At 45.6% G+C, this 70,858-nt stretch overlaps 3 protein-coding genes across 3 annotated transcripts; 2 read left to right on the top strand and 1 right to left on the bottom strand.

Moving 5' to 3' along the window:
* The first annotated feature begins 2,965 nt into the window (after positions 1 to 2,965).
* On the top strand, positions 2,966 to 15,014 carry LOC135891143 (ficolin-2-like). The gene is made up of 10 exons (XM_065418635.1): positions 2,966 to 3,047; positions 4,526 to 4,639; positions 5,040 to 5,093; positions 5,357 to 5,392; positions 6,404 to 6,448; positions 7,314 to 7,349; positions 8,173 to 8,300; positions 9,715 to 9,844; positions 10,457 to 10,591; positions 14,767 to 15,014. Exons 1-10 carry the CDS (start codon positions 2,966 to 2,968, stop codon positions 15,012 to 15,014), a joined length of 1,008 nt encoding a protein of 335 aa, XP_065274707.1.
* A 7,412-nt stretch (positions 15,015 to 22,426) lies between these two features.
* Positions 22,427 to 36,532, top strand: LOC135891139 (ficolin-2-like). Its single transcript, XM_065418628.1, has 10 exons — positions 22,427 to 22,508; positions 24,432 to 24,545; positions 26,584 to 26,637; positions 26,901 to 26,936; positions 28,095 to 28,130; positions 29,080 to 29,115; positions 29,977 to 30,104; positions 31,093 to 31,222; positions 31,559 to 31,693; positions 36,285 to 36,532. Exons 1-10 carry the CDS (start codon positions 22,427 to 22,429, stop codon positions 36,530 to 36,532), a joined length of 999 nt encoding a protein of 332 aa, XP_065274700.1.
* Positions 36,533 to 40,639: 4,107 nt separating this feature from the next.
* On the bottom strand, positions 40,640 to 52,809 carry LOC135891162 (ficolin-1-like). The gene is made up of 11 exons (XM_065418657.1): positions 52,681 to 52,809; positions 52,315 to 52,371; positions 49,646 to 49,699; positions 48,451 to 48,486; positions 47,697 to 47,777; positions 46,202 to 46,237; positions 44,816 to 44,848; positions 44,209 to 44,336; positions 43,470 to 43,599; positions 42,546 to 42,680; positions 40,640 to 40,972 (listed from the first exon to the last, which is right to left on the bottom strand). Exons 1-11 carry the CDS (start codon positions 52,763 to 52,765, stop codon positions 40,725 to 40,727), a joined length of 1,023 nt encoding a protein of 340 aa, XP_065274729.1. The 5' UTR covers positions 52,766 to 52,809; the 3' UTR covers positions 40,640 to 40,724.
* Between the last annotated feature and the right edge of the window lie 18,049 nt (positions 52,810 to 70,858).

The following is a 70,858-nucleotide window of genomic DNA, read 5'->3' as shown; positions in this document are numbered from 1 at the left end:
TTCCTACACTCTTTTATGGATGCAAAACCTGGGTGACCTATCGACAGCAACTCAAGCGTCTGGAGAGGTACCACCAACGATGCCTCCCGAAGATCCTTCACATCAAGTGAGAAGATCACTGCTTTAACACCAGCATCCTCACTGAAGCCAATGAGAATAACAATCCACCATCAAAACGTTGTTTTTATCAGCATAGGTAAATAAACCCATGCCAATTTCATACCATGCTCTTAACTGTTCATTGTGTAAAAACATAGGCTCTTTTTTCTGTTTAGTTGGTATTTTTGACACGTTTAACACATTTTAACATTTTTCTCTGATTGTTCATTTGTGGCCAATACAGTCTCTCTCTGGCTCTGTATTTACATTTTGCCATACACAAGTACCCTTCCTCTGTACTAGTGAGCATGTCAGCTGTAACATCTTAGGCACTACTCTCCTATTTCCTCTAAACAACATGGTGTCAAGTATCAGGAGGTAGCCCTGTTAGTCTGTATCCACAAAAACAACAAGGAGTCTGGTGGCACCTTAAAGACTAACAGATTTATTTGGGCATAAGCTTTCATGGGTAAAAAAACCTCACGAAAAAGTGAGATAAAAAGTGTGGTTTTTTTACCCACAAAAGCTTATGCCCAAATAAATCTATTAGTCTTTAAGGTGCCACCGGACTCCTTGTTGTTTCCCTAAACAACATGCCATCAATAACAGATAGTTCTGCTTTAAACTGTAAATAGGGACATGGTATGTAATGTCCTGGCCACCATGCAGTACTAGCCTTAATACCCTCTGTAAAGACTCACCATTAGCTGTAGCCCGAGAAAATTCTTTCCACTTCCTGTCTGAGGCTGGACAATTCTTTTTTTATCCGTCTGATGTGCACTATGTCAGACTCCACCCCTGTTTCTATTACAGTTTTATCAAATGTTCTGGATAATGTGTCCCTTACTTCCTCTCCCACGTGCACTCTTTGTATCAGCCCAAGGGCTGGGCATGTTTTTAAATCCAATATACGTGCTTTATTCCCTTGCACTATCTCAGAGTCCAACAATTCTGTTTGATCTTTTACTGTCACTGCTAGTACACATGTACCTGTTGCAGGAATGAGTTCCCCCATTATAAGCTTTCAGTTTGACCTGTTCGCTCACCATGTCCCCTGAGTTTTTTCCAGCCTTTTAACACTAATACCTGAAACAACATTCGTCTGAGCATCAGTGCACAATTTGTAGGTTATAAGAGTCCCATTAGTGTCTAAGGAAATTGTCCATTCATCTCTTCCTTCCTCTTCAGATACAGCTCCTAGATAGAACTTCTGAGCTGTTGCCTGTGCTCTCTTCCTGGATTACTGCATAAGCATAAGGCTTTGCTTCCTCTTCCACAGTTGCTGAATGTGGTTGCAGACTTTGGCACAATGATTGTATTTCTTACAAATATTACAGCACTTACCAAAACCTGGGCATTGTTGAGGTCATTTTTTGTCCACATCATGAGCAATCCTTGAAGTTTTTACAAACTCTTGTGCTTTGCATTTTTCATGCGTCTCTATGTTGTTTGTTTTGCACTGACTGACTGCCTGCCAGTTTTTTGTCTCTCTTGTCACTCTATCCAGTGAGGCAGTGTTCTGCTTTCCTATGCTGACTGACACAGACTTACTGCTTTATCCAAAGTGAGATCCATATCTTACAATAGTCTGTTTTGCAGCTTTGAGTCTCTGATTCCAATTACAAAGCACAATACCACATTGTGATGACACTTCCCTAGTGTAAAGAGAGGAAATGTCCTTTGCACACAGGCAGAACAGCAGCTGCCTTCTTGCTGTACAGACTGGAATCATGCAAACACACATGCACATAAAGAAATGAACCTCAGCAGTGATCTGCCATCAATAGCATCTGCCATGCAGCAGTCACTGAAAAATCACATGTACATATAGAAAAATACAGCAGTGGTATATCAGCAGATATGGCCTGGGCATGCATCATTATTCTTTATCATTTCTATGACACAGGCACACAGAGCACTGCAAAAATCAGGATAATAATTCTTTTCTTCCAACCCTTCACTTGTCTTGGCTATTTAGATTGTAAGGTCTTTGGGAAAGAGATGGCTGGAAGTTGAAGCTAGACATATTCAGACTGGAAATAAAGTTGTAAATATTTAACAGTGAGCGGATTAACCTCTGGAGCCATTTCCCAAGGGTTGTCGTGGATTCTCCATCACTGACCATTTTAAAATCTAGACTGGATGTTTTTCTAAAAGCTCTGCCCTGGGAATTATTTTGGGGAAGTTCTGTGGCCTGTGTTATACAGGAGGTTAGACTAGATGATCACAATGGTCACTTCTGGTCTTGGAACCTATCCCACTATTACTGTCTCCTACTATGGGTTTGCCAATCACTCAGCACAGTGGGGTCCAATCTGACACGAGGCCTCCTGTGGCTACTGTCATACAAATAATAATAAGAGCAGTTGGCTAGTAAATTCACCCAATCCTGCTCTCCTTGTTCACCCAAAGGTTCCCACTGAAGCCAACAGGGGGCTTTGAAGGGATGGAGAAAGTCAGCTTGGCCTCATCATTTGGCACCCTATTTTAATACTTCAGAAGACACATTCACATGACTTAACTTTGTGAGCAAAGATTCAGACTGGCTCCGTTCAATAATCATCATTGCACGATACTGCGTTTGCTGTGCAGGGGAAGCAACGGCTGCTAGTCCAGTACTGAACATGTCCTATCAGACCATTTAATCAGCTATGGTTGTGACCGATGCAGCATAAACATCTCCGTGGAAACTGCTGGAATGTGGAGAGTGGGAAGGAGGCGCTGAGATGCCGGAGGCAGAGAGCTTTATTTGCTCTGGGCTCTCTCGTTATTGCATATAAAAGGCTTACAGGGACTGACATACTAAAGTAGAGGAGAAGGTGGTGAGAGACAAGTGGAGCTGCTGTTGCAGAGACCAGCACTAGCCATGGGAAGAGCTGCCCAGAAAACCCTCCTCTCTTTACTGTGTCTAGCAGCAGCGGTTTGTCAGGCTCAGGACACCTGCCCAGGTGAGTGAAAGACAATCCTGTTCCCAACAGCGTTTCATACCGTGGTTCTTGCCAACCTGTTCAGGAATGTTTGTTGTCCTACATTTCTAGAAAGTGCTTTGCCTGCTCATGGTTTTTAAATAATAAAAAGAACAGCTTCTTTGTACAAAATTCCTTTGTAGAAATTACTCTATATTGCAGAAGTGCCCATCACAGACTAGAGGTGTTCAAAAAAAGGACACAGTTTTTGCAGATAATGTTGTGAAATTGTTGTCTCTTTTCTTCAAAATTTGACTTGACCTCCTCTCCCTCATGCTCATTTACTGTCTTCTAACCTCTCTATGCTGCTGCTGGAATCTCTCCGTCTAAAGCTCCCATCTCCTTTGCATATTGGGGCCAAAGCATTTCCAATCTGGCGACTGACCGACCCACACAGGCAGATGATCTAAATTCTGGAAAATAAAATCTCCATCTTCAAAGCTCAGAGTGAGCCTATGATTTCAGATCCCTCTGCTTTTTAAAATTCACGTTCACCAAATTAAGATGATTATTTGTAAAATTGCAACTGTTGTGTATCTATCACCGCAAATCCACTATACAACTCTTTCCACGTCAGCACATTCATTTCTGCGCTTTGGGTTGAGAATCCAGCAGCATTTGAAGGTTTATTTTAGTATTATTTCAGAGCAGTATTTCTTTTCACATTTCCGTTACTTACATTCATGATCATTTTAAAATAATTTGCTATGTACAATTTCTACCCAAAAAGTTCCAAATTGGGAGGAAGAGTTCCTATATCACAGGAAATATAAACCATATCCCCATTTTGTTTACCTCAAAAATTTCCACATCAATAGAGCTCAATGGAATTGACAGGTGTGTCCCTATTTTTCTGCACTGATGTCCCTATTAATCATTTTAAATCTCACAATGTGTATAATATAGAGAGGGGAACATATTTAATTCTTTAAAATGTATTACCAGTGCTTCTAAGAGCAACTGTTTTTTAAATTATTTTACTTTTGGACAATTTCTTCACTGAATGGCAGCTATTTGTTTTTCCTCTGCATTTCATTTCACAATGAGAACCGACTAGTCAGTGTCACTTTTGTTTCTCTGTAGTTAATTTTGTTAAGTGATTCTCATGAACTGACACAAGCTGCAATGGTGGGGTTGCAAACACTGCAGAGGGATGTGTACATCAAAATGAACTCTGAAGTGATGTATTTTAAATACAAAAATTTAATTCACTTCTTTTTAACTTTTGTTTTCACTATAACTTACAACAAATTCTAATAGTAATAACCCCCAACTTTTCATATTAGGGCATTGTCTACATAAAACCGAAAAAAAGGTTGGATATCATTGCTAATAGAGAAAAGAAAATGCAGGAACTATCTAGGCTCTCATTTGCTGGGTTTATCCCTCCAGATTTCTGCAAAATGTTTCCAATCCTGAGAACCTAACAATCATTGTTTATGGATCATTTCTTTCCCCAGTGGTGAGGGTAGTGGGTCTCAACAGTACCGAGAAACTCATTATTCTCCAAGGCTGCCCTGGAATTCCGGGTGCTGTAGGGCCCAGAGGAGACCAAGGAACTGCAGGAAATACAGGTACTGAATGAGAATCTGCCATGGATGGGAATTACTTTTGTAATATGCTCAGACTTTGGAGATTCCCCTCGATCCTGATATGAGGAAACTCTGCCCAACTCAGATGGCAAATCCCCTATGTCCAGTGGTGAGGGATTAGAGTTTCAAGCTCTGAAATATGGTCCATTCCCTTTGGGGTATCAGATTGGCAACCAAGTCCTCTGGTGTTTTCCCCATCTCTCTCACTGGCTCGCTGTGTGACCTTAGCGATCAGGGACTCAGGGAACCAGATGCAGATACATTATTTGAATTTCGACACTGATGGGTTATTGTAAATCCAGGTTGGGGTGGTGGGTGTGGATTATGTACTCAGTATTTACAATACCTTGAAAAATATACAGTCAGTTTTCTGTGTTTTCAGGACAACGGGGACCTCCGGGGATCCCTGGAAAGGTGGGGAAAAGTGGCCGAAAAGGTAAAGTAACAAAGGGCAGAGAACTGTGTTTTCCTATTAGGTGACCTAAGAACAGGAAATTTGTTTTTAATCAAATATCAATTACAGCTAGTTATACAACACCAATTCCTATAATATCTGGGCTCCAAAACTACCATAACTTCCCTTCACTCTATATTTGACAAGAAAGGGTTTACTATTGCAACAGAACTTCAGTTCTGATCCACTGTCAAGATCTCGATATCTCTGATCAGTCTTTCCTATCTTATTTTTTGTTCAATCAGGACAAAGAGGTGCTGGGGGCCCCCCTGGACTGAAAGGTGAGAGACCTCAGATGATTCTTCTCACTGCAGAGCAGGGCACTTTATGGTGCTATTCACGGTGATAGAGGAATTGGGAGCTACAATCCCTCCACCCCATTTCATTGTACAATTTTTCCTTCCAGCTTCTTGCGAAACAGAAGATGAAATGAAATTGGTTGCGGTTGAACAAGAAGTGTCCCCTTTTTGTTCTTGTTTAATAGCCAAATGACAAAACGAAGTGTTTGAACATTTCAAAAATGTTGAAACAAAACTTTAGGAGTATGTGGAAAAATCTTCTACTTGGCTGAATGTATTTAACAAATGTGACCCAAATTCATTACCTGTTTGAGAGCCGAAACTGCATTTTTCGGTGAATAAACTATTAACTGGAAAATTTTCACCCAGCTCTAATTATAATGTCTGATATGTCACAAGGTCCTATGCAGTCACAATAGGTCCCAACTGCAGTATAGACATAGCGTAAGGGTGAAATTCAGCCAATGCAGAAGACAAGATAAGATAAATGCAGTACTGCCAACCCCAAATCTCTGAAAATCTTTAGTCAGGTTCATCAAAAATCAGGAGATTGGTTTTAGAATCATGAGATTATGTAAAAATAATAGATGTGGTGTTCTTTTTATTGCCTTCTGCTTTTTGAACCTTTAGGGTGCACCGGGGTCACATTTTGAAGCTTTCTCCAAAGCCTCAAGGGGTAGAAACTTACTTTTTCTTTAAGACTGAAGGCTGAAATCATGTCATATCCATTTGACCCCAGGAGCTTGGGCTTTAAGGAAAACAATAGTTATCATGAGACTCATGATAAAATCATGAGTGTTGGCAACATTGTCAATGCATCACTTAAGTCCCACAAAACGCCAACTTTAACAGATTGTGCAGAGTGTAGGTGGTGCATAGGCCTTGAACTAGTCCCCTACATAATTAAACCCAAGCAATTGCTGTAGTGAGATCTTGAATTATGTAGGTGATCTCTAGGCAAAACAAGGATTTTATTCTGAGTTCTTATTTTAGGAGGTAAAGGAGACCTGGGAGACCCTGGACCCCCTGGAACACCTGGTGAGACCCTTTGCACTCTCCTTTCTACTGAGCACATCCTTTCAGTTTTATTTCTGCAGCACTAACAATTAAGTGGCTTAAGAAGCTTGCTTCTTGAATAGTTACCGTGTCCACAATATCAAGCTCACTGATCCTCCTGTAAGATTTGGGCTCTACAAAGAGAGAAATAGCCCTGCCTACAAAAACAGGTGGCCGTCTATGTGTTGTGATGTCCGGAACAATGCTAGCCAGATGACCTTTGGTATTAGAGAGAACAGCTGAAATGTAAGTGAAATCTGTAGATCTGGATTTGTATCCTAGAAAAGGTTACTTTCTCCTACCTCTCTTTATATTTCCAACATGCTGGGAGTGTGGAGTATGAATCACAGAACAATGGATCTTGTTTAAATGTCCGGTTAAAGGAATGACCCTTTTTCTACCAGTACTTTATTTAACTGATATTCTCCCATTGTCACTTGGAATTTTTTTCTTTTTAAATTGAGTCAAATTTCACAGCTAGTGTAAGCATATGCAACTCCCCTGACTTTGTGGGCATTGCTCCTGTGTACTGACCAGCAATTAATTTAGTCTATTAAGGACCAATTCTTAGCCCTGCAAGTAGGCGCCTCATGAGAGGGTTACAAAATAGTGTTGGCTACATAATGAGAGCAGTCTTGATGGTTGAGGCTGGAAGGCTCAGATCAGAGATGTGTGTGAATCCATTAGCACTTGGATTTTCACAGTTAAAAACCTGTCTAGAGCATTTTCAAGATAACTAGTACTTTGCTGTCCCAGCTGTCACTGTTGGCCAATTACATAATTTAAAAGACAGTAGAACATTTTCTGATTCCATTTCACTTTCTATTGTGTTTCTTTTCATGACTAGGAGAGGAAGTGCTTGAGAAAATGCAGTGTACGAAAGGTGAGAGTTTCTTATGACCACTAAATGTCATCTCATTCTATCCAGAGAACCAAACATGAAAACCCATTAGAAGTAGACAAATTACAAAAAAAATACATCTGTAATTTACCCGATTTGCTGTTCTCAAACTATCGGCAAAGATACTTTAATCTTTTAAAATGAAGGTGTTTAGGTGGTCAGTGAATCTTCTGTGGAAATACATTTCAGCCGATGGGTTCACTTGCAAACTGTTTGATGTGAGTATTCCTGTGAGTATCTGATATTCTTTTGGGGTGAGTGCTCACCCAAGTCACATAATGACTGGAAGCCCTTCTGACTCACAGACAGATTTCAAAATGGCTGCATGGGCACTTCCAGTACAAATCTTTGTGCACGTTTCAGTTTCCATGAGTTTCCAAGATGCTTTGAGCCAATCCTCTGTTCAGGTTGAACTGGTCTCACACAGAACACAGGGGGTTGGGCAGGTGGTTGTGTCTTTTCCTCTTGCAAACAAACTTCATACAACCACACTGGCACATTGGAGTATAAATTATTTGGTTTGCTAACTACAGAGAGCATGAAAAGCCTAGATAGGTACATACGCTGCTGCTCAGGTAGGTTTCCAAAGATAGAACACAGAGGGACCACAAACTATATAAAGGGATACTACCCAATTCCCATATGCTGTAATGTGGAGGAGAGAAGATGACTCAAAGATTCTCTTCCAGTTACCTGATTCTGCAGTTGATCTGGCCCTCGGTGCAACATAAAGTAGCCCATGAATCCCTGCTCCAAGGAGAGTTAATACAATCAGTTTACATATTTCAATTCCTCTTTTGACCAGGAGCAAAGAACTGCAAGGAGCTGTTAGCCAGAGGCAACATCCTGAGTGACTGGTACACCATCTACCCCCGTGACTGTAACGCCATGACCGTGCTGTGTGACATGGACACAGATGGTGGAGGATGGATTGTAAGAACAGAGCATAATGAAACTCATTGGATATTTTTTCTTGAACAACAAGAATGGGAGGTGGCACTTACCCAGTGGGTTGTAGCTAGTAGAAAAGCATGAAGACGGAAACTCTGAAGCTGTCATGGTTAGCTGAACAAAAACACAGACACTTCCTGAGCCCATAGTCACCGGGTCTGTGGGTGCTCCGGCGCTGGAGCACCCACAGTGAATAATTGGTGGGTGCTCAGCACCCACCAGCAGCTCCCCGCCCAGCTTGCCTCTGCTCTGCCTCCGCCTCCTCCCCTGAGCACGCCACGTGCCCGCTTGTTCCCCCAACTTGCAGCACTTGCGCCGCGAAACAGCTGTTTTGCGTGGCTGGGAGGGAGGGGGGAGTAGGGAGAACGCGGCGCACTCGGGGAAGAGGCGGCGTAAGGGCGGGGATTTGGGGAAGGGGTCCAATAGGGGCAGGGAGGGAGCGGAGTTGGGGCGGGAACTTTGGGGAAGGGGTTGGAATGGGTGCGGGCAGGGGCAGGGAAAGGGTGGGGACAGGGCAGGCTGGGGGGCGGGAGGGCATGAGCACCCACCAGCGCCGGGGAAAGTTGACACCTATGAGCCCTTCTAATCCTACTAATCCTTGGTTGTGGAGATAACTTGGTTGTGAACACAATGGGTTTAATGAGGGGAACCCGGAGCTTTAGAATCTACAAGACCCGGTCAGAGGGGACATTTGTCACTGGTCTGACAGTTAACCAGGTTTCCCTTCTCCTGGCTATTCTCTGCCCGGCCCTCACAGCCTCCTCAATAGCTGCCCAGACTCTGGAACCAGAATTCCACCTTGGTCAAAGTCCTGGTGCATCAGCTACTCTGTCGCTCAGGCAGCCCCTGAGTATGAGAGGAGAGAGCGTTCTAGGGAGCTGAGGAGATGAAGGGTTTGAACCCTGTATGTACATCACATTTAAACCTTCCAATTTATCATTGTGCTTATTTATATCCCAGTCGTGCCTAGAGAATCTGATGAAGATCAGGGTCCCATTGCGCTGGGTGCTGAACACACCCACTGAGAGACAGCCCCTGTCCTTTACAGCTCCCACTCTCCATAGACAAGGCAGACAAAGGGCCGCACAGAAAGCAGAGGGGATGTGACTTGCCCAAGTGGCAGAACTGGGTATAGAACCCAGGCCTCCTGATTGCCAGTCCAGTGCGGTAGATTTTGAACCATGTGATCCTTTAACCTAGTGCTGTTGCTGCCAAGATTTAATAGGATCCTGTGGGACGAGCCTCCATCTGCGATAGTCACCTGAGGCTGAAATAGATCTGACCACGTTAAATCTCATCCACTGATTTATAGACTCAGAGTTTCTGGTCTCCTGCTCTACGTAGGATGGAAATCAATGTGGGATTTCCCAGCTAAGAACCTCCTGTTTCCCTGCAGGTGTTCCAGAGACGGGTGGATGGCTCCATGGATTTCTTACGTGACTGGAATTCATACAAGAGAGGTTTCGGCAGCCGGCTCTCAGAATTCTGGCTGGGGAATGACAATATCCACCTGCTAACATCCCTTGGTAAAGACATCACTGATGCATTCTTTTCCTTACAGCAACCTTCTCCACCAAGCGTTGTTCCCACACTTTAGCTATGGATACAGGGTATAGAGTTGTACCATCAGTAGAGGTAACACTTCAGCTCCAGACACCCCTTCCTCTTCCTGTTCCTTACAGCCCAGTCCTGCCACACAAAGCTATTGAAACCAATAATGTTGTGGTAGCTGGGCTGGCTCCAGTCATGATTCATGGAGCAGCATTTGGTCCTCTGGTGGTTCGCCCACAGTACAGCAATAAGGGATGCTACAGCCTGGATGAGGTCATAGATTCTGAACTACCGTAGCAAAGCATAACACAGAGCAGGTTTTTAATAGGGAGGTTAGATTGGTGGATGGAAATTGAATTGATAAAGGGCGATATGAAGATATTGGCTTGATGAGAGAATCAGTGGGTGAGATTCTATGATGTGTGTGATGCAGGCAATTCAAACTAGATGATCATAATGATCCCAAGATAATGGAGCCTGATTCGTGTTTGGGGCCTCTAGAGACTCCTGCAATAAAAACAAACATTAATAGTAATAAACGCTAATGGAAGGTGCTGAACATTTTGCTTTCAAATTGTTTTCTAAAGGAGCCAACGAGCTTCGCGTCGATCTCAGAGATTTTGACACCAACTATCAATTTGCTACCTTCAGATCATTCAAAATTGCAGGGGAGACCGAGAAATACAAGCTGATCCTTGGAGCCTTTGTTACTGGCACTGCAGGTAGGTTCTGAGCTCGTCCTTTCCCCTTCGTGGCAGATGGAAAAAATGGAACGCAAAAGTGATGCAGAGTATTCTATGGCAGAAGGAAAAGGCGAGGTAATCTGTGGGAGTGATGTCTGTCAGGAAACATCAGTTATTCTCCTGCTGAACTATTAAAGGAGAAACACAAGGTTTAGTGACAACAAAACATATAGTATAATATGGATATCCTGCCTAGTGAAGGACTGAAAGCAGAATAATGAATATATATGGAGAAATATCACATAGAGCTGGAAGGGACTTTCAAGGTCAGCAAGTCCAGTCCCCTGCCTTCACTAGCAAGACCAAGTACTCTCCCTGACAGATTTTTTTTCTTCCCCAGATCCTTAAATGGCCCCTTCAAGGATTGAACTCATAACCCTGAGGAGGAGGATAGGAGGGCAATGTTCAAACCACTGAGCTATCCCTAGGCACAGCCAGTGTTGGTTGCTTTCCTAAATTAGATCTTAATGCCCCATACAACTATCTGAATTAAACTAAGTAGGCACACCAGGATTGGTACAAGTCATTGGGTGGTTAGATATTCCCCATTTTATGCTAACTATGCATCCGGACCCCCGCATAACAGAGACAGAAATATGTTGTGCCATGCAGAGTCTTCTACACATCACTGCAGGATTGCTTAGGCACACCCACAAGCCAACTAGGGAGAAGGGCTTTTAACTAGGTTTAAAAGGGGCAGGGGACAAAAGCCAACAGCTAAGCATAAAAAAGGGCCACCTTAACCGAGGGCCAGATTTTTTTGGGGAGGGGACATGAAGGATCAGAGGAGGAAGAAGAGAGTAACCAGTAGAGGCATATACTCAAAATCTCAGATACCTCTACATAAATGCAAGGCAGATGGGGAATAAACAGGAAGAACTGGAAGGATTAGTACAATAGTAAATTTAGTACTTAAGTGGCATCACAGAAACTTGTGAAGGTGGATATCCTACCTTGTGCTGGTTGCTTTTCTACACTAGACTTTAATGCCCCATAGAAATATCTGAATTAAACTAAGTAGGCACATCAAGTCACTGGGGGGGTAGATATGCCCCATTTCATGCAAACTATGCATCTGGACTTCCGGATACCAGAGACAGGAATATTCTGTGGCATGCAGAGCCTGCTACACATCACTGCAGGATTGCTTAGGCACACCCACAAGGCAAGTAGGGAGAAGGGCTTTTAACTAGATTTAAAAGTGCAGGTGACAAAAGCCAATAGCTAAGCATAAAAAAGGGCCACCTTAACAGAGGGCTAGATTTGTGGGGGGCATGTAGGGTCAGAGGAGGAAGAAGTGGGAAATCAGATAAGGAATCTGCTCAATATCTCAGATACCTGTATGTAAATTGCAGGTGGATGGGGAATAAACAGGAAGAACTGGAAGGATTAGTATAATAGTAGAATTACTACTTAAGTGGCATCACAGAAACTGGGTGGGATAAGTCTCATTACTGGAATATTGGTATAGTGGGGTATAGTTTGTTTAGGAGGGACAGGCAGGATAAAAAGGGAGGAGGAGCTGAATTATACAGCAAGAATATATACACGTGTTCTCTGCTCCAGGAGGAGGCAAGAAGCAGACCAATTGATAGTCTCTGGGTAAAGAGAAAAAGGGTAAAAAAAGAAGTGACCTCTTGGTACGGGTGTATTATGGTAATGGGGGAGTTTAACTTCCGAGATGTTTGTTAGAAAAGTAATACAGAAAAACACAAAATTTCTGATAAGTCCTTGGAATGTATTGGGGACACCATTTTGTGGAGGAAGTAACCAGGGGGACCAGCCATTTTAGACTTAATTCTGACCAACAAGGAGGAATTGGGACCAAATCTGAAGGCGGAAGAAAATTTGGGTGAAAGTGATCATGACATCACAGATTTCTTTATTCTAAGAAAGGAAGGAGTAAAAGCAATAGAAGGACAATGGTCTTCAAAATAGCAGACTTTAACAAATTCGGAGAACTGATAGGTTAGGTCCTACGGGAAGACAATCTGGGGAAAATGGAGTTCAGGAAAAAGAGGTTCTTTAAATATATTAGCAGCAAGAGAAATTAAAAAAAGTGTAATTCCTCTACTTAGCAGGAATAGAGAGCTAATAACTGATGACATCAAGAAGGCTCAGGTGTTTCGTGGCTAGTGTGCTTCAGTCTTCACTAAAAAGGTTACTGGTGATGACACACTCAACACACTATTAACAATAAGGGGGAAGGAATGAAAGCTCAAATAGGAGGGAAAAGGTTAAAGACTATTTAGATAAGTTAAATGTATTCAAGTCAGCAGGGCCTGATGAAACTTATACTAAGGGAATTAAAGAGCTAGCTGAAATAATCTCAGAATCATTAATAATTATCCGGAGAACTCTTGGATGGGAGAGGTCCCAGAAGACTGGAGAAGGGCAAACATAGCACCTATCTTTAAAAAGGGGAACAAATAGGGCCTGGGGAACTGTAGACCAGTCAGCCTTAATTTGATAGCTGTAAAGATACTCAAACAAATTATTAAAAATGAATTTCTAAGCACCTGCTGGAAATTAGGATTAATTAGCAATAACCACCATGGATTTCTTATGAACACATGTCAAACCAACCTAATTCCCTTCCTGACAAGGTTATAGGCTTAGTGGATAAGGGGGAAGCAGTAGATGTGACATATTTTGATTTTAGTAACACTTTTGACAAAATCCCACATGGCATTCTCAATAAGCAAACTAGGGAAATGCAGTCTGGATGAAATTACCATAAAATGGGTGCATAACTGGTTGAAAGGTGCTCAAAGAGTAGTTATCAATGGTATGCTGTCAAACTGGGAGCGTGTATCTAATGGGGTTCTGCAGGGGTCAGTCCTGGGTCCGGTAGTAGTCAATATTTTCATTAATTAGTTGGATAATTGAGTGGAGCATATGCTTATAAAATCTGCAGATGGCACCAAGCTGGGAGGGGTTGTGAGCACTTTGGAGGACAGGATTAGAATGCACAATGACCTTGGCAAATTGGAGAATTGGTCTGAATTCAACAAGATGAAATTCAGTAAAGACAAGTGCAAAGTGATTCACTTAGGAAGGACAAATCAAATGCACATCTCCAGAATGGAGAATAACTGGCTTGGTGGTAGTACTGCTGAAAAAGAACTGGGTTAGAGCGGATTGCAAATTGAATATGAGTCAACAATGTGATGCAGTTGCACAAAAAGCTAATATCATTCTGGGTGTGTTTACAAGACTGTGGCATGTAAGAAACAGTAGGTAATTGTCCTGCTCTACTCAGCACTGGTGAGGCCTCAGTCAGAGAACAGTGTCCAATTCCGGGCACCACACTTTAGGAAAGATGTGGACAAACTGAAGAGAGTTCTGAGGAGAGCAAGAAAAATGATAAAAGGTTTAGAAAACTTGACCTATGAGGAAAAGTTAAAAAAATGGTGAGGTGTAGTCTTGAGAAAAGAAGACTGAGGGGGGAAATCTGGTAATAGTCTTCAAATATGTTAAGGGCTGTTATAAAGAGGACTGTGATCAATTGTTCTCTATGTCCTCTGAAAGTAGGACAAGAAGTTATGGACTTAATCTGCAGTAAGGAGATCTAAATTAGAATTAGAATTAAATTTCTAAGTATAAGGGTAGTTAAGCTCTGGAATAGGCTTCTAACAGAGGTTCTGAAATCTGCATCACTGGAAGTTTTTAAGAACAGGTTGGGGAAACACCTGGCAGGAACAGTCTAGATTTACTTGGTACTTCCTCGGCCCAGGGGGTAGGACTTAATGACTTCTCAAGGTCTCTTCCAGCCTGACATTTCTATGATTCTGTGATTCTATGATCCTGAATCCTCAGCAGGCTCCCGGCTAAGCTGTTAGTGTTAGGAGCACAGTGGGCTCACATTATACCACCACAATGGTGCAAACTGACTTCAGGACACCGAATGACTGAGCACATTGATTGCAATGAGTTACTCTGGATCTATAGTGGTATAACTAAGATCAACATATGGCCTGGTGAAAAATGTTCCTCACTGGAAGTAGAACTGCAGTCTCTCTTCTGCACCCGAGGGAGAGTTCTGCTGCATGGTGAAGGGAGAACTGAACTATAAAATGTAAAAAATAAGAGATTATCTCACCCACCTTGTCTCTGTAAAAACATGTAATAAATAAACCCAATTGTTTCTACAGGGGATTCCTTAACTGAACACAACGGTATGATGTTTACAACCCAAGACCGTGACAACGACTTGTCTATAACTAACTGTGCTATAGCCTTTAAAGGGGCCTGGTGGTACAGGGATTGTCATATGTCCAACCTGAATGGATTATACCTGAGTGGAGCCCATGAAAGCTATGGTGCTGGGGTGAGTTGGGCTTCAGGCAAAGGGCACATGTACTCCTACAGGTGGTCTGAGATGAAAATTCGGCCTGTGTAACCAATCCGAGAGGCAGTTATAATAATTATACTTAGCTCTTACATAGCATTATAGGCCTGGCATAATGAACATTTATCTGGAGCTGACAATAAAGATCTTTTCTTTATGCACCAGTCACTAGGGGGCAGACATCGTCATACACACTTACCCAGCGCAGTGCAATGCACTAGGACTAGAGCTAGTAAAAAAAGATTAAAATAGTTTTGGGGGCGGGGAGGAAATGGAATTTCTAAGTTGTTTTCATTGCAGTGGGTTCTAAATTAACCCATTTTTGCTTTTGTGTTTTTAAATATTTTTGCAGATTTTTTTTCATTCCTCTCCCTGATATCAGACACTGTTATTTTATTTTATTTTATCATTTAAAAAAAACCTGGCTTTCTGTAAAGAAAAAAATGTGGTCGTTAGCCTGAGAACATTTTCGAAAAGAATTGCTGAAAACATTAAAAAACATGATTTTTTCCCCTGCCAAATAAAACATTACAACCACATCAATGATATTTCATGAAAATTTTCATGTTTTTTAAAAAGTGTTTGTCCACAGAAAAACTCATAGTTTGGAAAATGTCAGCCAGCGCTGTCTAGGTTATGTCTCCTCTCCTGCCTGGCTCTGCTGTCGCTTGATTCCATTCCCAGAAGTACCACGACAGCTCCTACCGCTGCCGTGCAATTCTTCCCGTGGTGTTAGTGACTCATTACCCTCAGATGCTGCCTCTGCCGCTGGAGAACCTTCCCCTCTGTCAATAAAGCAAAGGCTGCTCAATGATTTCCACGTCTCAGATTTGTTTGTACACACAATAGCATTAAAGCCGAAATGTGTCTGGCCCTGTGTTGTGAACACTGTGGGCAGAGTGCACCCTGGGCAGCTGGGGACATTATTTATCTGGCTCCCCTGGGGAGTACAAGAGAGGGGCGCTACCTCTGCCAGCAGCGTGGTGGCTGCCGAAGGGGCATGTCTAAATAGGGTGATGGTGCAAACAGAAGAGCACAGAGACGATCTCAGGCTAAACCTGCACTAGAAAGTCCCATCGCCCAGCCCATGCCTGCTCGTGCCTTGTGAGGCAGAACAGGCCACAATCTCCCCTTTCCCCACCTGGTCTGTGCTGTGAGGTGAGCATCAGGAGCGGCTGCTCTCTTCCCACCGGGCTGCGTAAGGGGAGGGCAAAGTGACCTGGATGCAGGGAGCCCTGACTTCGCTCCTCGCTCCCCTCCAGCCCCCAAGGGGTGCTCGGAGGAGCAGCGTTCAAAGGGGGGAAGCGAGCAGCAATGCCAGCTGCTCCATGCATCCAGGTCAGTTTCCCCATGTGGGTGCAGGTGTTAGGGGCGCAAGGGTTAAGGGTGCAAAGGGGGATGGGGAGCCTGGGAGCCCATAGGGGCCAGGGGCACCAAAATGCACGTTCGTCCAGGGTGCCATTTTCCCTAAGGCCAGCCCTGGGTGCCGGTTTTTATTGTGGACCCCGTATGCACCACAAGTCCCACAGTCTCACTTCCCTCACCCACCCCCACTCATCCCTGCCTCTGCACCTCCTGCTCTGCTCCACTGTCCATCCCGACACCCCCACCCAGTTCCAGGCCTGCACCAGCAAGAGCCATCACCACTGCTCCTGCCAAAGCCAGACCTGCTGCCGCGGGAGTCAGAGCTTCTAGGAGGCAGCCGGAGGGGAGGGAAGGGGATGGGGGGGGCTTCAAACCAAAATGGAGGCTCTGCCATTAGCGGTCCCACTCGTCTGACTTCACTGCGGAGCAGGGGCGTAGCCACACATGGGCCTAGATGGCTACTGCTGAGGAGTGGGGTCGGGACGCGGGGACTTGTCCCACTCCGCCTGCCCGACCGGTGCTCCTGCCGGGGAGTGGGGTCGGGGCATAGGGGCTTGCTCTGCTCTGCTCGCCTGGTGCTCCTGCTGGCGAGCGGGTGGCCGGCAGCAGTAGAGGAGATCTTTAAAAAAGGTAGTCCCGTCACCTGGGGCAGCCGGGCCCAGCGTGGGGCGGTAGGACCTGGAAGGGAGCCGGGAGCGTTGGAGAGCAGCGTCTCCTCCCGGAGCTGGGTGCACGCCCAGGCCCCAGGGAGCCCCTGGCCATGCCGGCTGCAGGGTTGGGGGGATGCGGGCCCCCCATCCCTCCTGCCCTCCCAGCCCCCCTGGAATTACCTGCCCACCCAAATATCCCATGCTGGCTACGCCACTGCGGCAGAGCCACCCTTTTGGAGTCCCCCCTCCCTGCGCACGGCTCTTCCTCGGGGTTCCAGCAGGCCCCAAACAACAGCAGCGGCCTGCGCTGGGCATATGTTGTACGGCCAAGAAACCTTGAGCCTGCACCAGCTATTCATCTGCCCCGTCGTCTACCTTCTCCCGCTCGATTCCTACACCCCACCTTCACAAGTGCCCCACTCAGTCACCGCGGCAGGGGGCCCCTTCGCTGGCTCAGGGCTGATGCAATTGCATGGGTTGCAGGTGTCTAACCCCATCCCTGGCAGTCAGCCCCAATTCTTATAGGGCTCCCAGGCATAGATGACTCATGCTTCTCCCCCATAGTGGGGGGACACGATCTAAAGGGGAGGACACGTGAACCCATCCCCCGTGTCTCCTCTGCCCAGTGACCCCACCACCACCCTGCAGCCCAGCCCGGGTCCATCGCGTTCTCCCTGCCCCACGTTACCTGCAGGCAGGGGGGAGGCTCTGTCCTTCTTCCACTGCACCTCCCCTCCGGCATGGTTGGCCGCTCTCCCTGGCAGCCGGGCCCGGGTGGGGAGCGGGATGGAGCTGCTTCTTGCACCAGCTGAAGCCAGCTGCTTTGGGTTGTGCAGCACAGCAGCTACCTGAGAGAACCTGGCTGGGGAGGTGGTAGCAGAGGCGAGCCACCCCTCACCCAGGCCCGGCTGCCCCTCGGGCAGGCCAATCAGGGGTGGGGGGGCACTTGGCCCTGCATGCCCCCTGTCACCTCAGCCACCTGCCCTGCAATCCCATTGCAAAATGCCGCGGCATCTGAGCATGGCCAGCAAAGGCTGCTGCTAGTAGAAGTTTCCTTCCCCATCCTGCAGGGGCTGCAGCCGCTGGGCATGCGCCAGTGCTGGAGGGGCTGTTGATGGGACATGTCGTTTCCATCGCCTCCTCTTGCTGCAGGACACAGAGATGCACGTTTTATGTTTTTTTAAAAATGTTTTCCGATTCAAAATAAAAGCCTACACTGATGTGACCATTGGGCCCCATGCTGCATGGTTGACGACCATGCTCTAACCCTTAAACCTGTCCTCAGGGCCAGATCAAAGCAATCCGTGTCCCAAGGCGTATCCCAAAATGGCCTCTGCCAACTTGGAATGCAAGTGGCAGGGCCATCCTCCCCTTCCAGGGGATTCACCAGCAATGACATGAGGTATCCTTTTCTTCCCCAGAAGCAGGGGCCTCTTTCCTCTCAAAAGAGGTAGCGCTGGCAGCAGGAGAGTCCCCCAGTACTTACCCCAGAAGCAGGTGTTTATTCTGTAGTCATGGTGGGGGGGGGGGCAGCTGGGCCAAACCTGAGCGGTGGCTGCAACCCCACATTCCAGGTCACTTTGCCTCTCACATTTGGCCCAGCCACCCCCCATTATGGAGGGGTGGCTGGGCCAAACCTGAGCAGTGCTGCGACCCTGAACACCAGCTCGCAATGCCATTCAGTCACATTTTGCTTGGTCTTCGCTATATCATGGTCAAAACAAAACAACAATCCTTCCCTCCTCTTCCCTGAATTTGGGCCGTAGGCACGTGCCCAGCTTGCCTATGCATTAATCCAGCCCTGATTACCCCACAGTGACTTCACTAACATCAGTGGGCTTACTCCATGGTTGTACTCATTTGACCAAGTGGGTCAAATGAGACCCATAAGAGGCTCTATCTTGCTCCCACTGAGGTCAATGGCAAAACTGCCCATCCTGTAACTCATGCAAGAAGGACCAACGGCAAAGGTGGGGATAAAGAGATGTGGCACTGTTAAAAATTGACCTGCTTGCAAAAGAGATGTGGCCCATATCCAGCTGGTCCATAGCCATGCAATGGCCCCATTATGGGGGAAAGTAATTTAAAGTTGCCCCTGGGGAGCTCTGAACTAACCCTATGTCCCCCTGGGCTCACAACAAAGGGGAATTATTAATTATCTTAATTGTTTATTATTTGGATTATGGTAGCACCTAGGAACGCCAGTCACAAGCCAACATCCCATTGTCTTTGGCACTGTACAAGTACAGAACACAAAGACAGTCCCTGCCCCAAAGATCTCATCTCAGACACAGAAGAGTGATGGTGTCGGGTTGCAGTGGACTGGCCTTTGGTGAAAAAAAGAGTGTGACAGTGTATAATACAGATTCTCTGTCCAATAGCAGGGTCATCTGACACTGGGCATGTATATTGTGACAGCCACTGAGAAAGCTGTGTCCAGCTAAGTCCATCACTGGGATTGGCAGAGAAGTGAACGGTGCCTAGAAACCCACGGCACATTTTCAAAGACGTTGAACCAAAATCAGGTAAGATGGGTTGGCTAGTTGCAGCCATCCAAATTTCACCCCTCTACGGCTGTACTCTCCTCTCTCTGTGTGGTACTCTGTCCTCATCTTGTGATGGCTGGGCCACAGACAGAGGTTGATGAGTCTACTACAGACTTGTAGGCTACATATCTGAGTATTTCAGCTAAAGAGGCAGTGACTTATATGGTTAGCTACAGAGGCCGCAGGTTCAATTCCTCCTGACTCACCCAGGAGTAAAATACACACCCTGGCAGTTGTAAAAGATGACAAACTAACATTCACTGATGGTACAACCCATCTGACGTCCAATGGCATGCTCAGAGAAGCAGATCCTGCCCAAGGTAAATCCTGCAGCACAAGATCTATCACACGAAACCTGTGTGAGACCAGAAATCACAATACAATATTAATCGTGCTTCCCCAGAGTAAAGAGGAAATATCCATTGCACCCAGGGAGAATAGTGGTATTCTTGCTCTACAGATTGGAGTCATGCAAACACACAAGCACATAAAGAAATAAACCATGGCAGTGATCTGCCCTCAGGAGCATCCAACATGCAGCAGTCACTGAAAAATCACATGTACATATCAGAAAATGCAGCAGCGCTGTCTCTTCAGATCTCGGGCCATATAGTACTGCAAAAATTAGGATAATAACATTTCTTTTCTTCCACCCTTAATTTGTCTTGTCTATTTAGATTGAAGCATCTTTGGGGCAGGGATGACTGGAAGTTCATGGAGGATAGGTGTGATGTTGCAGTTTATATGGTTTTATAAAAATATGCTAATGAGTGAATATAATGTAACTGGAATATGCTCGTGCAAAAGGTCGCTTGTAAGGTATCATAACAAAGCTTATAATCTACTGAGTGTGATTATCCTATTTGTATAAATGTACCACTCTTGAATCTGAAACTAGAAATATGAAAGTTAACACTGAGGGCCTATTGTAATTATGCAAAGTGTGGGCCATTAATGGTGGTTTGGAATCTTGAAGACTCCGATTAACCAGGACAATTGTCTGCAGATGGTTGTGTTTTACCTGTGAGTCTTCCTGTATACCTGTGTGCTGGCAAGTGGGCAATGAAGTCTTGCAGTGACATGTGATTATGTCACCTGAACTGGAATCCATCTTTAACCTGGTGTCTTTCCATTGAGAAGGAGGGGGTGGGAACCCAGAGAGGGACAAAGGATTCCCACCTTATGCAAAATATATATAAAGGGGTGGAACAGAACAAGGGGAGGAGCCATCATGAAGAATCCCCTAGCTACCACCTGAGCTGGAACAAGAGCTGTACCAGGGGAAAGAATTGTGCCCAGGCCTGGAAGGGGTCCAGTCTGAGGAAAAAACTTACTGAAGCATCTCTAAGATTATCTGTATTCAGTTTGATTAGACATAGATTTGCACATTTTATTTTATTTTGCTTGGTGACTTACTTTGTTCTGTCTGTTACTACTTGGAACCACTTAAATCCTATTTTCTGTATTTAATAAAAACACTTTTTACTTATTAATTAACTCAGAGTATGTATTAATACCTGGGGGAGCAAACAACTGTGCATATCTCTCTATCAGTGTTATAGAGGGCGAACAATTTATGAGTTTACCCTGTATAAGCTTTATACAGGGTAAAACGGATTTATTTGGGTTTAGACCCCATTGGGAGTTGGGCATCTGAGTGTTAAAGACAGGAACACTTCTGTTAGCTGCTTTCAGGTAAACCTGTAGCTTTGAGGCAAGTAACAAAGACCCTGGGTCTTTGTTGGAGCAGACGGGAGTGTCTGGCTCAGCAAGACAGGGTGCTGGAGTCCTGAGCTGGCAGGGAAAGCAGGGATAGAAGTAGTCTTGGCACATTGGGTGGCAGCTCCCAAGGGGGTTTCTGTGATCCAACCCATCACAATAGGTCCATCAATGGCTATTAGCCAGGGATGGGGAGGGATGGTGTCCTTAGCCTCTGTTTGCCAAAAGCTGGGAATGGGCAACAGGGGATGGATCACTTGATGATTACCTGTTCATTTCTTTTGGGGCACCTGGCATTGGCCACTGTTGGAAGACAGTATACTGGGCTAGATGGACCTTTGGTCTGACCCAGTATGGCCATTCTTATGTTTTTATGTTCTCATGTTAAGCCTAGACAAATTCAGACTGGAAATAATGGCAAGAGTAATTAACTATTGGACTCATTTCCGAAGGGCCATGATGGATTCTCCGTTACTGACAATTTTAAAATCAAGATTGGATGTTTTTCTAAAAGATCTGCTCTAGGAATTATTTATTTAGGCACCTGTGTGATACAGGAGGTCAGACTAGATCATCACAATGGTCACTTCTGGCCTTGGAATCTATCTACTATGGGCTTGTACAACACTCGGCACTGTGGGGCTCCAAGCTGATATGAGGCCTCCTGTGGCTACCGTCATACCAAAAATAACAATAACACAGTTGGATATTAAGTTCACCCAATCCTGCTCCTCTGGTTCACCCAAAGTTTCCCACTGAAGGCGACAGGAGACTTGAAGGGATGGAGAAAGTCAGATTGGGCTCATTATTTGACACCCTATTTTAATCTTTCAGAAGCCACATTCTCATGAACTTTGTGAGACAGGATTCAGACTGGCTCCATTCAATAATCAACATTGGACAATACTGCACTTGCCGCGTGGATGACGCAATGGCTGTTAATCCAATACTGAACATGTCCTACAAGGCCATTTAAATCAGCTACAGTTGTGAACTTTGTCTATGTTGCAATCTCAGTTGAAACCACTGGAATGTGGAGTATGGGAAGGCGGTGCTGAGAAGGCAGAGGCGGGATTAGTTCTGTATGGGTTATTGCATATATTGCAGAGCCCTAAATGTTAAGCAGAAGAGAGGGTGGCAAGAAAACGGGGTGGAGCTGCTATTGCAGAGACCAGCACCGGCCATGGGAAGGGCTGCCCAGAAAACCCTCCTCTCTTTACTCTGGCTAGCAGCAACAATTTGTAAGGCTGAGGACACCTGCCCAGGTGAGTGAAAGACAATCCCTGCTCACAACAGCATTTCATACTATGGTTCTTGCCAACCTGGACCCTGGAGAACTGGGAACTGTTACATTCAGCTGCCTTCAACATGTAAGATCTTCAGGGATCTTTGTCATCCCTACAGGTCTATAAAGTGCTTATCAGGCTCATGGTGCAATATAAATAATAAAAAGAACCGCTTCTTTGACCAAAATTACTTTGTAAAAATTAATCTGTATTGCAAAAATGGCCACCGCAGATGAGACGTGGTCAAAAATAGGACACAGTTTTTGCAAATAATGTTGTGAAAATCTCTTTTTTTTTTCATTGAAATTTTCTGAAATCTGACATTTTTTGACCTGCTCTTCCTCACACTCATTTCCAAATTTCTAACACCCTCCCCTCCCCCCACGTTGGTGCTGGAATCTCTCCATCTAATGTTCTCATCACCATTGTATGTTGACACCAAAGCATTTTTAACCCAGTAAGTGACCAACCCACAGGCTGTGAAATGTCCACTTATTAACACGTTCTGGGAAATCTAAACCCGACCTTTAAAGCTCAGAGGAACCCTCTGATAGTAGATTAGCCTTTTTAAAACTCATGGTTACTTAGTTAAGGTTATCATTTTAAAAAATACTAGTACTGTGTATCTAATAGCAGACATCCACAATAGAGATCTTTGTATAATGATACTTACTTTCACTGCTGTATTTTGGATTGAAAATCCAGCTGCATTTGAGGGTTAATTTTAGTTCACCATAAAATCCTATGATCCTTATGCAGGATTTAATCAATTTTGTACAGACCTAATTCAGGCAAACTACCTTTGAAGGAAATGGGTGTTTTGCTGAAAAAGGAATGAATACAGGATTCACCCTCTTATGGATAAATTAATGTATTATTTCAGAGCAGTACTGCTTTTAAGTTTCATTTCCTTACATTCATGATCATTTAAAAAATCATTCGCTACCTATGATTTATGCCCAAATGTTCCAAATTAGGAGGCAGGGTTCCTATGTCACAGGAAATATTAATTTTTTTCTCATTCTGTTGGCCTCTAAGATTTCCACATTAATGGAGCTCAATGGAGTTGACGGCTGTGTTCCTATTTTTCTCCACTAATATCCCTGTTAATAATTTTAAATCTAATAATGTGTATAACACAGGGGGACACTGTTAAGATAAAAAAATCCAATTTTTAAAAATCCATTACCTGTGTTTGTAATAGCAACTGTTTTTAAAATTAATTTGCTTTTGGACAATTTCTTCACTGAATGACAACTTTTTGTTTTTTCTCTGCATTTCATTCTGCTTGCACAATGAGAACCAACAGTCAATGTAACTTTTCATAGAATCATAGAACTGGAAGGGACCTTGAGAGGTCATCTAGTCCAGTCCCTTGCACTCATGGCAGGACTGAGTATTACCTAGACCATCCCAGACAGGTGTTTGTCCAATCTGCTCTTAAAAATCCCCAATGATGGAGATTCCACAACCTCCCTAGGCAATTTATTCCAGTGCTTAACCACTCAGACAGTTTGTTTCTCTTTAGTTAATTTCATTAAGAGGGTCTCATGAACTGGCATAATTCCGCAATGGTTGGGTTGCAAACACGGAAGGGAGGTATATACATCAAAATTAACTCATATGTTTTTTAAAAAATCACTTAAATGTAATAAGTCTGTTTCTTTTAACTTTTCACTAAAACTTAAAACAGAAACAAAGAGTAATGATCACCCCAAAACCCTTTAATTGTAGGGCATTGTCTCTCAAATTCATAAAACTGAAGAAAATGTTGCATTTATCACTAATAGAGAAAACAAAATTAAGGAACTATCTAGGGTCTCATTTGCTTGGTTTTCTGCAGAATGTTTCAGATGATGAGAAACTAACACATATTATTTATGGATTCATTTCTTTCCCCAGAGGTGAGGATAGTGGGACTCAGCGGTTCTGATAAACTCGCCGTTCTCCAAGGCTGTCCTGGGTTTCCTGGTGCCACAGGAGCCAAAGGAGAACCAGGAGCTGCAGGAATGAAAGGTACATTCCCAGGCACTGAAAGGGAATCAGGCATGGATGGTGCTGATGTAAATGGGAGTTACTTATGTGATATGCTCAGACTTTGGAGATTCCCCCACAAACTCTGATATGAGGAAACTCTGCCCAACTCATAGGGCAAATCTTCCGTGTCCTTCCGTGATGGATTGGAACTTCAGAATAACCAAGGTCTGAAATATTGTCCATTCTCTTTGGCGCATCAGATTGGCAATCAAGTCCTCTAGTTCATTCCCCATCTCTGTCACTGTCTCACTGTGTGATCCTGGGCAAGTCACTTCCTCTCCCTGAGCCTCAATTTCCCCCTCTGTATAATGGCTATAATGGTCCTTTACCTTCCAGGGGTTATCTGAGGCATATTTCATTGATCTGTGTAAAGCACTCTGAGAACTTTGAGAGGGACTAGAGAAGAACAAATAATGATGATTATTTTGAGCCATGGAATTTTTAATAGTAGTGTGACCGGGGTCCTAGTGGGAGCCAGCTGTGGTCACTCAGTTAGGGTGAACTGCAAAGAATGGGGCAGCGAAGCCCCAAAAAGCTGGTGGATGTTCCAATATCTAGATTCACCAAGCCAGCATCAAACAGCTTCTTTATTACCTCACTGGTTACTCAGAAGTCCCAACAACACAGTTCCCTTAAAGTGATCGAGCCTCAGGCCTCCATCCAGGTACCCACGTCAAACATGATGACAATTTCTGTAAAGCGTATTTCATCATAGAAAAGAAAAGGTTTGACCAATCCCAAAGGATCAGACACATTACCTCCCAGGTTAATGAATGTTTCAGATCTTACCCAAATACACACTACAGCCAATTCTTATTAACTAAACTAAAATGTATTAAAAAACAAAAGAGAGAGAGTATGGTTAAAAGATCAATGTACATACAGACATGAGTTCAATTCACAGCAGAGATGGTGAGCTTTGTAGTTGCAAAGAGTTCCTTTAGAATTCAGTTCATAGGTCATAGTCCAATGTCCCAATCTCATATTCAGGGCTATCCCATGTTTACAATTCATTGAATTGATAGGATGTTGTTTTGACCTCTGAATTATCAGAATACAGCATGGACAGGGACTATTGATTACGCTGTCGACCCTACTCATACATATGTAAATAGACAAAAACACAAACATTAGCTCCCCACATGTCTTTATTTATTTTGCAGGATGTTTAACCCTTTCTAGCCATGCCTCACAGGCAGTATGTAGAAAATGGTTGTTTACCAGCTTTGGCAGGGCCGTCCCTAGCTATTCAGGGGCCCTACGTAGCCCCCCCCCCCCGCGGGGGGGGGGAGACATCTGCAGGGGTGGGGGAGGCTGGCCCCAGGCCTCCATGGGGGGAGGGCTGGCTTGGGGGGTAGGGAGGAACCACCCCCCAGCACTCACTGGCGGCGTGGCTGGGGCCGGGTCCCTGCACTTCCCACCGCCGGCGAGTACAGGCCTGGCCCTGCTGCAGTCCTCAGGGGCGGGAAGAGGCAGGGCAGGGGCAGAACAGGGTGGGGGCTTTGGGGAAGGGGTGGAGTGGGGGCAGGGCTGGGGCGGAGCAGGGGTGGGAAGAGGCAGGGCGGGGGCTTTGAGGAAGGGGTGGAGTGCGGGCAGGGCTGGGGCGGAGCAAGGGTGGGAAGAGGCGGGGCAGGGGCGGGGGGCCTGGGGAAGAGGCAGGGCAGGGACTGGAGCAGTACGCAGCGGTGCAGGGCACCAGGAAATGTGGTGCCCCAAGTTTCCTGGTGCCCTATGCAGCTGCGTACTTTGCATATGGGTAAGGACGGCCCTGAGCTTTGGTTCTCACCTGGCAGCAAGATGTGCTTGTCCCATTGACTTCAATGGGCCTCCATGCAAGAGTCCATGCTAGGGGATCCTGATGTGAGATCAGGGACTCAGCGAGCCAGGTGCAGATACATTATTTGAATTTCGACACAGATGGGTTATTGTAATTCCAGGTTGGGGTGGTGGGCGGGGATTATGTACTCAGTATTTACACTACCTTGGAAACTATTCAGTCAGTTTTCTGTGTTTGCAGGGGAACGGGGACCTCAGGGGATCCCTGGAAAGGCGGGGAAAGCTGGCCCAAAAGGTAAAGTAACAAAGGGCAGAGAACTGTGTTTTCCTATATGTGACCTAAGAACAGGAAATTTGTTTTTAATCAAATATCAATTAGAGCTAGTTATAAAACACCAATTCCTATAATATCTGGGCTCGAACAACCACCAGATCTTCCCTTCACTCTATATTTGACAAGAAAGGGTTTATTATTGCAACAGAACTTCAGTTCTGATCCACTGTCAAGATCTCGGTATCTCTGATCAGTCTTTCCTATCTTATTTTTTGTTCAATTAGGAGAAAGAGGTCCTGCTGGCCCCACTGGAGTGAAAGGTGAGAGACCTCAGACGATTCTTCTCACTGCAGAGCACTTTAGGGTGCTGTTCGTGGTGATAGAAGAACCGGGAGCCACATTTCCCCCCATCCCAGTGTACAATTTTCCCTTCTGGCTTCTCACCGAAAGAAAAAGCTGAACCAAAAAATTGGTTCAGGTTGAACAAGAAGTGTCATTTGACCCAAGCCAACAGGTTTTGAGTGGGTTTTTTTAATCTCCTTTTGTTTTTGTTTAATAGCCAAATGACTAAACAAAATGTTTCAAAATGAACAGTTGGAACATTTTAATAATGTCAAAGCAAAACTTTTTGACTACGTGGGAAAATTTCCGCTGATTTATTTTTGTTTGCTTATGTTGGCTGTACGTGTTTGCCAAATGTGAGCTGAATTTGTGAATTATTTCGGACACAAAACTGAATTTTTTTGGTGAATAATATATTAGCTGAAAACATTTCAACAGCTCTAATTATAATGTCTGACATATCACAAGGTCCTTGGCAGTCACAGGAAATTACTCCAGGAATCAAACCGCACTAGGCCAGTGGTTCTTAAACTTCATTGCCCGGCAACCTCCTTCTGACAACAAATATTACTACATGATCCCAGGAGGGGTGACCAAAACCTGAGCCAGCCAGAGCTTCGCTGCCCTTGGCAGGGGGGCCAAAGCCTGAGCCCCACCGCCCGGGGTGGGGGGCCTGTAACCTGAGCCCCTCCACCCAGGGCTGAAGCCCTCGGGCATCAGCTTCAGCCCCGGGCGGTGGGGCTCGGGCTTCCGAGCAAGACTAACACCATCCCTGGTGACCCCATTAAAACAGGGTTGCGACCCACTTTGGGGTCCCGACCATAGTTTAAGAACCACTGTGTTAGGCTAACACATCTTCGCTCATTACATAGGAGCTGGGAAGCATGCACCCAGCTACAGTGTTGACCTATCCTAAGGGTGAAATTCAGCCAGTGAAGAGGACAAGAGAAGATAAATATATCACTTAAGTTCCACTAGTGGGCTACTTTAACAGATTGTGTGGAGTGTAAGTGATACATAGGCCTTGAACTAGCCCCCTGCACAATTAATCCCCAAGTGGGTGTTGAAATGAGAGCTCAAACTATGGAGATGATCTCTATGGAAAACAAGGATTTTATTCTGAGTTCTTTCTTTAGGAGATAAAGGAGCATCGGGAACTCTTGGAACAGTTGGTGAGACCCTCTGCACTTTCCTTTATATTGAGCACATCACTTCAGTTTCATTTCTGCTGAGCTGGAACTTGAGTGCTTTAAGAATCTTCCTTCTTGAATAGTTACCATGCCCATAGTATCGAGCTCACCAATATTCCCGTAAGTGTTGGAATGTTGGAAGAGAGAAATAGCTCTGTCTACAAAACAGGTAGTCAGTACAGTGTTGCAACTAAGGTGACCAGACAGCAAATGTGAAAAATCGGGATGGGGGTGGGGGTAATAGGAGCCTATATAAGAAAAAGACCCAAAAATTGGTACTGTCCCTATAAAATCGGGACATATGGTCACCCTAGTTGCAACATCTGCAATAACTCCAAGCAGATGACCTTTGGTATTAGAGATAATATTTGGCATGTAAGTGAAAACTGTAGATCCAGATGTATATCCTGGAGAAGGCTGCTTTCTCTTACCCCTCCTTATACTCCTCACATACTGGGGGTGGGGAGTATGAATTACAAGAAATGGATCCTGTTTAAATGCTCGTTTAAAGGAGTGCCCCTGTTTCTATTTAACTAATTTCACTTGGGATTTTTATAACATATTGACTCAAATTCACAGCTAGTGTAAGCAGGTGTAACACCCCTGACTTTGTGGGCATTGCTTCTACTTACTGATCAGTGATTAATTTAGTCCATTAAGGACCAATTCATACCCCTGCAAGTGGGAACCTCACGAGAGGGTTACAAAACAGTCTTGGCTAGTTATGAATGCCATCTTTTTTATCCCAGACAGGAAGCGCAGATCAGAGATGAGTGTGATTCCGTTAACACTTGGTTTTGCACAAGCACAAACCTGTCCAGTGCCTTTTCTAGTACATTGCTATCCCAGCTCTCACTGTTGGCACAGTTTAAAAGACAATACAAAGTTCTCTGGTTCAAATTTCACTTCCATTGTTTCTTTTCCTGTCCAGGAGAGGAAGAGCTGGACGATATACAGTGTCAGAAAGGTGAGCATTTCTTATAACCACAGAACTATCATCTCATTCCTTCGAGGGAACGGAGCCGTGATGGCTGAAACCTCAGGAATGATGAACAAATATTTTAAAATGACTAATGTGACCACTTCGCCCTTTTCCTGTTTTACCTGCCAGATGGCTGGGTATTTTTAAATGAATTATTTGTGCAATTAACCAGGGAATCTTTTGTGAAAACACATTTCAGCCAATGGGTTCACTTCCAATCTGTTTGATGTGAGTATTCCTATGAGTGTTTGATATTCCCTTGCAGTGATTGCTCACCCAAGTCACATGATGACTAGAAGCCCTTCTGACTCACCAGGGATTTCAAAATGGCTGCACAGGCACTTCCACCAGTACAAATCTTCGTGCACATTTCAGTTTTTATGAGTTTTCAAGATACTTTGAGCCAATCCTCTCTTCAGGTTGAGCTGTTCTCACACACAACACATGGGGTTGGGCAGTTGTTGTCTCTTTTCCTCTTTCAAACAAACTTAATAAGAACCACACTAGCACAGTGAAGTCTAAATAATTGTGTTTGCTAACTACAGAGAGCATGAAAAGCCTAGCTAGGTACATACGCTGCTGCTCTGGTAGGTTTCTAATGATAGAACATAGAGAGCACCACTACAGGGCTCACAAAGTATTTAAAAGGATACTACCCATTTCCCAAACACTACAGTCAGAAGGAGAGGAGATGGTGGTTCAAAGATTGTTTTCCATTTACCTGATTCTGCAATTGATTTAGCCCTCAGTGCAACATAAAGCAGCCCATGAATCCAAGGAGAGTTATACAACCAATTTAAACATTTCATGTATAAATTTATACATTTCAATTCCTCTTTTAACCAGGAGCAAAGAACTGCAAGGAGCTGTTAGCTAGAGGGAACATCCTGAGCGGCTGGTACACCATCTACCCCCATGCCTGTAACGCCATGACCGTGCTGTGTGACATGGACACAGATGGTGGAGGATGGATTGTAAGAACAGAGCATAATGAAGCTCATTGGATATTTTTTCTTGAACAACAGTTTTCTGTCCTAAAAATGGGAGGTGGCCCTTAACCAGTGGGTTGCAGCTAGTAGAAAAGCATGAAGACGGAAACTCTGAAGCTGTCAGCTCACCATGGTCAGCTGAACAAAACCACTGAGCCCTTCTAATCCTCCTAATCCTTGTCAAAGTCTCCAGACACCTTGGTTGTGAACACAGTGGGTTCCATGGAGGGAACCCGGAGCTTTACAGTCAAAAAGTCCCCATCTGAGGGGACATTTGTCACTGGTCTGACACAGTTAATCAGGTTTCCCTTCTCCTGGCTATTCTCTGCCCGGCTCTCACAGCCTCCTCAATAGCTGCCCAGACTCTGGAACCAGAATTCCACCTTGGTCAAAGTCCTGGTGCATCAGCTACTCTGTCGCTCAGGCAGCCCCTGAGTATGAGAGGAGAGAGCGTTCTAGGGAGATGAGGGGTTTGAACCCTGTATGTACCTCACATTTAAACCTTCCAATTTATCATTGTGCTTATTTATATCCCAGTCGTGCCTAGAGAATCTGATGAAGATCAGGGTCCCATTGCGCTGGGTGCTGAACACACCCATTGAGAGACAGCCCCTGTCCTTTACAGCTCCCACTCTCCATAGACAAGGCAGACAAAGGGCCGCACAGAAAGCAGAGGGGATGTGACTTTCCCAAGTGGCAGAACTGGGTATAGAACCCAGGCCTCCTGATTGCCAGTCCAGTGCTGTAGATTTCAGACCATGTGATCCTTTAACCTAGTGCTGTTGCTGCCAAGATTTAATATGATCCTGTGGGACGAGCCTCCATCTGCGATAGTCACCTGAGGCTGAAATAGATCTGACCACGTTAAATCTCATCCACTGATTTACAGTCTCAGAGTTTCTGGTCTCCTGCTCTACGTAGGATGGAAAACAATGTGGGATTTCCCAGCTAAGAACCTCCTGTTTCCCTGCAGGTGTTCCAGAGACGGGTGGATGGCTCCGTGGATTTTTTCCGTGATTGGAATTCGTACAAGAGAGGTTTTGGCAGCCGGCTCTCAGAATTCTGGCTGGGGAATGACAATATCCACCTGCTAACATCCCTTGGTAAAGACATCACTGATGCATTCTTTTCCTTACAGCAACCTTCTCCACCAAGCGTTGTTCCCACACTTTAGCCATGGATACAGGGTATAGAGTTGTACCATCAGTAGAGGTAACACTTCAGCTCCAGACACCCCTTCCTGTTCCTGTTCCTTACAGCCCAGTCCTGCCACACAAAGCTATTGAAACCAATAATGTTGTGGTAGCTGGGCTGGCTCCAGTCATGATTCATGGAGCAGCATTTGGTCCTCGGGTGGTTCGCCCACATTACAGCAATGAGGAATGCTACAGACTGGATGGAAATTGCTGAACATTTTGCTTTCAAATTGTTTTCTAAAGGAACCAACGAGCTTCGTGTTGATCTCAGAGATTTTGACAACAAGTATCAATTTGCTACCTTTGGATCATTCAAAATTGCAGGGGAGACTGAGAAATACAAGCTGATCCTTGGAGCCTTTGTTAATGGCACTGCAGGTAGGTTCTGAGCTCGTCCTTTACCCTTTGTGGCAGATGGAAAAAATGGAAAGCGAGATGCAGAATATTCTATGGCAGAAGCAAAAGGTGATGTAATCTGTGGAAGTGATCTCTTTTGGAAAACATCAGTTATTCTGCTATTGAACTATTTTAGCAGGAACCCATGTTCTAGTGACACCAGCTATGTAGTGTAATATAGATATCCTGCATAGGGCAGCCTGAAAGCAGAATTCTGAGCAGAGTTAGGCACAACCACTGCTTGTTGTTTTCCTAAATTAAACCTGAATGCCCTTGAGAAACATCTGAATTAACCTAAGTAGGCACAGCCAGATTGTTACAAGTCACTGAGTGGGTGCACATGTGCATTTTGTGCAAACTACGCATCCAGACTCCCACACACAGAGACAGAAACATTCTTTGACATGCAGAGTCTTTTGCAGGCCACTGCAGGATTGCTTAGGCACATTGCTTCGCCACATCACCTTGCCAAGCTGTTATGGAGGGCTTTAAATTAGGTTCAAAGGGGGTAGGTGATCAAAGTCCACCGCTAAGAATAAAAAAGGGCCACCTTAACAGAGGGTTAGATGTTGGGGGTGCGGGAGGTTGTATATGTACGGTAATAGGAGCAACAAGAGCGGGAAATCTGCTCAACATCTTAGATGTCTATACACAAAGGTAAGCAGTATGGAGAATAAATAGGAAGAACTGGAAGTATTAGCACAATAGCTAAATTATTAATTATTAACAGCTAGCCAAAGACTCAAAAAGTAACAGCAAAATTTTTTTTAAGTACATCAGAAGCAGGAAGCCTGGTAAACAACCAGTGGGGCCACTGGACAATTTTGATTCTAAAGGAGAACTCAAGGAGGATAAAGCCATTGCGGAGAAACTAAATGAATTCTTTGCATTGGTCTTCACGGCTGAGGATATGAGGGAGATTCCCAAACTTCAGCCATTCTTTTTAGGTGACAAATCAGAGGAACTGTCCCAGACTGAGGTGTCATTAGAGGAGCTTTTGGAACAGATTGCTAAATTAAACAGTAATAAGTCACCAGGACCAGATGGTATTCACCCAAGAGTTTTGAAGGAACTCAAATGTGAAATTTCAAACTGTGGTATGTAACCTATCATTTAAATGAGATTCTGTACCTGATGACTGGATGATAGCTAATGTGATGCTATTTTTTAAAAAAAAGGGGGCTCCAAAGGTGATCCTGGCAATTACAGGCCGGTAAGCCTAACTTCAGTACAGAGCAAATTATTGAAACTATAGTAAAGAACAGAATTATCAGACACGTAGATTAACACAATTTGTTGCAGACAAGTCAGCATGGTTTTGTAAAGGGAAATCATGCCTCACCAATCTACTAGAATTCTTTGAGGGGGTCAACAAACATGTGGACAAGAGGGATCCAGTGGACATAGTGTACTTAGATTTTCAGAAAGCCTTTGATAAGGACCCTCAGAAAAGGCTCTTAAGCAAAGTAATCTGTCATGGGATAAGAGGGAAGGTCCTTTCCTGGTTAAGTAACTGGTTAAAAGATAGGAAACAAAGAGTAGGAATAAATGCTAAGTTTTCAAAATGGAGAGAGGTAAATAGTGGTGTCCCCCAGATGTCTGTACCCAGACCAGTACTGTTCAACATATTCATAAATGATCTAGAAAAAGGGGTGAATGAGGTGGCAAAATTTGCAGATGATACAAAACTACTCAAGATAGTTAAATCTGAAGCAGAGTGCGAAGAGTTACAAAGGCAGATCACAAAACTGGGTGATTGGGCAACAAAATGGCAGATGAAATTCAATGTTGATAAATGCAAAGTAATGCACATTGGAAAACATAATCCCAACTATACATATAAAATTATGGGATCTAAATTAATTGTTACCACTCAAGAAAGAGATCTTGGAGTCATTGTGAATAGTTCTCTGAAAACCTCTATTCAATGTGCAGCGGCAGTCAAAAAAGCTAACAGAATATTGGGAGTCATTAAGAAAGGGATGGATAACAAGACAGAAAATATTATATTGCCTCTATATAAATCCATGGTATGTCCACATCCTGAACACTGTGTGCATCTCAAATATATATATATATTGGAATTGGAAAAGGTACAGAAAAGGGCAACAAAAATGATTAGGGGCATGGAACAGCTTCCATATGAGGAGAGATTTAAAAGATTGGGACTTCTCAGCTTGGAAAAGAGACGGCTAAAGGGAGATATGATAGAGGCCTATAAAATTGTGACTGGTGTGGAGAAAATAAATAGGGAAATGTTATTTATTCCTTCTCATAACACAAGAACTAGGGGTCACCCGATGAAATTAATAGACAGTAGATTTAAAACAAACAAAAGAAAGTATTTCTTCACACAATGTGTAGTCAACTTATGGAACACATTGTCAGGAGATATGCTGAAGACCAAGATTATAACAGGGTTCAAAAGAGAACTAGATAGGTTCATGGAGGATAGGTCCATCCATGGCTATTAGCCAAAAGGGGCAGGGATGGTGTCCCTAGCCTCTGTTTGCTAGAACACATAGGATGGATCACTTGATGATTACCTGTTCTGTTCATTCCCTCTGGAGCATCTGGCATTGGCCTCTGGCAGAAGTTGAAATACTGGGCTAGATGGACTTTTGGTCTGACCCAATATGGACGCTCTTATGTTCTTATTCCTTAACTGGCATCACAGAGACTTGGTTGGATAAGAATTGTTACAGCAATATTGATATAGAGGGGTGTAGCTTGTTCAGGAGAGACAGGCAGGAGGAGGTGTTGCATTATATACCAAGAATATATACACTTGTTCTGAGGCCCAGAACAAGGTAAGAGGCAGGCCCTTTGACAGTCTCTGGATAAAGATAAAAGTGGTAAAAAGTAGAGGTGACCTCATAATAGGGTGTCTACTATAGTCCACCAAACCAGGAAGAGTAGGAAGATGAGATATTTCTAGAACAAATAGCAAAAATAGGCAAAACCCAGACCTGGTAGTAATGGGGGACTATAACTACTTAGTCCTCTACTTAGTGGGGATGGAGAGCTAATATCTGATGATATCAAGAAGGTTGAGGTGTTTAATGCCTATTTTGGTTCAGTTTTCACTAAAAAGGTTAATGGTGACCAGATACTCAACCCAATATCAGCAATAAGGGGGAATGAATGAAAGCCAGAATAGGGAAAGAACACATTAAAGAATATTTAGATAAGTTAGATGTACTCCAGTCGGTGGGGCCTGAAAAAATTCATCCCAGGAACCATTAGTAATTATCTCTGAGAACACCTGGAGGGCAAATGAGATACCAGAGGACTGGAGAAGTACAAACATAGTCTCTATCCTTAAAAAGGGGAACAAAGAGAACCCGGAGAATATAGACCAGATATCCTAACTTCAATACTGGGGAAAATATTGGAACAAATTATTGTTTTGTAAGCACCTAGAGGAAAATAGTATTATAAGAAAGAGCCAGCATTGATTTGTCAAGAAGAAATCATGCCAAACCCATATCTAGTAGGGTCTTGCAGGGGTCAGTCCTGTGTCTGATATTATTCAATCTTTTCATTAATTACTGGGATAATGGAGTGGACAGTATTCTTTTAAAATTTGCTGATGACACCAAGCTGGGAGAGGTTTCGAGCATTTTATAGGACAGAATTAGAATTCAAAACGACCTTGGCAAATTGGCCTGAATTCAACAAGTTGAAATTCAGTAAAGACAAGTGCCAAGGGCTTCATTTAGGAAGGAAAAAGCTGTTGTTCTCAAACCTTTGTTTTGGTGACCCCTTTCACACAATAAGCCTCTGAGTGCGGCCCTCCTTATAAATTAAAAATACATTTTTAATATTTAATACTATTATAAATGCTGGAGGCAAAGCAGGGTTTGGGGATGGAGGCTGACAGCTTGTGACCCCCCATGTTTAGTCTTGAGAAAAGAAGACTGAGAGGGGACCTGATAACAGTCTCAAGGGCTCATACAAAGAGGACGATGATCAATTGTTCTCCATGTCCACTGGTGGTGGGTTAAGAAGTTGTGTGCTTAATCTGCAACAAGGGAGACTTAGGTTAGATAATAGGAAAAGCTTTCTAACTATGAGGATAATTAAGCTCTGGAATAGGTTTCCAAGGGAGTATGTGTAATCCCCACCAATGGCGGTTTTTAAAAACAGATTGGCCAAACACCTGTCAGGGGTGGTCTAGGTTGACTTGGTCCTCCCTCAGCATAAGGGGCTGGGCTTGATGACTTCTTGAGGTCCCTTCCAGCCCTGCGTCTCTGTGACTCTGTGATTCTTTGGTCCTGAATCCTCAACCCATTCCCTGGTAAACTGTTAGTGTTAGGAGCACATTGAGCGCATTGACTCCAATGAGTTACTCTGCATTTATAGTGGTGTCACTGAGATCAGAATATGGTCTGGTGGAAAATCTTTCTTCTAGGAAGTAGAACTGCAGTCTCTCTTCTGGATTCCAGGGAGATTTTTATTGCCTGGTGAAAGGAGAAATTTAGCAACCCCACTGCAGAACTGCCAGGCTGGGCTGTGGGATCTGAACTCTAAAAACATGTAGTAAATACTGTACACACAATTGTTTCCACAGGGGATTCATTAACCATCCACAACAACATGCCGTTTACAACCCGAGACTTTGACAATGACCTGTATTCAGGTAACTGTGCAACATCCTTTAAAGGAGCCTGGTGGTACAAGGATTGTCATTGGTCCAACCTGAACGGATTATACTTGAGAGGAGCCCATGAAAGCTATGCTGATGGGGTGAACTGGAAGACAGGCAAAGGGCAAAAGTACTCCTACAAGGTGTCAGAGATGAAATTTAGGCCCGTGTAGCCAATCAGGGAAGCAGTTATAGTAATTACACTTAACTCTTATACAGCAAGTATCTGGAGATGTGCTGAGATGAATTCTTTTTATAGCACAATGTTTTCTGTGTCTTTCATGTTCTGTTTTTCTGCTCACCCAATGAGAAGTGCAGCCATTTATGTAACAGAAAGTAGAAATATGGGCTCATTAGTCAGTCATGGAATGGGTAAATCTCTGCAAAGCTACTAAATAAATGGTTAAATACACATGGACCCAAAGTCATAAGTAAGGCTAGAGCCCATCACCTTCAGCGCAATAACTGCAAACCCCTAATACCTGAGCTAAGTAAGTCTCTTTAGCTGTGTGTAATGGGCCATTGTCTTTGTATACCAGCCACTAAGGGAAGACATCAAATTACACACTCAGCCCCTGCAGTGCACTAGGACTAGAGCTGGTAACAATAAGGCAAAAATAGTTTTGTGGGGAAAAAATGAAATTTCTAAGTTGTTTTCATTTCAAAGGGTTGAAAATGAACCTTTTTGGGTTTTGTTTTTAATTTTTTGTATTTTTTCCCAATTCCTTCCCCCTGATATGTATTAACAAAAATGTCATTGAATGTTCTCATTTACCAAAGTCCTGGCATTCTATATACAAAAAACATTTGTCGTCATCATGAGAACATTTTTGATAAAAAAAGAAATGCTGAAAAATTTCAATTAAAAATATTGTGAATTTTTCCAGTCAAACAAAACATTACAATGATGTCAATGATATTTTATTAAAATTTTCATTAAAAAAAAAGCTGTTTGTCCATAGAAAACTCTTGGTGTCTGGTGACACTGTGACAAAAAACCCAGAGCACCATGTCTCAGCGCCTGGGTCAGCTGACTCAGGCTCACAGGGTTTAAGCTGCAGGGCTATAAAATTGCAGTGTCGACATTCAGGCTTGGGCTGGAGCCTGCGCTCTGAGACTCTCCCCTTTATGTGGTGTCACAGCCTGGGATCCAGCCTGAGTCCAAACATCTCTGCTGCAATGTTATAGCTTCACAGCTCGAGCCCCGAGAGCCTGGGTTGGCTGACCCAGGCTAGCTGCGGTCATGCCACAAGGCTTTTATTGCAGTGTAAACATGCCCTTAGCTCCATGCTCGGTCTTCTGCTGCTTCCATTACCAGAGGCCTCACCACAGCTCCTACCACTGTCATGCAATTTTTCCTCTGCTGCTAGTGAATCATTTCCCTTGGAAGCCGCATCTGCCAGTGGCGAACCTTCCCCTCTGTTAGTAAAGCAAACACTGGCTCAATGATGTGCATTTCACAGACTTTTTTTTTTTTTTTAAACATACAAGACAGTTCAATTTCATCAGAGCTAAAAAAATGCCTGGCCTTGCACTAGGTGAATTAGAGAGGTGGGAAGGCAAAGTGTAACCATGCTAGAAGGAGACACAATTTGTCTGGGTACACTGGGGAGTACAAGAGAGGGTAGCTACCTTTGCCAGGAGCACTGTTCCTCAGAGGGGGCATGTCACAGAAGAATGATGGTGCAAATAGAAGAGTTCTGCAAGTATCTCAGGCTGCTAGAAACTCCCACTGCCCAGCCCAGGCCTCGGGAGGCATAACAGGCCATAGTCTCTCCCACTGATGCTGGATTAAAGCAACCCGTGGCCCTAGACTACCCCGACATGGCCCCCACCAACTTGGATTCCTGGTGGCAGGGCCCTCCTCCCCTTCCAGGGAGTCAGAGACAATAGCATGGGGCATCCTTTTCTTCCTCAGAAGGGACCTCTTTCCTCTCCAAAGAGGTAACGCTGACAGCAGGAGGTCCCCCGCCCCGGTACTTAGTCCAGAAGCAGGGGTTTAAACTATAGTCATCATGGAGGGGGTGGTTGGCCCAAACCTGAGCAGTGCTCTGACTAGGTCACACCACCACTCACTCTAATTTGGCCTGGCCGGCTGCCTCTCATGGTAAAAACAAAACAACATATTAGGCCCAAACGCGTCAGGAGGCCCTAGGCAGATGCCTAGTTTGCCAATGCATTAATCTGGCCTTGATGACCAAGGGAAGAGACACTGCACTGTTGACTTCCCCCAGCAGCAGGAGGGAAGGGGAAGTGACTTCACCAGTCACTCTGGCAACCCTCCTCCCTCAACCGAAGGGAGGAAGGGACACAACAGCAGTCCTCAGCATCCCGTTCGAGGGAAGAAGACAGCCAGGCAGCCAACGCTGCACAGGGCAGAGTCCCTCATGCCCAGGAAAGCAGGATGGAGGCTGTGAATAGCCCAGTTTCCCTCACATGAAGAGCCCAGCCAGGGAGAGGCGAGGAAAGGAGGTGTCCCTGCAGCCAGCCAGTGCAGAACTTCCAGGCCCAACTACTGGCCTGTCTGTGACCTCAACCTGCAGAAAAGCCCCAGGAGGGGACAAGCTGCTCCTCCTGCCAGCAACTGGAGACAGCTCCTCTCTCCTGCCACAGCCTGCAGCCTGCTGGCCCTGCAGCAGCCCACACCAGAGCTGGGATTTCGGATCCAGAGACCCAACCTGCCTGCAGCTGAACCCGTGGGCTCCAAGCTTTAAAGACTGGCAGCACCATTTCAGGAAGGAGTTGGTGGTTAGTCCTTCTCCAGCGATCCCCAGGAATCATTCGCTACCTGTGATTTATGCCTAAGACCTGCTGGCCTGCACCAATCTCTTGATCACTCAGCCAGACAAGGAACCTGAGTGAGTGCCTGTGTTATAGTTAGCTAGGCAGTTAGGGTTCAGTCTTGCACCATTAGAGCATACTGTAGCTGCAAAACGACTTTCATCTACTGGGATCATTGCAACCTGCACTGTCAATTCCCAGTATAATAAAGTATGTTTGTAACAGCATCTCCTTACAGGCCTGTAACGGGTCCCCAAATGCACCACCTCGGTCCTGAGACGTAGGGAACAGTCGGAACTGAGGGAGGGAGACACTTTTGGTTAGGAACATTGGGGACTCTGTGGTCATGTGACATAGTGTGCTTGCCAGCATCGCCTTTAGTAATTAAAAATTATTAATACCTCAAATCATTTAATATTTTCTCTTTAATCAAACCCTTACATAAAGTTTATAGCTTTTTGTTTACTTATGTGAGTTTGAATTATTGGTGAGTTTAAGTGTGGTAGCTATGGCCTTTGGTCTACACTACAGAGTTATGGAGATGTAAGGCAGCTTACATCGCCCTAACTCTGTAAGCGTCTACACTAAAATGTTGCTCCCACTGATGTAAGTTGCCCGCTGTACCGATTTAATAACGCCACCTCCGCGAGAGGCATAGTGCTTAGGCCGGTGTAGTTAGATTGATGCAGCCTCAGTGTAGACACTGCATTGAGTGTTCTGGCTGTCAGCCCCGGGGTGGCAGGGCTCTGGCTCTCAGTGCCCCACAATGCTCCTGCTGAGGACACGCACCACCGCTCCATGGACATCCTTGGGGTATTTGCTATTAGTTACAGGGAGAGTAAAACTGGCCCTTTTAAATCTCCTTCCCATTGCTCCCTGATTCAGCAGAGTATTGACTGTGGTCTCCTCCAGCAGTTTACAGGTGGAGCCAGGGAGCCAGAAAGAGAATAATTTCTGACATATGCCTCCTACATGGTGGTGTGGCTGGAAGAGGCAGCCCTGCTGTCCTACCTCCTAAGGTGTTCTGCTTCGCTGCCAGAAGCCACACACCTTCGGTGTAACTCCCTTCATAAATTCTGAGCCGCATGCCGCAGGGTCTGTAGCAAAGACTCTGTGCTATAATAGTGAGAATCTCTTGCTCCTCTGTCAAAAAATCTTCCTCCTCGCAGCGCCCAATCCCCAGCAGAGCTCCCTTAATGGCTGTGTGAGCACGACCCTTCGAAATACTAAACCCTGGAGCAAATACAGACTTGAGGAGTCACCACACCTTTGCTTCCCACAAACAGACCTCGACTGGCGTGTGTGTGTGTTTGGGGAAAGGGACTAAAAGGGAGCGTGTGGATGATTAAAACAGATCTGCGACATTCATTCCCGTGAATATTCCCAGATGCTTCTTTGTTCAGGGACCAGAGAACAGGAGGCTGAGGGACCACACAAGATCTTTGTCTTCTCCACTACAAAGAACAAATCCCACTCACACAAAGTTTACTGTTGGGGAATAGCTTTATTTCCAGCAGGAACGTCCAGACGCAGCTGCGGAATGATTCCTGTGAGACAAGGACATGCAGCTGTCCCCTCACCCTGCTAAACAGGCCTGAATTTCATTTCAGAGCGTTTAAGGGAATATTGGTCCCCTTTCCCTGTGCTCCAGAACACACCGTGATGAGGGGGTTTGTGTTCTCCCGGCAAATATCTTCCGTTCAGGTTGGACTGCAGGCAGTCCTTGAACCACCAGGCCCCCTCGTGGGACACAGCACAGTTAACTGAATTCAGACCATTGTTGCGGTCTTTGGTTGAAAACATCATGTCCCTATGGTAGGTTAAGGCATCACCTGTAACAAAGAGATGTAGCTTTCTCCCAAGTTGTAATACAATAACTAGCTCTCATATTGTGTTTTTCATCAGCAAACCTCAAAGAGAGTTACATTATCCTGATTTTATGGATGGGAAAACTGAAGCACAGGGAGGGGAAGTGACTTGTCAAGGTCACCCAGGAGACCAGAGGCAGAGCCAGGAATAGAACTCCATTGTCCCAAGTCCCAACAGAGTGCGCAATGCACTAGTCCACACTGCCTCCCTCCCTGTAGTTCAGTCTCCCAAATGCAGGGCCTGGCCTTCCAGTATGGGGATTGCTCACTCCCCCTGTGGGCACTCCCAACCCCTCACAGTACAGGGGGGAGGCTGCTGTTTCACTCTGGAGGCCTCTCAGGAATGGGGAGGAAGAGGAAACTTTTTACAACAGTGCGCCGAGAATGACACATTCAGTCTTGCTTACACTGGGGTTTTATGCTCAACTATCTGGACCCTGAAAACTACCCCTAAGCTTTACCGCTAGGGTCAGAATCAGGATGGCACAAATCACAAACTTTGGCTTCAAATCCAAATGTTCCCCAAATTCCGGCAGCTTGGATCAGGGATTTTGGTTCATCCCTTTCTAGAGATGAGTCCAGCTACAAAGTCCAGTTCCCAACTACCCCCAAAGTTCTGGTTATTCAGATCCAAGGGATATTTTTTGGCCACATTTCAAGCCAAAACTGGGCTAAAACTTTCAAACCCCTCTAAACAGAGGCCTTGTTCCTGATCTCTCTACTCAGACCTCATTCGCCCAAAATCCCATTGATCTCAGTGTGACCTGACACTTTGGGCTGGGTAAGGGCCTCAGGATTTGAACTTTTGGCTGGTGACAGGAGGTGCTAGATGGAAAGTATAGAAACCTGAAGCCAGTCTGGGTCCATGGCTCTTGGCAGAACCAAAACCCACCACTACAGGTTCAGGTTTGACCCTAGGCCCCGGCAAAGCTGGCACAGCAATGAGCATAGGATGTACTTCCTGCTCTGTGGGTTGATCTAAGAGCACTTCTGTGATTGGTGCCAGTGTCATGGGTCCTCAGTGGTGAGTGAAATTGGGAGCCATGTTCCAAGGGGATGATGTTCCCTCCCTGCCTTCATGGGAGAACTGCTGGGAAGGAGAGAGAGGGGAGGTGCTCATTACCCCACAGGATAATCAGAGGGATAGAGCTGAGAAGCTGCTCCATCCCTCTGGGAGAAGAGGCGATGATGCTCTTCCTCTTCCTTTTGGCAAATCCTCTCCAATGCATTTCACTGCCCCCAAATGAACCCAGCTGTCGGAGATTTCAGAGCATGTTCTCAATGTGTGTGAGGGATGCCCAGGAATCCTGTTCGTTAACCCAGTAGCACATAAGGTGGCATCTTCCCAACAGGGGCCTGGGACAGAGCTTTCAGGTGTTGTCTCGGAACCTGAGCATGTGCTTCTCTAAGTGGCTAATTTCAGATTGTGCAGACAGGGCAGAATTTACTTTGCTGCTGCCCCAGACTTCAGCACATCTCAGCTGAATTTGCTATTCCGTCTTAGCTGTGATCACAGTAAAACCCAGCCAGCACCTACCTGCTGTGCCATTGAGAAAGTCTCCCAGAATCAGCTTATAGTTCTCAGATTCTCCTAAAATTTGGAATGATTTGTACTTGGCAAAATACTTCTCAGTTTCAAAATCCATGAGGTCGATGCGCAGCTCATTATTTCCTGTTAAAAATGGGAAGAATATCAGCAATTCCGTGTGTTCCACTAATATTTTTCAGCATCTGGGTTTGTTACATCATTCATCCACCAGCCTATCCCCATATGCTCAGTCTGGGATGCTTTTAATAACCTAGTTTCATGCCCCTCTCTCTCCTGTCCATTAGCAAACAGCGCTCACAGCTAACATCTGCGCTCCAGCTAAGTGATCAGAATCTATAGCATCCATCTCTCTATGGCCTCTGCCAGTACCAATCCACTGACAAAGCAGCAAGGGACAATTTCAGCTCCTGTCTTAGCTCTGATGGTTCAACAGATAGTCTTTGTTACAGTGAGTAGGACAGAACGGTACATCTCCAGATCTGTTCACTTAATGCTCTTTAAGGTGAGCTAGCCTTGACCGGAGCCCAAAGAGCTCCCGTGTAATCTGTCTCAGAAGCTTTTCCTTGCAGGTTTCTGTGTGTCAGGAGCAGCCAGTGGTGAGTCTGGGAGCAGTTTCACTACAGCTGGTGTGTACCAGCATACTCCAGTGAACAGGATGTACAACTTGGACTTAGATATGGTCCTCATCATGGCTCTTCTACGACCTCATCTCTGCTTCCCTCAAATCCCCATTCACCAAGTGGGGTTAATGATACTTACCCTCCTTTGCAAAGCACTTTGAGATCTACAGATGAAAAGCACTACATAAAGCTACCATATTATCATCACTCTGGGCCATGTTACCAAGGAAACGGAGGGCATGGTGATTATATAGATATATATATATATTAAATTGCATCTGTGATTTCTTACCTTGAGATGTTAGCAGGTGAATGTTGTCGTTCCCTAGCCAGAATTCCATCTGCTGGTTGCCAAAACCTCTCTTGTATGAGTCCCAGTCACGGAAAAAATCCTCTGAACCATCCACCCGTCTCTGGAAAACCTGCCACGAAATTAGAGAACCTTAGGTGAAAAGATGGTCGCATTCATTTTAGCTGTATGTGAATAGCTGCTCAGTTCTTCAGTTCTTCAAGGACAAGTTGTCAGCGTAGTACGCACTATGGTTAATCAGAATATGTGTGAACATCTATGTAAGAGTTTAAAATGTACCCCATAATTTTGACATTCTTTTCATCAGCTGTTTGAGAAAGGAACAGCTGGTGAAAAGGGTGAAGCTGAAAGCCTTTCCCGTGACCAAATCTTGAGGTCCTTACTGAGTTTTTAGTCATTCCTTAATAAGGGGAAAATCCCATGGAAGAAAATTGGAGTTTACCTAGTGGAAGCTCAATAAGGCCCTTAAGATTTGGTCCAATGTAATTAAAGTCACCATCATCAAGATCCTTCTTAATATAATTGCACCGAAGAAATGGGCCCTGACCCAGCAGAGCTCGTAAGCACATGCTGAACTTCAAGCATGTGCGTCATCTCATTGGCTCAAACTATACATGTGCAGGTGAAAAACTAGGCAAGAGCTCATTGCCATCCTGAAACACACACACTTGTTCTACGCAAGGGCTCCTGGGGAGGCTCCCTACGCTCTAGTCTCACTTACAGTCCATCCTCCTCCGTCTGTGGCCATGTCACACAGCACAGTCATGGCAGTGCAGTCCGAAGAGTAAACGGTGTACCAGCCGCTCAGGGTGTTCCCTCTGGCCAACAGCTCCTTGCAGCTCCTCGGGCCTGGGCAAAAGGGGCATTTAAAGCAGTAAATTATACTGCGTCTGAATGGTTTTACTGAGGCAAAGGCAACTTCTGGCTACCCTGGCTACCATTGAAAAACAACGTCGCTACAATGTAAGTGTCTTTGTGGGAATTAATTTTTCAGCATCACACTGGAAATGCGAACTCCACCTTTCCTCAAATGGGCTCCCACGGCCTTTGAAGCTGGATCATCTGTTCTCTGCTGTTGGGCCAAATCCTGCCTGCCTGACTCCGGTGAGTGACTTTGCTGCTGGGAGTATTTCTTTGGGTAAGGCAAGCAGGAGTCGGCCCCTTGTCATTAGCAGCAGGTGTGTGTAACTGCCCCCCCGTGTCATCCTGTCCTGCTAGCAAGGATAGAACTTCTTCTACCGAAGTGAAGGAAGTTTCCATACCCCTTGCCTTGTGGGCTGCCCTGTGAGGTAAGGGCCATGTCCCCTGCCATTAGAGCAAACACTCACCCTTTTTACACAGCAGGTCCGCCAGCTCCTCCTCTGTGCAGGAAAAGGAACACAACGGCAGTGAAATGGGAGCACAAACAAAGCAGTGTGTTGTTTCTAAACAGCTGTTCACTCCCGCAGTTTAATAGTTCTGACTATTTATTTCAGACAAAATGTTTCAGAGGCAAAGAAAGAAAAAAGCCAAGTTAGAAAGAGACCAGCAGCTTAGCTATAGAAGGAAGTGGAAATTATGAAAGGAGATGTTTAAAAAAATGAAGCCAATCATTTCAATAGTTAAAGAAGACACAGTTAGGGTTTCCACTCTGTTTCCCTCGCCTTGATTTGTAAGACAACACACAGGAGCAATGAAATAGAGAGAAAGGACCAAGTTTGCCTTAACTGTGTCCTGTTTAACCTGTGTCCATTGCAAACCAGCTGACTAGCTTAGACCTGCCCTGATCCGGTCTTGGGGCCCGGTTCTTCCAGGCAATAAGCTCCTTCACCTCCCATTGGCTTCTGTGGAATAGGGGATGGGTTCAGCATGTGACGGGAGACACAGAGCACCTCACGTGTTGTGCCCTTACAATTAACAGACAAAACAGTCAACCCAACTGTCAATCCACATGCAAACACCCTGAGCAAACTGGCTGAGCCAGAGGAGGTCAAACCTTGCTCCCACTGATCTCAAAGGCAAAACTCTGATTGACGGCAATGGGAGCAGGACCGAGCCCAGGATGGGAAGATTCGTACAAATCAACTAATTATCAAGTAAAAGAAATATTCCCTCTTCAGTGCACGCTTGTAACTGCTATTGAGGGGAGGTTCATTCACACATCAGTGGTGGCTGAACAGGCCCTGCCACGCTGTGCAATCGGGATAACAGAAACCAGCGTCATGTCTGGCTAATATTCCGGAGAGAATCTGGGTCCCACTCCCTGTGACTTAACCCCTGAAAATTCTCACTGCTTCCTTTTCCGCCTGAGAGCACCGTGGTGCTGGGTGCATGAGCTGAAGTGATTGAACTGGGGCCATGTGTTCCCAGGCAGATGCATGTAGGAAGTACAAGAAATCATAAGTTACTAATAGTCCCCCTCCAAAAGCTCAAGCAGTGAACAGCCAAGCTCCCCTACAGGTTATGATGCCTCGGGCCAATTTGCTACTTTAAAAAAGTGCCAGGCAAATGAATAGTATAAAAACAGAGAGACACACAGGTTTGGGGAGTGTTGTTTTTAAAACGCTGGAAGAACCATGGAAAATAGAAAGTATGAAACCTGGATAAGCAACAGAGCCCAGTGCACAAAAAATGCAGCTTCAAGCACTTTCCCTTTAAACATTTAGGTGAGCGTGGGGGGGGGGGGGGGAGACTGTGGCCCCCAGTTATTCACACACTTATCCAAGGTCTCTCACCTTTCAGTCCAGAGCTCCCAGGATCATCTTTTGTTCCTGATCACAGAAAAAATAATCAGAGATACGGGATTTGTTGTTTCAATTCTGTGAGCTCAGTTCTCCTGTACAGGCACTGCCCTGATCTGGGCGCAGCGTGGAGCCCTGCCCTGGTGGAACTCCATGTACGTCAGGGAAGTGCAGTGCCCCAGAGACTTTAAGAGTCCACTTGCTCTTCCACCCATGAAGGTGACACCGCATATGCATATCCTCTGGCCAGTGTGGAGGGGAGGGGAGGACATAGTCCAGCCCACCCAGGGCCGGCGCAACCCATTAGGCGACCTAGGCGGTCACCTAGGGCGCTACAATTTGGGGGGTGGCGACCGCGGCAGTATTTCAGCGGCGGGACCTTCCGCCGCCTAGGGCGGCAGAAAAGCTGGCGGCACTCCTGAGCCCACCACCTTTGTACAACGTTAGCAGCCCAGAGTCGCCCAAGCCCTGCAGGGTCCTTGTCCCTCTTGCATGGAAGCCTGAGAGCAGGAAAAGCAGGTTGCACACGTACCTCCATCCCTTGCACTTGCACAACTGCCCAGAGGCTGGGCACATCTGGCCCTATGGTGATGGGCACTTTGGAAATAAGAGGTAAGGTAGGGCCAAATTGAGGAATATGTAGAGGCGGGTAAGCTATATTGAGTGTGACACACTCGGGGATTTGCTACAATATAACTATGGTACCTGTTTCTAGCAATGGTGCTGCTGCTAGTGTAGACACGGCCCAGGCTTTTCATGACACTGTGCTAAAAACAGCTGAGCCCAGCCCCTGTTGCTGGCCCACATGGAGGTGCCCTAATGGAGAATCTCAGGTCTGGGTTTTTACTACGTTGGGCCACACTCTCGGGGAAGGTAAATGAGTGTGAATCTAAATTGGTGTAAAGGGAGCTGGGAGTTGTGAGTTACACCAATTTAGACTCCCTTATTAGCCTTAGGGTAGGTCTATACTTCGATCTAGGGGTGTGATTCCCAGGTCAAGGAGACAGACCCACTAACTCTGATCAAGCTAGTGCACTAAAATAGAACGTAGCTACAGCGGCGCGAGCGGCAGGAGTGACCAGCTGCCCTGAGTATGTGCCCATCTCAGACCATGGGCATGTATTCAGGGAGGCTAGCCTCTCCCATTGCATGTGCAGCAGCAGTATGTGCTGCTCTCTATTATTAGCATGCTAACGCAATCAGAGCTAGCACCCCCTCCAGCTGAATTAGGCTGGTAATCTCAAGGATGCAGGAAGTGCTCAGCATCGAGATTCCCTAGTGATCAGTTTTCCTCTTGGTTACCCCAATACAGCCTTGTTGATTTCACGACGGTTATACACCATTGTAACTGAGAGGAGACCCTACCCCTCTGGGGTATGCATTGGGGAAATGTACCATGGAGGGAAGATGCAAATGGATTAAGAATCTCTCCTGCTATTTAATCACAGGCTGAATGAACAAAGTTATTCTCTGCTCTTTGGTACTTTACCTCTTGCCCCTGGTGGTCCTCGTGCTCCAGGCATCCCTGGTTCTCCTGGTGCTCCAGGAATCCCTGGAGGACCAGGCATTCCTACAAACACAGGAGTCTCAGAATTAATATTTGACAGCTGTAAGTTGCGGACGATATTTTAGGGTTGAACAAGGGGGGTGGGGGGAAGGGCAGTTTCTACAGGTCACTCCCTAGTCCAGATTTCAAAAGTAGGGTTCGATTTTTCACTCTGTCCCTTTGGCGATGGCAATAGGAAGTGGGAATAGACCAGTACCTTGCCTGGCCCTAGCAAAATCTGCCATTTCCTCTGGGTCTACCAGATCAGCCCTCCTGTTCCCACAGTTCCTCACTGTGCTCTGGGCAGTACCATGACCCAGGGAGCATTTGCAGGTGGTTGGCAGAGATCACTGGATGAAAAGGCTGAGGATACGGTACTGTGGTGGGATCTGTATGAGGGACTCCTCAGGACAGGGATCAAAGGAGGCAGAGTTAGGGTTGAGTGACTATGTTATGCAGGAAGTATCACCTTAGCTTCTGGTTAATTCCTGGTTTTCAAACCTATGTATTTTGTTTTTTCTTCTAATGCTAACTTCTCATAAAGGGGTGTGTAAGGGGACATCTGTCTCTCTCTCTATAAGGGCTTTATACTGCCACCCATCAGCACAGTATCTGAGCACATTCCAGGACAGATCAATAGCGATAGCAAAGGAGGTGCACAGCTCAACAGGGAGGAGAAATATCGCAAGGCTCTCACCCATCCGTCCAGGGACGCCAGGAAATCCTGGTTGTCCTGTTTGAAAATGAAATCATAGAATCATAGACTTTAAGGTCAGAAGGGAGCATTATGATCGTCTAGTCCAGTGGCTCTGGTGACCCTTTTCGCATAGCAAGCCTCTGAGTGCGACCCCCCTTATAAATTAAAAACACTTTTTAATATATTTAACCCCCTTATAAATGCAGGAGGAAAAGTGGGGTTTGAGATGGAGGCTGACAGCTCACGACCCCCAATATAATAACCTTGTGACCCCCTGAGGGGTCCCGACCCCCAGTTTGAGAACCCCGGGTCTAGTCTGACCTCCTGCACAACGCAGGCCACAGAATCTCACCCAGGCACCCCTGTATCAAACCCCTAACCTATGTCTGAGCTATTGAAGTCCTCAAATTGTGGTTTAAAGACTTCAAGGGGCTGAGAATCCTCCAGCAAGTGACCTGTGCCCCACGCTGCAGAGGAAGGTGAAAACCCCCCAGGGCTTCTGCCAATCTGCCCTGGAGGAAACGAAAAGAATGAGCAGCGATGACTTATTTGTGGCTTAGACACCATGGACCTGATTCTGAGCTCTGACCCTGGGGTCAATCAGAAGCAGCTTCAATGAGTTTATTTGGGTGTGAGACAGAATCCAGGCCCCAGGGGTGCAGCTGCTCCTCCTGGGCACAGTCCGGCACAGGGGACAGCGCACACACACCACCTTAGCGGGAGCTGCAGGAGGCACGGTCCCAGCTGGAGACCCCGGGGGGCACAGCACAGAGCTACCCTTGAAGAGGACCCAGGAATTACCCTTCTCTGAGACTGGCCCAATCCACTCACTGGAGGTGCTCAGACATGAAGCTGTCTAGGGCTGTGCGTTGGGGGTGAGGCAAAGCCGTGCCTTCACCACTGCTCCACAGCAGTGAGTGGAGTTGGGTAGCGGCAGAGAGGGACACGCTCTCAGTGACACCAATACCCGACTGGTTCCAGCTGGGGTGTTCACCAGTGTAAGCGAGAAGAGAACCCACCCCTTTGTGCATGCACTTTTGGGAAGATCCGCACAGTCTAAAAACCTCCCCTGGATAGTTAACTCACAACGTTCCCCTCTGCTCTTTAGTACTTTCCCTCTTGGCCCAGGATCTCCTGCCATTACAGTGGAGCCTAAAAGCACAAAAGATTCTGAATTAATATTTTATTATTTTACCTTTTTCCCCTGGTGGTCCTTGTGCCCCAGGGAACCCTGGAGGACCGCTTAATCCTACAGACACAAAAGACTCCAAGTTATTATCCTGCATATGACAATAGGGAATTATTTGTTAGGGTTAAAATGGGGGGATGGGCCAATTCCTACATGCCTCTCCCAAAGCCAGATTTCAAAATTAGAATTACATTTCTTCTCTGCCCTGGTCCTCAGATCCCCCACTGACCTTAATGGGGATTTCCCCGGAGCCAGGAATGCAGGGTCAAGCCCCTTCTCTCAGCTCTTGCAAAACTGGCCAAACGGAAGGCCAATGACAAATGTTTTCAGTGCTGTCTGGTGGTCGGTTTGCAAACAGAAAGCCTTGAACCGGCCCCTGAGCATCCACTGCCAGTGTCCCCATCACAGGAAAGGAGCCATCTCAGGTAAGGTGACCCTATGTCCCATTTTAGTCCTTTTTTAGGCCCTGTCCTGGCCATCCCAACTTTGACAAAACTGGGCATTTATCCCATTTGCTCTTGTCAACTGACCATCAGCTGGCAAGAGCAAACCGGAGAAATGAACGGCTTTGCCAAAAAAGTGGGGTGGGAGCCCTAGCAGGGCGCAGAGGAACGTGCGGGGGTGCGGGTGGCAATGCTGCCCTGTGCTGGAGGAAGACCTAGGGAGAGCGGCTCAGATGGGTGCCTGCGGCCGGCCCTCTACCCCCTGCCCGAGTTCCTCCCCGCCCCAAAAAAGTTGTGACGGCCAGGACAGGGCCTAAAAAAGGACGGTCCCTGACAAAATGGGACATATAGTGGCCTGCAGGGTGGGGGTCTGGGGCCAGCCCCAGGTGCTGGGGGGAAAGGGGGACCTCAGCCAGGCCCCATGCGGGCATAAGGCAGGGAGGGCTCGGGCCAGACCAAACCAGGCCGGGGGTGTCCCATTTTCCCTTTGGGAAAATATGGCCCCCTAATTTCGGGTCCTGACCCCTCCTCCAGAGGGCAATTGTTGGAGTCCTTCTGCCACCCCCAGATGTGTGGAGGAGCAGAGCCAGCAGGATGTCTCAGTGCTGGTGATGGGGGAGAAGGGGGAGAGTCCAGGGAGCCTAGTGGAAAAGGTCACATGGAATCTTACTGGTTGAGGAAAGTGCCACGGTCCTGTGTGGAGAGGGAGGAGGGTGGCAGGAGGGGGGAAGTTAAAGGAGGGTGGCAAAGACGGTGGAAAGGTGGCAGGGGCTGCTGGTGTGGGGTTGGATAAGAGGAGGGAAGTCAAACTATTTGGCTGGAAAGAAGATAAAACTGAAGGAATAATGAGTGAATTTGTAGTGGAGGAATTCAGCCTGGTCACAGAGCTTCTGCCAGAGATGCTCAACGGCATGAGAACTGGGGTGGAGGAGGAGGTGTTGGGGGGTAACCCAGGGCTGGGAGTTGGCATGGTGAGCCTTGACATGGGAGAGGGGAGTCAAGGAGATGAGGGGCTGCACATGCTGGCCACTTCCAGGCAACCCTAAGTGGGTGGAAGGAATCACTGCACAAGTCACTGGAGGGGTGGGAAGAAAAGGCCAGGGAAGGGGGCTGAGAGCAGAAGAGAATTTGTGGATACCGATGGATTGGAAGTCCCAGAAAGGTCAGGTGGGAGATGCTGAGATGGTGATCAAGCAATGCAGAGACCAGAGAGGATGCAGTATGTGGAGAAGACCAGAGTGAGCGGCCATATTGGTGAGAGGAGAGCTGATCCGGGGCTGCAGGTCAGACAAGGAAGTCAGGGGGCCAGACACAACGATGTGGAAGATGACGTCACCGAAGATGACATGTGGAAGAGCAAGGAGGTAAAGTGAGGAAGGAAGGTGGGTGACAGACCGCAGCAATATGGAGCAGGAGGGGAGGTGGTCAAGTGGAGCATTGTTCCAAGGAGGAGAAAGAACGAGAGGGAGGACTGAGGGTGAGAGGTGGTAGAGTTGGGACTGGCACAGACTAATGTCCCACCCCTGTGTTTGCAGGAGGATTCAGGATGAGGGGGATGGAAGAGAAAAAGGCCACCACAAGGTGTCCGTAGAGGCAGAATGGGAGCCATATATCCAGGTCTCTGTGAGAACCGGGAGACGGGAAGAGTGGGAGAGGAGACGCTCACAGTTGGCTGTGATGTTCTAGGATGGATTGAGCATTCCCAAGGCAGCAGAACGGAGGCCAGGAACAGGTCTGAGGTGAAAGAGGGAGGGGGAGTCTGAGGGGGTGGCAGGAAAGGTGCCAGAGGAGAGGATCGGGATTGAGGCAGGAGCAGGGCTGGGGCAGATGTCTCCAGAGACAGCAGCACGGCAGGAATTGGAGGTGAAATGTGGTTGTGACAGCAGTGACCCCCCACTGGCCATTCTAGTGACCCCAAGGGACTAATTCCCATCAACCCCCCAAACAATCTAACCGCCAACATTCCATTTCCCATCATCCCTGCCCCCGTATCCAAGAGTGAACTAGCTTGTGTGACCTGCTCCGTACTTCACTGACATTCCCTATCCCCTCCCCCCCCCCCCCCACGCCCACATCACTATCAGGGCAGAGAAAAGGAAATGGAAATGATTTCAGAACAAAAATATGATGAAGCCCAACTTCTCACCACAGGGGAAGAGATCTGTAGGGTGACCAGTGTGTTTCAGGCATCACCATCCAAAGCGGAGTCTCACTCTGCTCTGGGGAACATACCTGGAAGTCCAGGAAGTCCTCGTGGTCCAGGAATTCCACAGCACTTTGAATTCACCTCTGAGGAAAGAAATGAATCAATAAGTGACATTTCTTGAAGTCACAGGATCCCAAATATTTTGAAAATTCCAGTGGTAAATAAGCTCAGCAAATCGAGGCCAGCTAACACTAAGCTGTTGACCCTGGTGCAAACTCCATGTTGCACTGGTGCAAGACTTCTGCATTAGTGGCTTACACTGTTGTTACCACACTGAGGTATTTACACTGGTGAGAATTTCCCTCTTGAAAATAGGCCGTCAGAACCTACAGATCGCTCTCCCTGGCTCTCAATTAGATCAGGCTGAAAAACAAACACCACAATTTGTTCACCTGTTTGTGGCTCATCCTCAGCCTTACAAACCGCTGCGGCTAGACAGAATAAAGCGAGGAGGGTTTGCTGGGCAGCTCTCCCCATGACGCTGGTCTCTGCAACGGCAGCTCCACTAGACTTCTCCTCTTCTCTGCGTTAGCCGTTCACCACTTGCAGCCTTTTAGAGAGCAAATAAATACATATTCATGAACTCTCTCCCCTCAACTCTCAGCTCCTCCCACCAATCTGCACCTTCCACTGGTTTCTGCTGTGTCTGCTCTCTGCGTGATTTCTCCACCATCTCCCTTCACAAGGTCTCATGTTGTATTTCTACAGTGTCAAACCACAGTCACTCCCTTTGTTAGTCTCCCTGGATTTCCTCTTTGAGAAAGTATCACATTCTTCCCTCAAAGCAGCGATTCCCTGATGGGGGATTATCGATTACATTATGCTCAGTAAAAAGTGAACTAATGTGCACCGATCCGGTGGTCCAGGCACTAAAAGCCCCCAAAAGGCAGCTAAGTAACAAATCCACTTTTCATACAGTTCGTGCTCCCTAGTCAATGGGTCCAACGGAATTTAAAAACAAAACCACTTGGAATTACCTCGTTATCTTCTACCGCCATGTCAGATCTCAAGAGCAGGGGGCTGTAGAAATACTGTGGTCTAAGCCAGCGGGTCAGAAACCTTCAGGGCCCAGTGACTGTTGTATTAATTTAGATTGAATAAATGCCCCCCCAAAGTCAAAGGTGGCAGCATGACCGTGTCATTGTTCAGTATTAAACCACATTGGACAAGGTTTGAGGTTTGGTGTACAGAGACCTTAGTAGCATGACAAACGCACCATAAATTTTTTTAACTCTTTATTAAAGATACAGAAAAGAAGGAAAAACAGTTAAAGCATCTGAAATGCAAAGTATTAAATTAGGCTTTTGTTTTACCAACATCCCTTGGTTTAAAACAAACAAGGAAGTATTTCTTCACACAACGCACAGTCAACCTTTGAAACTCTTTGCCAGAGGATGCTGTGAAGGCCAAGACTATAACAGGGTTCAAAAAAGAACTAGATACATTCATGGAGGATAGGTCCATTGGGGGCTATTAGCCAGGATGGGCAGGGATGGTGCCCTAGCCTCTGTTTGCCAGAAGCTGGGAATGGGCGACAGGGGATGGATCACTTGATGGTCACCTGTTCTGTTCATTCCCTCTGGGGCACCTGGCATTGGCCACGGTTGGAAGACAGGTTACTAGCCTAGATGGACCTTTGGTCCGACCCAGTATGGCCGTTCTTATGTCCTTGTTCTCTTTTTTCTGTAGCTGGAGAGCGGTTTTAAAAAGAAACCCCCCTTGTTTGACAGTTTTTAGACAGTATCAAAGATGTTAATAACTGTCCTTTTGGGGGAAAGGAAAGAAGGCAGCTGAGAGGGGCTGGAGCTCTCTAATCCATTTTCTAGAAAACAAGTCAGGACAAACACCCTCAAAAGGGGAAAAAAACAGCAAAGACAGAAAATGCAGCTCCTGTCTCTGGCTTTGACTTTCATTTGTAACCTCCCTGCCAGAGAGAAAAAGGCCCAGAACATTGTCTTATTAGCCACAGGCTTGTACCAGCATAGGGCTGTTTAGGGCATTGCTTTTAGCTGCCTCTGTCTGGTCACAGGTTTACAGTAATGTTTCAAAATATATACTCTTGGCCGGCTAAGACAAACTCTTCTTAGACAGAAGGAAAAAGGAGAGGGCTAGGAAGAGAAGAAATAAGGTAGGAAAGGAAAAGAACACACAGGGGTAGGTGGGTGTATGTGTGTGTGAGAGAGAAAGAGTGTCAGATCCCAGGTGCTCTACAGGATTTAGCCAAAGCTGGTGAAGGTGGTGATATCATCTGGCTCCCTCTCTCTGTCCCGGCCTGGTCAGGACGTCTCTCAGGATTAGGATGAAGAGGGTCTGGGGTCCCAGGAGATGTTGGAGGTGACAGCCATGGTAGTGAAGCTCGCTCCTTCCCCTTCTTTTGTCTTTCCTCAGCCAGCGTTCACATCCGTCCATCCAAAGTCTCTTTCCGAGGACCCCAAAAGGGAGTGATGGGCGGATGTCCCTCAACTAGGCCTAGTTTCTGACACACCAGTTTTGGTTCATTGATTTCCAGCTCTACATGTCCCCCGTTTACCAGGTATAATTTTAACACAATCCTTGAATTATATTAGTAGCCCTTTCGGTTTAGTCTAATTTGGATTTTTTTGACTGCCTTTTACACCATTTCCCATTAACATTTGTTATTATAGATTATTATGACATTTTATGAACTTGTACTTACTTTTTTAAACTTGAGCTCATAATTCGGGTAAATTTGTCGGCCTGGTTATTACAAAATGCCCTTTAGTAACATGCTGTTATATAAGGGAACTTCCCCAAATACCAAACTACTTAGAAAATATGAAGTTTATCTCAAAGCAAAAACCCAGATCTATTTAATTGTGTGTATGCGGGGGGGGGGGGGGGAGTAGGGCGGTTGTTTGAAATGTAGAACAGAATTTTGTACCTTGAGCCCATTTCTAAGTATTAATCAAATGCATTCGGGTATTTCAAAGAGATGAATTCAGGGACCATATTATAAAATCTCCATCCAACCTGTGTTGAGGATTAGCCATAAAGAATGGTCCTTTCTTCCTTTGGATGGGACCATTGACAGAATGACATTGGTTTGAAACCTGAGGAAGAGGCTACATTTTGGAGTTTTTTCAACTGCCTTTGTATTAGGTTTTTTTTCCCCACATCACATCATCTACGCTGTTGGTAAACTTCAATTTTCAGTATCGGCTGTAAAGAAAAATATCCCAGTATGGACACATCACAACACACCATTGATTCACCCACGAGAGAGGAGGAAATTCTACAATCCCATTATTGGCAATTTAGAAAGATTTTCCCCAAATTTTGCAGAAGTAAAAATGGTGACTTTTGGGGCAGGGCCCTTCCCAAAGAAGATAACAATTAGGGGCCACCAGTCAAACTTGGGTGTCTAAACCTCAGAACCTGAAATCTCTATGTAGCCACTTAAATAAGGTTATAGGGGCCTAAATCCTACTAAACTGGTTAAAACAGAGATTTAGATGACTAACATTAAACTGCCAATTTGCAAATTTGGTCTCAAATACTGCCCTGTGATGTGCATACATATCTACAACTGGCTTAAAGGAAAGTGTGGATCAGATTAAAGGGAGCTGGGAATTGTGTAAAGAGAAGTGAAAGTTGTGTTTAGAGAAGTATGAATAACATAAAGGGAAGAATGAAGCATCTGGAGAGAAAAAATGAGCTGACTCCTATTTCTAAAATATTGGCATTAGCTGACCCTGCACATTATTTATTTATAATCCTAAATTCATGACTTCTGTCCTGCTGCAGAAAGGGCAGGGGTGTTTATTGTGTGCAGCTGCAAGTCCTCATTCCTGGGACTGAGCAGAAGCTAAATCATGTGGCCAAATGGTTTCCCTGATGATTGATTGCCCTGAAAGGGAGCAGAGACAAAGCTCCTTGGGACACAGGACTCATGGAAAGGCTGATGTGGATTTCTGAAGAAGGAAACTTCTCCCTGTTTATTCCTATTGTGTTCAGGGAAATAGGACTTTGTACATTCTTTGTAAATAAACAGGATATCACCAAAGAATATAGCTGATTCTAGCTTCAATTTCTCCTCTTAATGGAAACAACCTGGCAAGAACCCAAATATTGGCTAACTGCTTGGGTCAAGGGACAACATAAACACATTGATGGTAGCTTGAGAAAGATGAGTGTGGCAGAGGATGAAGCTTGCAAAGAACTAAACCACAGTCTTAAACTGAATGCAGAGTGTTCATCTTCTAGTTTGTTCAGGAAAGACAGATAGCAACATGAATTACTCAGTGCTTCAGAAAGATCAGCTTGTGGGTTTGTGCTTACGGAGGGGTCTGTCGCTGGCTGATCATACAAAGGCAGCTGGCGTCTCTGTGGTATGAAGATGACAAGTAGTAGAATGGGGAATCGTCCCCAAACCAGGATCTAGAAGAGGGTCTTGGTTCTCTTGCAGGGTAAATGGGTGAACCAGGAGACAGAGGCCAGGATAGACCAGCAGTGTGGGCTCTGCAGAGTGGGCTCTACAGTGGGCTCTACAGAGGACAAATTCCCAGAGGGAGGCAAGGAGGATGACAACAGGGGTGTATGCAGTGACCAAAGCTGAGACTAGGCCCCATCCAGACCAGGTTTCTCGAATCAACAGGACCTGGAGTGGCAGAAGCTGCAACTGGAGTGGGAAAAGCTGCAGCTTGAGAGAGAAAAGCTGTGGCTGGAGGAGAAACGGCTTGCTGCTGGAATCGCCTTATCTTCTACCAGGGAGCAAGAACTCAACAGAAAGAGGCTGTAGCAATGCTGTGGTCTGAGCTAGTGGTTCAGAAACTGTGACCGGGGTCCTAGTGGGGACCCAGCTGTGGTCACCCAATTAGGGTGAACGGCAAAGAATGGGGCAGCCAAGCCCCAAAAAGCTGGTGGATGTTCCAATACCTAGATTCACCAGGCCAGCATCAAACAGCTTCTTTATTACCTCACTGGTTACTCAGAAGTCCCAACAACACAGTTCCCTTAAAGTGATCCAGCCTCAGGCCTCCATCCAGGTACCCACGTCAAATATGATGACAATTTCTATAAATCTTATTCCATCATATAAAAGAAAAGGTTCAACCAATCCCAAAGGACGGATACATTACCTCCCAGGTTAATGAATGTTTCAGATCTTACCCAAATACACGCCACAGCCAATTCTTATTAACTAAACTAAAATGTATTAAAAAACCAAAGAGAGTATGGTTAAAAGATCAATGTACATACAGACATGAGTTCAGTTTATTGAGGTTCAGATTCACAGCAGAGATGATGAGCTTTGTAGTTGCAAAGAGTTCCTTTAGAATTCAGTTCATAGGTCATAATCCAATGTCCAAATCTCATATTCAGGACGAACCAACATAACTGGGACCTTAGACTTGTGACTCAAACTTCCCCTGATGAAGTCTAAGCAGATCTGAGATGACAGAATCAGGACCCAAGGATCTTTTATACAATTTCATGTCCTCTTTGACAAGTTGGGATTCCCTCAGGGCACAAAAGGTGATTAGGATGACTTTGAAGGAGATCCATCACCAGGTACTTAGCTATACGAATTAACATAAGGCCATTTGCTTTTTCCTCCACCATTCACAGTACATTTCAAAGAGAGATGAATACAGAGATATCCCGTGTTTACAATTCATTTAAATATTAGAATACAGCACAGACAGGGACTGTTGATTACATTGTGGACCCTACTCATACATATGTAAATACACAAAAACACAAACATTATCTCCCTCCATGTCTTTTGAGGGTTATTTATTTTGCAGGATGTTTAACCCTTTCTAGCCATGCCTCACACCCTCAATGTGAGACTGGTGTGGAAGGTTTCAGAGTAGCAGCCGTGTTAGTCTGTATCTGCAAAAAGAACAGGAGTACTTGTGGCACCTTAGAGACTAACAAATTTATTAGAGCATAAGCTTTCGTGGGCTACAGCCCACTTCTTCGGATGCATAGCTCCTGGATACACCTTTAGGACCTTCCAACATGGATATGATTTGTGCTTACACTGAATTCTTTGTGAGGCCAAATTATTGATGCAGGCTTTGGCCCAAGTTAAAAACTTGCCTATACTTTGTGAAACACTTTAGTGATTCCAGGGTTTGGTCTATGTGTTAACTTAACATAACCATTAATGTTCTTTAGAGAGCACTTACTCTGGCATTCAGCCATGAAGGCTGTGAGGAATTGTACCTCAGTTTCCCCTTTTTTCACAGCAGTTCAAACTTGTAGTGGTTTTTCTGCTGTGTACTGTTTCAAGATTAGATACAGGCACTAACTGAGAAATATCAGTATCACCAGGCCTTTTAACATAGTGTGTGTTGTCATGTAATGAAACAGTATACCCATGAAGGCTTTTACAACATAATGAGTTCTTATGTATCATCCCCAACATGTTCAAGGGTTTTTCCACACAAAAAATGCACCTTGTACATTTTTACAGTTCTTGGTATCGGCACCACAGTCACAAAACTTAACATTAGCATTAACATTCACATCACATGTGTACATTCACAATCATTTTTGTCGTGCCACGCCTTTGGCTCAATACCATTGGGGTTTTGGCATTTTAGGGTTAACCTGTGGCTTTCATCAGCATGATAAACTTTTTCCCTTTCTCCCTGTCCCAGAGGGTCAAAATCTGAGCTCTTTTGCTTAGCAGAATCTATTGGCTGGCTGGCTGTGTCCTTTTTGCTAATAGCTCCAGGCAAATCTTTCTCCCCCACAGTCAGTCAGGTAATTTGCATCAACACAAACACCAGCTTTCAAATTCTGCGCTGCTACCAATTTCAAGGCTGGACACTTATTCTTCCCTTCAGCAGGATTGGGTTCTTCCCCCCACCATTTTCCTAGAAGGTTGAAAACTGAGACTTCCTGCTCACAGGAATTCCTTTGCTGGCTAGGTGTGTTCACCAACTGCAGACCCTCTGTACTATGAACATCTACACAGACGCTCTCCTGCATGCTTGCTTGTGAATCTACCACCACCAGCAACAAAGGGCATGGCTACACTTGCAGATGTAGAGCGCTGTGAGTTAAACCAGCCCTCGCAGAGCGCAGTAGGGAAAGCGCTGCAGTGTGTTCACACTGTCAACTGCCAGCGCAGTGGCGTGGCCACATTTGCGGCCCTTGACGTGCCGTGACGCACACATCTTTCGGAACACAGGCCTGTTCAGGAAGCTGCAAGCTGTGACTTTTTTCACCATAGGGAAAGTCAAAATGCCCGTTGTGATCCTTGGAGATCCCGCTTACCCTTTAATGCCATGGCTCATGAAACCCTACACAGGGAACCTTGACAGCAGCAAGGAGCGGTTCAACAACAGGTGCAGAATGACTGTGGAGTGTGCTTTTGGCCGTTTAAAGGGCCGCTGGTGCTGTCTGTATGGGAAGCTGGACCTAGCCGATGACAACATCCCCGCGGTTATATCCGCGTGCTGTGCCCTCCATAACATTTGTGAAGGGAAGGGTGAAAGATCCACTCAGGCATGGACCTTGGAGGTTCAACACCTGGAGGCTGAATTTGAACAGCCAGAGGGCGGGGCTATTAGAGGGGCCCAGCATGGGGCTGCAAGGATTAGTGATGCCTTGAGGGAGCAATTTGAGGCTGAAAGCCACCAGTAATGTTTGGTGCCCTGCACGGGAGAGAAGTGCAGTGGTTCCAATGTTAGTAGGAATCTATGTTTGCTACACTGACTTGCAGTGCCTGTTGCTTTCCTGGGCTAAGGTATCTTTTACTTAGTGCAATAATAAAGAATGTTTTCAAAGCCCAAAAATCCATTTATTGAAAAGAAAATTCATTTATTGAAAAGAAGCACAAATGCTTTGGAAACAGAAAGGGCAAAGGGGTGGGGTGGGGAATGGTTCAATCACAGATTTGCATATGTCCTGTTATCATACTCAGCCTTCCTGTCTGGAGTGCTGTGCAGTGAGTGCTGCACTTCTGGCTGGCTAAAATGCATGGTGATGGGGATTGAGTGCAGTGGGTAAGGGTCATAGTTTGCAGGGCTGGGTGGTGAAGCTACAGGTGTTGGAGGCAGTTGGTGGCGATAAGAACCTGAATGTTGGGGAAAGTGGGTTGGAGGTGACATGGGGGCACAAGGGAAAGAGTTTTGTGACAAGGGCTGTGGGGGGGGGGGGGGGGGTTGGGTGCGGAAGTGCTCCGCCTGCATTGCTACGAGCGCCTGTATCGAATCTGCTTGGCGCTCCATAATGCTTAGCAGTCACTCTGTGCTTTTGTGCCGGCAATCCACATTCTGCTGGCGGACCCTCCTTTCACTCTCTCACCACTCCTGTGCTTTTTGATTTTCATTAAGGGATTGCTGCATTACTTCATACAGCATGTCCTCTTTGCTACTACGTGGCCGCTTCCTAATTCTTTGGAGTCTTTCGGCCTTTGATAACAAGGACGGCGGAGATCTCAAGGTTGCATCGGTAAAGCCAAAATGCAACACTTAACAGAGGCAGCATTGTTCACACCAGACAGAGCAATGATTCAGCCATACTTAAAGACAAACACAGTCTACACAATAGCAGAAAGTGCCCATCCCAAGGCGAGCACACATAACCCACAGGAGCCCCAAAATGGTGAGTAAGCACAGGGGCAAGGGGGACTGATCGTTTCACGGTCGTATTGTCCTCTGGGGTTCTGTGCCTTGGGGAGAGCCAACAGCGGCAGGGGGCCCCTATACTGAACACTGTCCCCACATTTTCCACAGGAGTTCGTCCGGGAAGATATCTCGCTGCTGAGGGTGACTTGGGAAGCAAGGGAGGGTCTTCTACTGCAATGCGGCTTCTGCCCTGGCCCATATGTAGCTTGCCTGTGTGCAGCAATGGTCCCCCCGCCCCTCACGGCACAGTGGTGCGGACATGTTAGCCTGACTGGGACAAGGAGCACAGTAGCTCTGCCAAGGAACCTGCGCAAGCGCATTGCCCAGCTTCTGCATGAGACCTTTGAAGAGATCACTGAGGCTGATTACCGCGATGTGAGAGAGCACAACAGCACCCTATCTAGGCATGCAGGCAGCCCTAATCCTCCTTGCCCCAACAGCCCGCACCGAACAACTTCCTTCCCAAAATAAAAGCCACTTACTGGGAACCTCCTCTGGTGTTTGTCCTTCCCCAAGCACCGGCTGCCGCGACTGGCTACCTTCCTCCTGGCTTGAGAACAGCTCCTGGCTGCATGCATCTAGGGATGCTGGGCCATCCCCCTCCTCCTCAGCACCCTCGCTCCCGCTTTCCTCCTCCTCCTCCTGCCTTGTTGAACTGGACTCTGAAGTGTCCATGGTGATCTTCGGAGTGGAGGTGGGGTCGCCCCCCAAGTATTGCGTCCAGCTCTTTGTAGAAACGGCAGGTCACGGGGCAGCACCAAAGCGGTGGTTTGCCTCGTGGGTTTTTTGGTAGGCATTCCGAAGCTCCTTCACTTTAACCCTGCACTGCAGTGCGTCCCGGTCATGGCCCCTTCAATCATGTCCCTTGATATCTGCTGAAGGTATCTTAATTCCTACGGCTGGAGCGCAGCTGAGACTGGACAGCTTCTTCCCCCCAAACACTGATGAGATCCAGCACCTCGCCATTGCTCCATACTGGGGATCGCCTGGCACGTGGAGACATGGTCACCTGGAAAGATTCGCTGAGAGCACTCCACGCCTTGCTGAGCAAACAGGAAGGGGATTTTCAAAATTCCCAGAGAATTTATAGGGCGGGTGTGATGGTTGGTCACCTGAGGACAGGGTAGTAGAGTTCAAACTGATGACCAGAGTGGCTAGAACAGGCATTGTGGGACACTTCTGGAGGCTGATCAGAGCGCATTAATAGACCAGGGCGTCCACACTGGTGCCGCAGCGCTCCAGCCAGGGCGCAGCAAGCGTTATGCTTCTCATTGAGGTGGATTACCAGGAGCGCTCCAACCGCAGAGTCCGGGCGCTCTATCTGCCTTGCCAGTGTGGACGCATCATGAGATAGGGCACCTGGGGCTGCTTTAATGCGCTCTAACTCGCAAGTGTAGCCATGCCCTTAGGGACTGGACTTTGTTTTAAAGAGATACCAAACAAATTCAAAGTGTCTAAGGATGAGAGTTTGCCTGCTCTCCCCTGCATCCTTGTGAGTTCAGTTGTAAGACTGCTTACTCAAAGAATCAAGATGGAGACATTCCTGTCCCAACAAAATTGTCTTCCCAACAAGCTGGTCAAGCACAGCCACTTGGTCATAGGGCTGTTCACATTCTCTGACAATTTTTATTCCATCTAAACCCTTCTCAAAGCTATCCACACTGGGTCTTTCCAAAGCAAAGTCAGTGGATTTATACACCTCAGAAAGACTCTGGCAGTTAGGAACTGAAACAAGTCTCACAAACAAACTGTTGCTTTTTCTATACAGTGATTCACTCTCAGTTAATGCAATCAAATCACTTCCACACCCAGGGCCAGCTCCAAGTCTTTTGCTGCCCCAAACAAAAAAAATGTCTCAGGCCCCCCGCCCGCCCCAAATCCGCCCCTTCCCTGCCCCATTCCAATCCCTTCCCCAAATCCCCAGCCCCGGGGAAATACGGACGGATGGTAACCCTAGTAAACTCATAGAGGATTACAATATTCACACTCTGATTTGGTAAATAATCTTCCTCTTTGACAAAATCTGTTTTAACAAGACTGATGTTAGAAGCTGTAATTTGCCCTAAACAGTTTTTACCATTGACTTTTACATTCTCTGCACAAGTTATGGGGTTACCTTCACCTGAGCTCACAGTAAAAGCATTTACATAAAAGGTGACAGTGTTGGGGTAAATTTGGTTACACACAGACAACTGCTTAGAGTCACACAACGTACCAACATTGTTACAAACTGGATAGATTCTATCCCCATCTTTGTTGCTGAGAGGAACTGGTTTTCAGTATTATACAGTTCCTGTTGTTCCTTTTTTCTCGAGTTGGAGATTAATTTAGCTTTTGCCTTAGCTTCTGGTTCCTGCAATCAAATATGCCATTTTTTGTTCATGTTCAAAACACAGGCATTCTCTTTCAGCAGCTTCTCCTTCCATATCAGCTATGTTTTGCTTTTATTCAAGTTCTAGCTGCTGATTTCTCACTGCAAGCATTTTTGCTGGTCTGCTTCCTTATCACTGGCAATTAACAGAGTTTTCAGTTCCTGCTCTGGGGCCCTTTGCTTAAAATACAATCCTCTCTGTAAGCACAATTCTTCCAGGCTTTTTCTGTCAGGATGTTGATCTTGGGTCACTCACTGTAACTGATTTTTAACCTTTAAACTCTCCAATATCAAAATTAAATTTTGACAAGCGTGTGGTTCTGATCAAAAAACCCAATTAACCTGTGGTAATGTGTATCCAAGCATGACTACGCCACTGTGACCGGGGTCCTAGTGGGGACCCAGCTGTGGTCACTCAATTAGGGTGAACTGCAAAGAATGGGGCAGCGAAGCCCCAAAAAGCTGGTGGATATTCCAATACCTAGATTCACCAGGCCAGCATCAAACAGCTTCTTTATTACCTCACTGGTTACTCAGAAGTCCCAACAACACAGTTCCCTTAAAGTGATCCAGCCTCAGGCCTCCATCCAGGTACCCACATCAAATATGATGACAATTTATGTAAATCTTATTTCATCATATAAAAGAAAATCCCAAAGGATCGGACACATTACCTCCCAGGTTAATGAATGTTTCCGATCTTACCCAAATACACGCTACAGCCAATTCTTATTAACTAAACTAAAATGTATTAAAAAACCAAAGAAAGAGAGTATGGTTAAAAGATCAATGTACATACAGACATGAGTTCAGTTCATTGAGGTTCAGATTCACAGCAGAGATGACAGGTTTCAGAGCCATGTTAGTCTGTATCTGCAAAAAGAACAGGAGTACTTGTGGCACCTTAGAGACAAATAAACAAATACATTTGTTAGTCTCGAAGGTGCCACAAGTACTCCTGTTCTTCTTACAGCAGAGATGATGAGCTTTGTAACTGCAAAGAGTTCCTTTAGAATTCAGTTCATAGGTCATAGTCCAATGTCCAAATCTCATATTCAGGATGTACCAGCATAACTGGGACCTCAGTTTTGCGACTCAAACTTCCCCTGATGAAGTCTAAGCAGATCTGAGGTGACAGAATCAGGACCCAAGGATCTTTTATACAATTTCATGTCCTCTTTGACAAGTTGGGATTCCCTGTGGGGTGGTGAGAGGGAGACAAAAGGTAATGAGGATGACTTTGAAGGAGGTCCATCACGGGTACTTAGCTATACGAATTAATATAAGGCCATTTGCTTTTTCTTCTGCCATTCACAGTATATTTCAAAGAGAGATGAATACTGTTCATATAGATGATAGAATACAGCATAGACAGGGACAGTTGACTACATTGTGGGACCCTACTCATAGAATATCAGGGTTGGAAGGGACCTCAGGAGGTCATCTAGTCCAACCCCCTGCTCAAACAGGACCAATCCCCAGACAGATTTTTACGCCAGTTCCCTAAGTGGCCCCCTCAAGGATTGAACTCACAACCCTGGGTTTAGCAGGCCAATGCTCAAACCACTGAGCTATCTCTCCCCCATATGTAAATACACAAAAACACAAACATGATCTCCCTTCATGTCTTTTGAGGGTTATTTATTTTTCAGGATGTTTAACCCTTTCTAGCCATGTGTCACAGAAACTATTTGAATTTGGTGACCTCTGAAGTAAGAGGCTGTTAGCCAAGGCACCTAAACTAAATACCAAATACAAAGTGTGGTTTTAATTAAGTTCCTAGATAAGCCCAAATTGAAACTACAAGTTGAATTTCCAAAGGCACATTAGTGGAGAGCAAAAGCTAGGGCTGAGTGAGTTTGACTTTGGAACGTGGTCAAGTCATTGATAGAAGAAGTCTATAATGGAATGAAAAGTTGTATTTGAGTCAATGACCGATACATGTCCTGGTTTCCTATCTCCATGGGAGTTCGGTACGGCTGTGCTCTGTCACCATCAAAGTTCAGTATTGGCACTGATTGGTTGATGGATAAGCTTGAGGAGCAGCTGTTGGTGGCATTGAGCTGAACACCATTCTGCTTTGAAGTGAGGTGACATTGCCTTGTTAGCCCAGTTTGGTGAATCGCTGCAGCTGATGGCCCAGTCTGGTTCGGGCAAGAAGTAGCATGCCCCCAGCTCCAGATTACAACTAGATCAGTATTAACATCTCTGGATAGGACATAAAGCAGGTGGCAACTGTTAAATATTTGGGAAGTGTCATCGATAGTGCTGGAGGATGCTCAAAAAATGTGGACACTTGTACAGTGGCAATTGCTGTCATGTTGCAGGTCCTTCAGCAGTATCTGTTGTGACATCAAACGTGCCATGAAGCTGCATACCAACTCCACGGCATGGAAGTAAGATGTGGGCACTGAGGAAGGCTGACGAACCCCGGATTGATGTTTTTGAGCCTCATCATCTCCATCAGCTGCTCCATATCAAGTGGCAGGACAAGATCCAAACTGAGACTATTCAAACTGAATCCAGCAACTGCCTCCACCAGCACTAGTTCAGTTTTAGCAGCTTTTTTGATCTGGACGTATTATTAGACTGGAAGACCAGCAAATCCCAAAGCGTGTACCAAGGAACGCCAGCACACGGTGGGTGCCAAAAGTTTTGGTGGAGAGATAAGATTGCCAGTGATGGACATAATCTGAATATCGAGCCAGACAACCTTAAGGACAGAGCCAGAAATCGATCCAGGTAGTGCTCCATGTGCAAGGAGGCCACGTCCCTTTGTGATGGGCCAAGATGATGATGATGGTTCCAGATAAAATGAAACACCACCTAATTTTGTGAGTGTTTGAAACCTAGATCAGAATTTTGAACCCTGAGCCCATTTCTAAGTATTAGTTTTTAATGTTATGCATCAGGATATTTCAAAGAGATGAGTCCAGCTACAGCATTATAAATACTCTGTCCAACTTTGGTAGAATCGTAGTGAAATTTCAGAAAAAATAGATTTTTCTCTCCAAACTTTACTGAAATAAAAATTGTGAAATTTTGTATTGAGAACCTTCCGAAACAGAATGATCAGTGGTTAAGAGCAGGGCCAGCTCCAGGCACCAGCGAAGGAAGCAGGTGCTTGGGGCGGCCAATGGAAAGGGGCGGCACGTCCGGCTCTTCGGCGACGGGTCCCTCAGTCCCTCTCAGAGGGAAGGACCTACCGTCGAATTGCCGCTGAAGAATGAAGCGGCGGCAGTAGAGCTGCCGCCAAAGTGCAGCCGATCGCTTGCCACTTGGGGCAGCAAAAATGCTGCAGTCGGCCCTGGTCAAGAGTCAAAATTTCAAGTCTGGGTGCCTAAGGCTCAGCACCTGAAGTTCCTATGTAGAGACTTAAATTAGGATCTAGGGGCCAGAATTTCAAAGTTATTTAGGCATCCTAAGATGCAGACAGACGTGTAGCGGTATTTTTAAAAGTGCCAAGGTATCTAACACCCATAGAATTTGAAAATCTCACTGGGCATCTCGCTAAATACTCTAAGCTGAAATCATTTGAAAATCTGGCCATGGGTGCCCAAATCTCACTAAAGCGCATGAATCTCATATTTAAGTGACTTACTTTGACACCCCAATTTGTAAATCTGATCTCAAATACTGTCCTCTGATATGCACACACACACCTGCCATTGGCTTAAACGGGAGTGTGAATCAGGTGAAGGGAAGTGAAAGTCATGTTTAGGGAAGTGTGAATATCATGAAGAGAAGCGTGAAGCAGCTGCAGAGAAAAATGAGCAAGCTCACATTTCTGGCATAGCGGCATTTGCTGACCCAACATATTTCTCTTTTCTCCAGCAGGAAGGGTAGGGATATTTTTTTATCTAAATTTGACAATCTATTAATATAGTAAATGAGCAGAACAAAGGCAGCAATCAGGGCTAGGCAAGTCTCATGGGGGAAATTATCATTGATTTTAGCTGATATGGGCTTAATCCTTCACCCATGGAAATCACTGGGGCATTTGTAATTGACTTCAGTGGACAAAAGACTGGGCCTCTGTATTCCCTTCTGATTGCCCTTTGGATCAGCAGAGTGAGTATCAACCTCGGCCTCTTCCAGCAGTTTACAAGCTGAGCCAAGGTGCTAGAAAGGGAAAAGTCTTTCCTGCATGGATGTATGGGAGTTTCGCTGGAAGAGGCAGCCCTTCCGCTCCATCTTCTATGTTGCTGTGCTTCACAGTCAGAGGCCCACATCTCCTCTTAGCTCAGCTGCAATTTCATTCCCCGATAAGTGTAAGCCTGAATGAGGACGCTGTGATTCTGTGCAGCTAGGATTCTGTTTTGTATGTACTGAACCCTTAGCTGTGAGACGTGTGCTGCTGTCTGCTGGGAGCAAGGCTCAGGGGGATCTCAATGAATGAGGGGGACTCCGCTTTCTCTCTTGGGGAGATTTTATGTTTGTTGTTTTCCTTAGTCTCAAGCCGGGCTTCTCCATGTTTTCAATAGTAAGAACCACATTTTAGAACAGAGATTGGCACATTGGCCTTCCCATGACAAATGTGCTAACCATCTCACTGCTATCCGTGATCATGTAACAGCCCTGTGGCAACTACAGCACTTGCATAGGTGGCAAAGTGGTATTAGGAAAGTATTATATTTTCTCTTAATGCAATTTAACTGGTGGATATAGGAAGGAGACCTACTACTATGCAACTAGCCAGCTCTCTGGAGATTCACAGAAAGTTGTCTGCAGACCCCTATTTGAGAACCTCTACTCAAGATTGAGGTCATATTTTGCTTTTTTGGAAAACACAACTGTTATAGACAAGGATGGGATTGTAAAAAAGAACAAGGAGTGCAGGTAAAGTAAAGCAGCAGTGAAGAGGTCTCCTGGTTTTAGATAAAAGAGGGAAAAGATATCACAGAGAAGGTCAAATGGCCATTCATAGACACATTGAAGGCTGCCAGGTGCCATGAAAAAGAGGAATAATTTGAAATCCATGTTAAAGGTTTGATCAGTGCTTTTGTTAAAGACAGTGAGAAAACAAAATTCCTTTTTTCTGACCCTGGTGGCAATATTGGCAGTGCTTGCCAGCTGTTTTCCAGAGAAACCATGTGAGGTGGAGGGTAGGACTTTACAGAGTTGGTCGAAAAAACATTATCAACCTAAACCAACATTTTTGAACTGAAAGCTGCAGGCTTCACATAAAGAAAAGGAAAGAAGAAAATGTCTCTGAACTTCCAGCCAGTTGGAAAAAGGGCCTTTCACCCCTTCCTCGTTTTGTATTGTCCTGGTAGAAACCTTTAGAGATCATTGTGTGTTTGGGATAAGGGGCACAGAATAAAGAGACAGCCTGTTGAGCCTTGTCCATGCTAAAGAACTGACCTTAGAAGGACTCTGGCTCCAGGGGGTTTTGAAAATGGGACTTCTGCTTCTGACTTCTCAGGCGCTTTTGAAAATCCCACCCTTAGTGTTCTTTCCAGAATGATTTATTATTAATTATTTGTGTGACGGGTTAGATCACAGAAACCCCCTTGGGAGCTGCCACCCGATGTGCCAAGACTACTTATGCCCCCTGCCTTCCCTGCCAGATTGGGGCCCCAGCACCCTGTCTTGCTGAGCCAGACACTCCCATCTGCTCCAATACAGACCCAGGGTCTGAATTACTTGCCTCAAAGCTGCAGGTTTACCTGAAAGCAGCTAACAGAAGTGTTCCTGTCTTTGACACTCAGATGTCCAACTCCCAATGGGGTCTAAACCCAAATAAATCCGTTTTACCCTGTATAAAGCTTATGCGGGGTAAACTCATAAATTGTTCGCCCTCTATAACACTGATAGAGAGATATGCATGGCTTTTTGCTCCCCCAGGTATTAATACATACTCTGAGTTAATTAATAAGTAAAAAGTGATTTTATTAAATACAGAAAGTAGGATTTAAGTGGTTCCAAATAGTAACAGACAGAACAAAGTCTACCAAGCAAAATAAAATAAAACGCACAAATCTATGTCTAATCAAACTGAATACAGATAATCTCACCCTCAGAGATGCTTCAGTAAATTTTTCCTCAAACTGGACACCTTCCAGGCCTGGGCACAATTCTTTCCCCTTGTACAGCTCTTGTTCTAGCTCAGGTGGTAGCTAGGGGATTCTTCATGATGGCTCCTCTCCTCCCTTTGTTCTGTTCCACCCCTTTATATATCTTTTGCATAAGGCGGGAACCCTTTGTCCCTCTCTGGGTTCCCACCCCCTTCTTCTCAATGGAAAGACACCAGGTTAAAGATGGATTCCAGTTCAGGTGACATGATCACATGTCACTGCAAGACTTCATTGCCCACTTGCCAGCACACAGGTATACAGGAAGACTTACAGGTAAAACATACCCATCTGCAGACAATTGTCCTGGTTAATGGGAGTCATCAAGATTCCAAACCACCATTAATGGCCCACACTTTGCATAATTATAATAGGCCTTTAGAGTTATATTTTATATTTCTAGTTTCAGATACAAGAGTGGTACATATATACAAATAGGATGATCACACTCAGTTGATTATAAGCTTTGTAATAATACCTTACAAGAGACCTTTTGCATGAAGCATATTCCAGTTACATTATATTCACTCATTAACATATTTTTATAAAACCATATAGATCGCAACATCACAATTTGTATTACCCATTGTCTGGGAGACTTCATCCTGGACCAAGACCCCATTGTGCTAAGCGCCGTACAAACACATAACAAAAAAAGACGTCCCCTACCCCAAGGAGCATATAACCCAAGTATAAGACAAAGGGCAAGAAGTGGCGACAGCTAGACTGATGAGGGAGGACAAGAAAACAATGAGGCAATATTAGTCAGCAGGCTAGGAAGTCACCTCAGCACACCAGCAGCCTAACCATTGTCAAGTTCTTTGTCGGCATTACAGAAAAGGAACATTTTTAGGAGGTTTTTGAAGGAGTGCATGAGTTTACCTGCATGGATGGACAGGAAAAATCATATCACAGCAACATTATGCAGAAAGAATCCGGAAGATTTAGATGTAGCCTGGATGTGAGGACCTCCAGAGAGGTCCAAGTTGAAGGTGAGGCCCAGGTTATGGACCTGAGAGACAGGCCAGATGGTGATATTACCCACAGTGATCAAGAAAGGAGGTTTTGGGGAGGTCATGAGGGGGCAGCATTAAGAGCTCTCTTTTAGCCACGTTGAGTTTGAGCTCATAGACTTTAAGGTCAGAAGGGACCATTATGATCATCTAGTCTGACCTCCTGCACAATGCAGGCCACAGAATCTCACCCACCCACTCCTGTAACAAACCCCTAACCTATGCCTGAGTTATTGAAGTCCTCAAATTGTGGTTTAAACACCTCAAGGTGCAGAGAATCCTCCAGCAAGTGACCCGTGCGCCACGCTGCAGAGGAAGGCGAAAAACCTCCAGGGCCTCTGCCAATCTGCCCTGGAGGAAAATTCCTTCCCGACCCCAAATATGATGATTAGGGGGGAGGGATAGCTCAGTGGTTTGAGCATTGGCCTGCTAAACCCCATGTTGTGAGTTCAATCCTTAAGGGGGCCACTTGGGGATCTGGGGCAAAATCAGTACTTAGTCCTGCT

This window comes from Emys orbicularis, chromosome 18 (assembly GCF_028017835.1).
Source record: "Emys orbicularis isolate rEmyOrb1 chromosome 18, rEmyOrb1.hap1, whole genome shotgun sequence".
Taxonomy (NCBI): domain Eukaryota; kingdom Metazoa; phylum Chordata; order Testudines; family Emydidae; genus Emys; species Emys orbicularis.
This window is presented reverse-complemented; position numbering and strand designations above follow the sequence as displayed.

What these genes read in the sequence shown, in the direction of transcription:
- LOC135891162 (XM_065418657.1), bottom strand. Translation starts at nt 52,765, where the DNA reads ATGGGGAGAGCTGCCCAGCAAACCCTCCTCGCTTTATTCTGTCTAGCC. An exon ending in TCACCTGCTAACATCTCAAG is followed by an intron (nt 42,681 to 43,469) that starts GTAAGAAATCAC and finishes CATTTTTAACAG; the next exon opens with GAAATAATGAGCTGCGCATC. An exon ending in CTTTCTCAATGGCACAGCAG is followed by an intron (nt 40,973 to 42,545) that starts GTAGGTGCTGGC and finishes TCTTTGTTACAG; the next exon opens with GTGATGCCTTAACCTACCAT.
- LOC135891139 (XM_065418628.1), top strand. Translation starts at nt 22,427, where the DNA reads ATGGGAAGGGCTGCCCAGAAAACCCTCCTCTCTTTACTCTGGCTAGCA. An exon ending in GGGGAAAGCTGGCCCAAAAG is followed by an intron (nt 26,638 to 26,900) that starts GTAAAGTAACAA and finishes TTGTTCAATTAG; the next exon opens with GAGAAAGAGGTCCTGCTGGC. An exon ending in CGATATACAGTGTCAGAAAG is followed by an intron (nt 29,116 to 29,976) that starts GTGAGCATTTCT and finishes TCTTTTAACCAG; the next exon opens with GAGCAAAGAACTGCAAGGAG.
- LOC135891143 (XM_065418635.1), top strand. Translation starts at nt 2,966, where the DNA reads ATGGGAAGAGCTGCCCAGAAAACCCTCCTCTCTTTACTGTGTCTAGCA. An exon ending in GGCTCAGGACACCTGCCCAG is followed by an intron (nt 3,048 to 4,525) that starts GTGAGTGAAAGA and finishes TTCTTTCCCCAG; the next exon opens with TGGTGAGGGTAGTGGGTCTC. An exon ending in CCACCTGCTAACATCCCTTG is followed by an intron (nt 9,845 to 10,456) that starts GTAAAGACATCA and finishes TGTTTTCTAAAG; the next exon opens with GAGCCAACGAGCTTCGCGTC.